This window comes from Callithrix jacchus, chromosome 16, assembly GCF_049354715.1.
Source record: "Callithrix jacchus isolate 240 chromosome 16, calJac240_pri, whole genome shotgun sequence".
In the NCBI taxonomy this organism is placed as follows: domain Eukaryota; kingdom Metazoa; phylum Chordata; class Mammalia; order Primates; family Cebidae; genus Callithrix; species Callithrix jacchus.
Window position 1 is genome coordinate 41,342,741 of NC_133517.1, and position 72,089 is coordinate 41,414,829.

General features: G+C 38.8%; 2 protein-coding genes and 1 long non-coding RNA gene across 3 annotated transcripts; 1 reads left to right on the plus strand and 2 right to left on the minus strand.

Moving 5' to 3' along the window:
- Nucleotides 1–16,427: 16,427 nt before the first annotated feature.
- CA2 (carbonic anhydrase 2) lies at nt 16,428–35,039 on the minus strand. Its single transcript, XM_002759040.7, has 7 exons — nt 34,927–35,039; nt 33,644–33,841; nt 24,281–24,399; nt 23,682–23,774; nt 22,359–22,421; nt 20,590–20,745; nt 16,428–17,242 (listed from the first exon to the last, which is right to left on the minus strand). The coding sequence occupies exons 1-7, from the start codon at nt 34,958–34,960 to the stop codon at nt 17,123–17,125; spliced, it is 783 nt and encodes a 260-aa protein (XP_002759086.1). The 5' UTR covers nt 34,961–35,039; the 3' UTR covers nt 16,428–17,122.
- A 909-nt stretch (nt 35,040–35,948) lies between these two features.
- On the plus strand, nt 35,949–41,331 carry LOC144579724 (uncharacterized). Its single transcript, XR_013527922.1, has 3 exons — nt 35,949–36,075; nt 36,219–36,284; nt 40,936–41,331. It is a non-coding gene; the product is annotated as an uncharacterized LOC144579724 (long non-coding RNA).
- Nucleotides 41,332–48,638: 7,307 nt separating this feature from the next.
- CA3 (carbonic anhydrase 3) lies at nt 48,639–58,793 on the minus strand. The gene is made up of 7 exons (XM_035277670.3): nt 58,708–58,793; nt 57,730–57,927; nt 55,408–55,526; nt 53,525–53,617; nt 52,452–52,514; nt 51,321–51,476; nt 48,639–49,629 (listed from the first exon to the last, which is right to left on the minus strand). Exons 1-7 carry the CDS (start codon nt 58,739–58,741, stop codon nt 49,510–49,512), a joined length of 783 nt encoding a protein of 260 aa, XP_035133561.1. The 5' UTR covers nt 58,742–58,793; the 3' UTR covers nt 48,639–49,509.
- Nucleotides 58,794–72,089: the final 13,296 nt, after the last annotated feature.

Genomic DNA, 72,089 nt, shown 5'->3' on the forward strand with positions numbered 1-72,089 from the left:
GGCAATCATTAAAAAATCTGGAGACAACAGATGCTGGAGAGGATGTGGAGAAATAGGAACACTTTTATACTGTTGGTGGGAGTGTAAATTAGTTCAACCATTGTAGAAGACAGTGTGGCGATTCCTCAAGGACCCAGAAATAGAAATTCCATTTGACCCAGCAATCCCATTACTGGGTATATATCCAAAGGATTATAAATCTTTCTACTATAAGGACACATGCACACAAATGTTCATTGCAGCACTGCTTACAATAGCAAAGACCTGGAACCAACCCAAATGCCCACCGATGACAGACTGGACTGGGAAAATGTGGCACATATACACCATGGAATATTATGCAGCCATCAAAAACGATGAGTTCATGTCCTTTGTAGGGACATGGATGAACCTGGAAACCATCATTCTCAGCAAACTGACACAAGAACAGAAAATCAAAACACCGCATGTTCTCACTCATAGGTAGGTGTTGGACAGTGAGAACATATGGACACTGGGAGGGGAGCATCACACACTGGGGTCTGTCAGGGGGAAATAGGAGAGGGACAGTGGGGGGTGGGGAGTTGGGGAGGGATAACATGGGGAGAAATGCCAGATATAGTTGATGGAGAGGAAGGCTGCAAATCACACTGCTATGTGTGTACCTATGTGACAGTCTTGCATGTTCTTCACATGTACCCCAAAACCTAAAATGCAATAAAAAAATTTTTAAAAATTTAAAAAAGAAAGAACGTTGGTCTCTAAGTCAGAAGAAAATAATAATAATAATAATTACCATTCATTATTCTGGAGGTCCCAAGACTTATGTCTTCCCCAATTACTTCTGCAAACACCATCACTATTGTAGAACCTAAGACTGGCTTTTTGAGATGTCTTTTCAGGCTTTTGCATTTCTGACAACCAAATGGCCCCACTGGGACTCACCAGCTAGTCCTATAGCCCCACCCAGGAACCAATTCAGCACAGTTGAACAGCTTCCACTCCCTATGATTTCATCTCCTATCCAACCAATTCCTGGCCCCCTACCCACCAAACTATCTTTGAAAAACCCCTAACCTCTGAGCCTTTGGTGAGATTGATTTGTGTAATAACTCCATCTCCCACAAGGCATGGCCAGCCTCCCATCAATTAAACTCATTCTTTACTGCAATGCCATGGTCTCTGTGAATTGATTTTATTTGTAGAGTGGGCAGGAAGAACCTTGGGAAATTACATCTTTTCCCTAAGTATTTTATGGCAAATCCCAGACATGATATTTAATGTAGTCTTCATATTCTTACCTATGCTTCATTAAAAATATATTTTATATAAATATAATGCTATTGCTATATCCAACAAATTACCAATAATTCCTTGTTATAACTGATACTTAATTCATATTGAAAATTCTTTCGTTGTCTCAAAAATTTTTTTACAATGAGCTTATTGGAATCAAGATTCAAGCATGTTCCAAGTAGTATATTGGCTTTAGGGCTTTTTTTTTTTTTTATCCCTTGGATTACTTGATAAAACCAGTCAGTTTTCCTACCTCCATATTTTTTGTAAATGAAAGTTAGCTCTAAAGCTTTCACGGGTGGATTCCATTGGTTTGTTTGTTTTTACTGATGAGAAGGGCTTAAGTACGTCAAACACAGAGTGAAAGAAAAAGGTTGAAGACAGAAGGGAAAGCAGAATAATTTTTAGTGCAGAATGATGAAGAGGTGGAACATAGAGGTTAGCTTTGGAGTGAAATCTAAATTTTCTTTTTCTGAAACAAGAGACAGAAGTAAAAATGAATAAATATATTGGTAAATTTTGAAACGGTAACAGATGTGATAGTCAAAATATTGATTAATAAGCATAATAGTGATAGTCAAAATCAGCTTGGAAATGAATTGAATTATACAAATCAAGTCTTAGGCAGACTGGTCCTGGCTATCAAACAGCATGGTGGCAACTTCACAGCATCCAGCTAGCACAGGAGATTTGGGAGGCCTGCCAGTTCCTATACACAAGTCCCTTGTGGATTAGAAGATGTAGAACATTCCTCTTGTGGGCCCCTCTTACCCCTGCACACCAGAATGCCTGCCATGTTTGACATGGACATCAATCACATGAGACAGATTGATACAACCCATGTATGTAAAGGTACTGGTTCACATCAGGTACATATCAGTTCTCAGTGATGGAAAGGAATGTTGATGTTTGTGCCTAATGGCCTTCATTTTCTCATTGAAGTAGAAATTAAAGTTGTTGGATGAAAGGGAAAGTTAGGGCATCACTAGAACTTTTACAGGTAGATATTTGGGGCGACTGTAGTAGTGAATGAGAATGTATGTTAGCCAAGAATGAGGTAAAGAGTTCCTATCAAATGAGGGACCCAGAGAGAATAATTCAGTTTTGGGTCCTGAAGGTACTTGTTTGACTGGTTACAGAGACAAAGTGAGTGGAGTTACTAACATTGCTGAAAAAATATCCGGGAATCAACAAAAACAATATGACTGCATATATACAAATCTTACTGGTCTTGTTTTTTTAAACTGTGTAGAAAAGACAAAGCAAAAGTGATTTAATATTAGCAAGTGTTAGGGCCTGGCATGGTGGCTCATGCTTGTGATTCCAGCACTTTGGGAAGCAGAAGCAGGTGGATCGCTCCATCGCTCCAGCTCAGGAGTTTCAGAGCAGCCTGGGCAACATGGAAAAACTCTGTCTCTACAAAAGATATAAAAATTAGCCAGATGTGATAACAAGTTCTTGTAGTCCCAGCTACTTGGGAGGCTGAGGCAGGAGGATCACTTGATCCCAGGAGGCAGAAGTTGCACTGAGCTGAGATCATGTCTCTGCACTCCAGCCTGGGCGACAGAGTGAGACCCTATTTAAACGAAACAAAACAAAATGAAGAAAACCAATTGTTAGTAGAAGATGCTGAGAATATGAGTATTTATTATATTTTGGATACTTTTCTATATTTTCATTATTTTATAAAACCTTCAAATAATTGACAAATGAAAGCTAGCTTACTAGACATATAAAGTTGAACTAAAAATCAGCTTTAATGAAAATTATTGTGAATATGTACTCCAGTTTTTTTAATCAGATACTTACAATAAAAGTATAAATAATTAAAGAAAGTTAGAAATTAGAGAAAAAGGAAAAAGAAACAAAGCTCCATAATATTAACACCCCAATTTACGTATTTCTATTCTCACTTCTTTGGGGAGGGAGACTCAGCATAGCACAAGTTTGTGTAAGTTTTTATTTTAAAAATGTATAATTACAGTTTCCATATTACTGTATACATTTTGTAGCAATTTTTACTACAGTTTTGTCACAATTTTTACCTTTTTTTTTTTTGAGTCGGAGTCTTGCTCTGCCATCCAGGCTGGAGTGCAGTGGTGTGATCTCAGCTCACTGCAACCTCCACTTCCTGGGTTCAAACGATTCTCCTGCTTCAGCCTCCTGAGTAGCTGGGATTATTAGCATGCGCCACCAAGCCCAGCTAATTTTTCTGTTTTTAGTAGAGACTGGGTTTCACCGTGTTGGTCAGGCTGGTCTCGAACTCCTGACCTCGTAATCTGTTCACCTTGGCCTCCCAAAGTGCTAGGATTACAGGCATGAGCCACTGTGCCCAGCCTAGTTTTTAACTATTTTTATAGAAATATTTAACTATTTTTAATTAAATATTGTACTTAACTATTACCCTATTGAGATTGCTTTTGGATTTATACTCAGAAATAATGGTGAATGAGTATCTTTTTTGTTAAGTTTATTTTCTGAAAATATAGATTTTTTTTGGATATTTGTGAGTCAAAGAATATGAAAGTTACTGAGGTCCTTCATAACAGGTTTAAAATCTTGCTCCACAAAGCCCAATTGCTTTCTAAGAGTATTCACATTTTTACCAGCAATATATGAGACTATTTCACCATATCCAACTCAGCATTAGACAGTATTTACTAATATCTAATGGATAGCTAATTTTCTAGTTGAAAATTTACATTTTAATAATAATGATGGCTAACATTTACAGAGTACTACTCTACAAATACAGTTAAGTGCTTTACAAACATTCATAAAATATGCCTTGCTACTGTCTGGATCTTAAAGAGAATTAAAGCATCCAGTCAGCCAGCAAACAACTATAAATAAAAGAAGCTCCTGCTAAGCGCCAGACCCTGTTCAGGGTGCTGGTAATACAAGGATCCTACATAGCACAAGTCAGAGAAACATCATAAACCAAACATATAAATAAATACAGTAATTTCAAATAATGTGTAGGTGCTTCACAGAAAATAAAATAGAATGATATACAAGAAAGTGATGGAGGTAGAGCACTGGTGAAGTATTTTACAAGGATACTGAAGGAAAACCTTAATAAAGTGGCATCATTCCAGCTGAGACCTCAAAGGAGTGGGAAGAGCCATTTGAAAGTCTCAGGGAAAATCATTCCAAAGAGAAGGAATAGCAAGTGTAAACCCCTTGAGGTTCTGGAATGCAGGGAGAAGAGGGAAAAATGTTTAGAGGAAGGCAGGTCAGATCATGTAAAGCCCTGAGGGCAGGGAAGAGAGTTTGGATTTCCTTATTGATTCAATGAGAAGCCACTGAAAGCGGTCATGGAGGGGAGTATATGATTGGATTTATGCTTGTTTGAGCTCTCTGCCTCCTGTGTAGAAAGCAAACTTCAGAGTTGTCAGAGTAGAGGGAGAGAGACATACTGAGATGTTACTGCAGTAGTTTGCGGAAGATATAATGATGGTTTCAATAAGGGTTGCATGAAGAATGTTAGGCAGAGAGAAAGAATGTTATACAGAGGAATGCATATCAGAAGTGATTTCTAAATATTTGGCTGAGCAAATGGATGAAGAGTATGCAATTTACTGACTTAAAGAATGCTGAGAATGAAGAAGTTTGCAGAGACAAGCTCAGTTGGTCTTTTTGGTCATATTAAAGTTTAAGGTGCCTCTTAGACATCCAAGTGGCAAAGTAGAATAGACAATTGGACATGAGAGGCTGTGGTTCAGCAGAGATGAAAGATAAAAATGTGGTAGTCTTCAACAGGCCAGTGGCATTTGAAATGGAAATCCCGGAACCCTCAGGTAGACAACGTACCTAGGGGATGAACAACAAAGAGCAGGTTCATAGGGAACTCCATCAGTAGGAGGAGGTCTGGCAGAGAAAGAAAAGCCAGCGAAGGGGGAGCAAACCAGAAGAAAAACCAGACAATGAAGCCACTGAAAAAAAACAGATAAACACAGAAAAAGGAGGAGTGGTCAGCTGTATCAGTTGCATCATGATGTCAAGTAAAGTTAGGACATAGAAGGGAGAGTTTGTTTCATTTAGATTTTTGTGTGTAGTTCTTTGGGATCTTAAATTAGTGCCATTTCAATGGTCTAGTGGAGATAAAATGCTGACTGAAGTGAGCCAGGGAAAGAAGAGAACGGGGAAATTAAGACAGCAAGTGTGAACCACTCTTCTGAGGAGATTTGCTGTGAACAATGACACAGATTTATCACTGAATGGGTTGACATAGCTTGTCCAGGTGTGCACAGAGAGCAAGCCTTCAGATCTTTACTTGCAAGCAACAAATGTTCTGACAAGCTCTTAACCAAATGTACTGTTTTGATTTGTATCTAAAGTGCACTTTCTAAAAGCATTTACTTAACTCTTTCTTTAATTTTTAGAAAACATTATTACTATAGTCATTGAGACAGTTGCCTAATGTTTAGATGATGCCAATTCCTAGATAAGAAGTCTGGGAATGCTAGATAGCTGGGAGGTGCCCAAAGAATGCTGGAGTGTAGCACAGAGTGTATCACTGAAGAGATCCATGTCTGTCACAGGAAAAATTAACTGTATATTGCACACTTTTGGGGTCCAATTTCCAGAAGAGAATAATTTCCACTTCCCAACTGCATGCACTACTGTATTGCAGAAAGAGTCAAGCTAAAAACAATTTCATCATATGTTGTATGAAAGCTTATGTATGACACACAAAGAAAATGATCACTCTTCAGTTTGTATTTAAGGTCTGCCGGTATTTGTGATACAGGAAGTGAACATCACATAAAGTAGGACTGACTCAGAATAACAAAATATATTGGCATTTAGGTTTGGGGACGTGGTTCTTGATGTAAAACTTAAAAGGAGACTTTAAGACTGCATGTGGCTTTATTAATGAGAATTAAAAGGAGAAAGGGAAGGAGGGAGGGAGCAAAGGAAATAAACCAACAATTATTAATTAGTCACATGTAGCACTATGCTAAGTACTTAAAAATGCATTATCCTTTTCAGTCCTCAGAAAAGGTCTTTTAAAGTTACTATATACATTTTTCAAGATGGGGAGGTGAGTCACCTGAGGTCAGGAGTTCGAGACCAGCCTGGGCAACATGGTGAAACCCTGTCTCTACTAAAAATACAAAAATTAGCTGGATATGGTGGCAGACACCTGTAATCCGAGCTACTCGGCTTGCCTGGATCTGGAAGGCAGAGGTTGCAATGAGCCAAGATCATGCCACTGCACTCCAGCTTGAGCAACAAGAATGAAACTCCTCTAAAAAAAAACAACAAAAAGTAGCTTCACTCTCATTGTGAAAGAACAAATCTTATATAACTGTAACTTTATATGGATAACAAACATACAGGTGAAACACAGGAGATGAACAAGACATACGTTGCTTCCTGAAAAATGGAGGTTTGTAACAACATGTTTGAAGACATTGGGGACGTGAGTTCAGCTTGGTAAGTGTTTATTATTTCTAATTTGGCACTTCCACAAATATTCTGTAAAAATTTTCACAAATCGTGACTTACATATAATATAAACACATGGTGCATTAAATTGTGCTTTTAAAATTTATGTTGAATCTTTTACAGTAATTAAAACATACCATATATATTTTATAAAATTTTTTAACAGGAAGCAACAATAAAATAAAGTGTAGGTCCAATTAAGACATGTTTGAGAATTAGTGAAGAATAAAGTTTCCCTTTGTCACGTAACACAAATTTTTGTGCAGAAAGATATTTTGAATGGTGTTATAAATTGTGTCTTTCCTCCTCAAAATAACATAATGTTAGAGTCCCACTCATTGCTGATGGAATCAGTTAAGATGAGCTTATACTGAAGTAGAGTAGGCATTCCATGGTATAATCCAATACGACTGGTGTCTATGTAAAGAGGAAATTTGGATATAGATACACAGGGAGCATGCCCTGTGAAAACTGGTGATATGCTGCTATAAATCAAGTAACTACCAGAAACTAGGAGACAGGTCTGGAACAGAGCCTTCTCTAGAACCTTCATAGGCCTGGCCAACACTTTCATATTGGTCCTCCAGGGTCCAGAGTTGTGAGACAATATAACTGTTGTTTAAGCCACTCAGTTTGTGGTACATGTTACAGACACTCTTGCAAACTAATACATGGTCCACCACAGCTGGTAAGTGGATTTAGGAATCTCCTCTAATTCACTGAATCCATAAGAAGGTTAAGCTTATATGTTGAGGAGAAGCAGAGTTAGACAATAACTCAAGTGTCTATTTTTTTTTTTTTTTTTTTTTGAGACGGAGTTTCGCTCTTGTTACCCAGGCTGGAGTGCAATGGCACAATCTTGGCTCACCGCTACCTCTGCCTCCTGGGTTCAGGCAATTCTCCTGCCTAAGCCTCCTGAGTAGCTGGGATTACAGGTGCACGCCACCACACCCAGCTAATTTTTTTGTATTTTTAGTAGAGACAGGGTTTCACCATGTTGACCAGGATGGTCTCGATCTCTTGACCTCGTGATCCACCCGCCTCGGCCTCCCAAAGTGCTGGGATTACAGGCTTGAGCCACCGCGCCCGGCCCCCAAGTGTCTATTAAACAATGAATTGGTTTATATAAGAGCTAAAAATCTGCCTGCCTTTGAAAAACATACAGGAACACTGACCTCATTGAGATTCAAGTTGGTAGAAATGCATAAACTGGGGTGGCACATGATTGAAACCAGATTGCATCATGAAAGGGAAAGCACCAACAGGGAAGATGGCACCTGGACCCCAAGCTGTCCTCAGTTTGAAGGCCAAATGGGGCTTGTGCTGTGGGATAACTCTAGAGACAATGATGTGTGTATATGTGCATCTGTGTGGGTGAAAGAATTTGCCTGTCAGCATTTAGGAGCACAGACAGCGCTAAGCCAATACATTGCAATATAGAGAGAGACAGGGAGGGATTCTACTCACCTCTTTTTATTTTTTTTTTAATTCCTTGTATCTTAAAATTTTTTTATTTCCATATTTCCTGGAAACAGGCAGTATTTAGTTACATGAGTAAGTTCTTAGTGGTGATTTGTGAGATTTTTGTGCACCCATCACCCGAGCAATATACACTGAACCCGATTTGTAGTCTTTTATCCCTCACCCCCTCTCACACTTTTCCCCAAGTCCCCAAAGTCTATGGTGTCATTTTTATGCCTTTGCATTCTTATAGCTTAGTTCCCACTTATGAGTGAAAACCGTACGTTTGGTTTTCTATTTTTAAGTTACTTCACTTAGAATAATAATCTCCAATCCCATCCAGGTTGCTGTAAATGCCATTAATTCATTCCTTTGTATGGATGCATGTGTATATATACATGCAAGTATATATACGTGTGTATATATATGTGTTTGTGTATACATATGTGTGTATATAAATATACACGTACACACACACACACTTCACAGTTTATCCACTTGTTGATTGATGGGCATTTGGGTTTTTTCCACATTTTTTCAGTTCTGGATTATACTCAACCCTTTTTCAAGAGCATCACAACTTGTGTGAATTGAAGGAGCTATGCACTAAGGCCATGTGACTGTAAGGCTCAGCTGGAAGCCCTGGGAAAAATGACAGTGCTACCAGAGATGTGAGTGGGTCCCCAGCCCCAGGACAATGGCAGATCTCCCTTTCCCTTACTGACAGCAAGAGTGATGGGAGGACACAGAACCAGAGATCTTTCAGGGGACCATCACCTCTGGAGTTTGCCCACAAGAAATGTCTGTGACTTTCTGCTTCATCAGCAGGCAATAATAACGAATTATGCCCAGGGAATGTTTCTTGAATAGATGTACGTATCTCTCAGATCTAAGAAATCTCTGGAGAGAAATCTTTCACAGATAGAGCTTTCCTGCGAGTCTGTCATGTAGGATCGGAACATTGAAAACGTAAAACTCAACATACACGTTTATGATTTGCATGGAAATTGACTTTCTGATCTTTTATACAAATATAAAATTAATGATTTCAAGGACAGTGGCATTTTTAGAAAACGTATATTATGTTCTCATGGCTATAGCCACCATTTTGTAATTACTTGGCAAATTTACCTGAGAGGTAGGTAAATGAAAATTAAGCAAAGACAGTTAAGTGCTTGCTACTGGCACAGTAGAAAAGGCTGTGAAAATACTTGGGACTGTCTCAAGAAAAGTGCTTTTTGAACTCTACAGGATCAGCTGAAGAAATAAATGGTGGCGCCTATCAGCCCCTGACGGCACTGTCTACCAAGGAAGGCATCAGATACTCGTGTCTTCACAAACTCATTGTAAGAACTATCATTCCAGAGGGACCATTACCTGCTAAATGGCTTCCATTCTGAGGTGGGTGTTTCTTGAGTCATAAACAGATGAATCAGGCATTCCGCTAGGCTTACAGCATGACCAAAGTTTGTTTTGAAGTAAAAAAAAATTCAACGTGGTTGTTGGGGGTAACCATATATTCACTTATTTGGTTATACATTTCCAGAAACCTGGAAAAAAACCCACTTGCCACATCATGAAGTGAATTTCTGTATGGTTGATTCAATGAACTTTTAATAACCTCGGATAGCATTTACTAGTGTTAAGAGTTTTACCTAAGTTGTCTTTTTAAATCCTCAAAACAACCCCAAGAAATAGGTACCTTTATTATTTCCATTGAAGGGATGAGGAAACTGGAGCCCACTTTGGAAGTGATAGCAAAGCCGGTGTTTAATCGTCAGCCATCTGGCCAACCCCACATCTTACTGTACCTGAGTCGGCCAGAAAGAGGTGGATATGATCCTTAAGTAAGACTGCTGTTTGATTGGAAAATATATCTTATTTTGAGTATATTTATAAGAGTAACTATTTAATGAACATTTACTATGAGCAAGGCTACACTGGTGCTCTTTGTGCATATTTCCATTTAATTCTCACACTGACTCTGAAATGTGTCACTCACCTCGCTTTATACATGAAAGAACAGGTCTGAGTCGTTAAGTAACACATTCAAGGTCACACAGTTAAAATATAGGCCGCTCAGTCAGATTCTAAAAACCACATTTCCCATTCTAGATTCCTTCTTTTAATTAAAAAAAATTCTCATTTAATCAGTTTCTGTTATCTTACCTATTAATCTCTGATTAATAATAATTCTGCATATAAAATAGTTTTCCTCAAATATGACATTTTTCTTCATATTGCATTAGACTAAGATAAGCTGAGAAATTGCTATCCATTCATTTCACCAGTAAGTAAAACTGGCCAGTAAGTAAAACAAGTTAAAATGCCAATCTGAAATAGATTAATCATCTCCCTTCCAAAAAATAGAAATTAAAGCAAAAGAGAGCAGGGAGAGAGGACATCGTGGCAGTATGGAGTTTGCATTCAAACCACCTTGCCCTGGAGCAGTGGAATAGTTCTACAGGCTCCACTAGGGGAAATCAAGTATGGCTTACTTGATCAATACACATTTTTAAAATATACTCTGTAATATATTTGGGAAGGCAACGCAGTAGGAAGCAATTGGATTTTGTTTTCTGATTGCATAAATGCTTTCTAGCCTTTGAAACTAATGGAGAACATGCTAGATATTTGTCCATCTAAAATTTACTCGTTCCTATACTCAATATTTCACAGAATGATTAGGAAAGGCATGCATTTTGGGGGCATTATTCAAGAAGGCAGAGTAAAGACTGTTCTATAGCTAGGGAAAAGAGAGGAAAGATGACACACGAAGTCACTCCTAGCTGTTTACAAGCAGAAGCCTGGTTTGAGTTAGACTAATACTGAAGGACCTTCCTTTTTAGTCACTGTTGAAGCCTAACTAATCATAGTTGGGATTTTTTGAGTGCTTTCAAAGCATGATCATTTGTCTTTTAGTTGGATTAGCTCAAAAGAATCTTATGTGTTAGCTGGTATTATAATCCTCATTTTGCAGATGAGAAATAGAGGTTTAAAGAGACTAAATAACTGGCCCGAGTTCATGCAGCTAAGAGACAAAAAGCCTGGTATTACACCTAGACAATCTAATTCCAAAACTCACTGTGGTCAACCACAACATTCGTCACCCTTAAATCCAGGTCATTTCAATGCCCCATCTTATTTAAGGTCTTATCCATCTTTTAAAGTTAGATTTGTAGATTTGGGATTGTTGTGTGCAAAATATGACTGCTTTCAACTGACAGGGAAAAAATGATAAAACATTCAATAATATAAAGTAAATTACATTTACATTTGACTTTTTCAAAATTTGTGATAAAATGCATTTAACATACAATTTACCATTTTAACCATTTTTAAATTTCAGTCCGGTGGTATTAAGTACATTCACACGGCTGTACAATCATCACCAACATCCCTCTCCAGAGTGCTTCTCATTACACTTGAATGTAAAACATATTTGTCTATTCATTCAGTGTGCTACTGAAGTCTAGTTGAACCTCTGCCTGAGCCAGGTGGTGGGCAAAGCCTGGCCCAGTTCACTTTGTCATATTCTCCTTACAAGGCTGGCTGACCCAGCTTGGTGAGCCTTATTCCTTATAGTTTGGCCACCAAAACCAGCAGTTAATCGAAAGGGCGGGAGTGGGGGGATGGTTTGATACATACGCCCTGGGCCATCAAGTGTCATCCATGTGGCGTTTCGGAGAGGACGTGAACACTAAAGCTTGGGCTCACATCTCCTTTTTGCCTCATTCGCTATAGGATCGGGGCATACTTGCTATCCTCTTTGAGCCCCCAAGTCTCCATTCATAAGATGGGAAGAATGTTGGCCGGGGTGGTGGCTCACACCTGTGATCCCAGCACTTTGGGAGGCCAAGGCGAGCAGATAACCTGAGGTTGGGAGTTTGAGACCAGTCTGACAAACATGGAGAAACCCCGTTTCTACTAAAAATAAAAAAGCAGTGGTGCATGCCTGTAATCCTAGCTACTAGGGACACTAACGCAGGAGAATGGCTTGAACCCGAGAGGCAGATGTTGTGGTGAGCCAAAATCTTGCCATTACACTCCAGCCTGGGCAAACTTCATCTCAAAAAAAAAAAAAATGGGAATAACGTTTATTTTGCTGAGACTATGGGAGATAATACAAAAATGATTGCTGTCAAGAAAAATAAATATTTGTAATTATCCTGCCCACTTTATGGAGAGACTTTGAAACTGGAGGAAATTTCCTTTGCTATCCTTTAGCATGCCTAAATGTGGTACAGTAACAAGAGATAGGTATGTGTATGTACACCTGTGTGTGTGCATTCACATGTGCATGAGTTTCTCAGTGTACATTTGAGAGTGTATGTGTGTATTGGGAGGGAGGAGGCAGAGAAGGTGGAAGTAAATTGCTCTGCGTCAGAAATAGAGAAGAAAATGAGGCCCAAGGGAGGCTCCAGAGACAGGGATCTGCAGCCAGGGACATTCAGAGTCCTTGAGGGGGGAAGGAGAGAGATGGTGAATGGGGATTTGGGCCATGAAATGCTGCACACTGTGTGATACAAAACCTCACTTCTTTTTTATGACAACTGTAGCCTACATTGTTCTACAATACTTGAATTTTCTATTTTTGATGATATATGGCTATAAGTTCATGTAGGAAGATTTGAAACAGTAAATCCTGCTTCAGTATTGGCTCCTGAAGGAACCAGGTGGCTCATCAAGGTAGCCGTGTATAAAATACCTTACACATCATAAACACACCTTCATTTGTGTATCTATGTGTACATATACCCACAAACCAAAAAAAAAAAAAATTCGAAATTCTACACATGTCCTGTGCACATTTCTATAGGCTGAAAGACATCACTGTGCCTGCCAGAACTTTCTGGGCATGCGGACTTGAATTCTCTGGAAAGTAGAAACTCAGGTGGAGTGAAAAGAGGAAATAAATGATAGTCCAATGACTGAGCAATAGACCACTTCTGAGAGGGCAGGTTGCCCTCTGCCAAACATGTTAAAATCATTATTCTAAGAGAAGGAAAAAATACTTCTCTGAAAACATCAGGGACAATCTTTCTTCCAAAGACCAAAGGTATGTGGAAGATGTCTTCAATATCTGGGTCCTGGCTTGGAGTGTGCGGGTGCCCAGGACTGTGCTGCACTCACTCTCTCCACTTGCACCTGCAGGCCCCTGTTAACTGAGGGCCCCTTCTGTTCCTAAACCATTTTCTGGGCATCTATACTTGAAAAACAGATCCTTGCTGGTGGGGGGCCATGCTGTTCTATGGAAGTAACTCCATTAGGGGTACTGCATGCAGCTGGAAGCCAATGGTTGAGATTCTCCCACAAGTCCCACAGAGGGACCACCTCTGCCCCATCTCTGTTTCCTACACGAGGAAATTGTGCACTGTCCTATTTGTGGAACAAGAACCTTTCGGTATCAGAACCTTCAGAGTTCTTTTTGGTTTTATTTCATAAAACAAATTGTTAAAGACACCAGATGAAAAGTAATGATGCATTTTTTTTATTAAGATGGTGGATAGGGCCAGGCAGGGTGGCTCATGCCTGTAATCCCAGCACCTTGGGAGACTGAGGTGGGCAGATCACCTGAAGTCAGGGGTTTGAGACCAGCCTGGCCAAAATGGCGAAACCCCATCTCTACTGAAAAACACACACACACACACACACACACACACACACACACACACACACAGATTAGCCAGGCATGGTGGCTTGTGCCTGTATTCCCAGATACTCGGGAGACTGAGGCAGAATTTCTTGCACCCGGGAAGCAGATGTTGCATGAGCCGAGGTGGCATCACCACACTCCAGCCTGGGCGACAGAGAAAGACTCTGTCTCAAAAAAAAAAAAAAAAAAAAAAAAATGGCGGTTAGGAGGCAGAACTAGCTTGCATTTCCTGCTGAAAAGAACAGACCAGCCTGTGGAGACTCACATCTTGAACTTTTGCTCCAAGAACTACTGCAGGAACTATACCAGGAAAGCCAAGAGAATTCACAGAGCCTCTGAAGGAACTGGACCACCACTGAAGCCTCCCTGAGACACTGAAAAACTGTGAGTCTGCTTTCTTTCTCAACAGTGAGGCCTGTGGTCTGGAGCAAGTTCTCAGCCCTGGTCACTGGCTGCCTGGAAATAGACTTGGTGCTGCTGGAGGGGCATGGTGGGGGTGAAACTGGCCTTTAGGACTGTGGTCTGTGTGGGGGCCTGGTAAGGCCTGTGACTGACAGCTTTCCCCCACTTCCCTGATGAACTGTATGACTCAGAAGTGGCAGCCATAATCACCCTGAGAATATAACTCCGTTGGCCTGGGAACCACACCCTCATCCCCCATAGCAGCTACAGCAAGCCCTGCCCAAGAAGAGTTGAGCTCATACATGCCTATCCCTGCCCCCACCTGATGGTATTTCTCTGCCCACCCTGTTAACTGAAGACAAAGATCATAATCTCTTGGAAGCTCTATGGTCCTGTCCACTGCCTAAGAAACCCGAATACTTAATCGTATGTCCCTAGGGCATGTTTGCATCATCCCTACAGGATTGCAGCTGATGCCCTGAAAGTGCTACCTCTTGGCTGGAGGCCAACCAATACAAAACCAGTGCACTAAACCAAAATACAACAAGGGGCCCTCACAGAGTCCAGCACACTCCCCTGCTACCTCCACTGGAACAGGTGCTGGTATCCATGGCTGCAAGACCTGAAGACAGATCACATCACAGGACTCTTCCCAGACACTCACCAGTGCCAGCCCAGAGCCCGGTAGCTCCTCTGGGTGGCTAGACCCAGAAAAGTAAAAATGGTCACTGCAGTTCAGCTCTCAAGAAGCTCCAGTTTTAGGGAAAGGGGAAGAATACCACATCAAGGGAGCACCCCATGGGACAAAAGAATCTGAATAGCAGCATTTGAATCCCAGGTCTTCCCTCTGATATAGTCTACCCAATGAGAAGGAACCACCGAAACAATTCCGGTAACAGAACAAAAGAACAAAACAATAATCTTTAACACCCCCAAAAGATCATACCGGATCACCAGCAATGGATCCAAACCAAGACAAAATCTCCAAACTGGTAGAAAGAGAATTCAGAAAGTTGATTATTAAGTTAATCAAGGAGGCACCAGAGAAAGGTGAAGTCCAACTTAAAGAAATCAGAAACATGGTACAGGATATGAAAGGAAAATTCTTCAGTGAAAAAGACAGCATAAATAAAAAACAATCACAACTCCTGGAAATCAAGGACACACTTAGAGAAATGCAAAAGGCACTGAAAAGTCTCAGCAGTAGAATCAAACAAGCAGAAGAAAGAACTTCAGAGCTTGAAGACGAGGCTTTCCAATAAGCCCAATCCAGCAAAGACAAAGTAATTTTTAAAAATGAACAAAACCTCCAAGAAGCTTGAGATTGTTGAACATCCAAACCTAAGAATAACTGATGCTCTTCAGGAAGAAGAGAAATCTGAAAGAACTGCTAAAAGGAGCTCTAAATCATGAAACAAATCCTTAAAAATACACAAAAATAGAATATCCTTAAAGCATAAATCTCACAATAGCTACAAATGAATTACACAATGAAAAAACAAAAGGGCAGCAAATAGCATTATGAATAGAATAGTACCTCACAACTCAATACTTACACTGAGGCTCAAGTGATCCTTCTGCCCCAGATTCCCAAGTAGCTAGAACTGCAGGTAGGCACCACCACGCTCGAATAATTTTTACATTTTTTGTAGAGGCCTTGCTACGTGGCCTAGGCTGGTCTCAAATTCCTGGCCTCAAGCAAATTCCTGCCTCAGCCTCCCAAAGTACTGGGATTACAGGACTGAACCACCATGCTCAGCTTAATTTATCTTTTTAAAATTCAAATTATTCTTTCACTTTTGGGTATCACTTGAATTCCCTTTTTGAATAAAATGAACTTTTATTTATTTTATTCCCAAGGGGCTTATATGCTTCAGTGTGTACACTCCTCCCCCTTCTCTACCTCACTACTTTTAATGTCATCATTACTCTTGCAGGATTCATCTTCACAGGACTGTCATGAAGATCACATGAATGCTCAGAAAGCACTTAAAACAGTACTTGGCATATTAAGTAAATGACCTCAGAGTTTTTCCTTTTATGGAGACTTCTTCAATTATGAGCAAGCCAATTATGATGGCTATTACTAATAAGGAATTATTATAAATTGTAAAAGTAGGCATTTGCTCCTCCCTTACTGCATTACCCGTCACTCAGTACACAATAAAATAACCCAGAATCGAATTCTGAATTTTATTAGAGAATATATCTAAAATACAATATTTATTGTTATGATATATTATCTGAATGGAAATATACTCTGTATCACAACTCTATAACAATTTTTACAGATAATATTTCATTTACATCTCTGTAGTTCAAAAGTCACTAAATTACAACATAATTCATATTTAAGATAACTTTGCTATAAATACATAATAATTTTTAAAGTTTTTCTTTAATATAACATCTTGGAATCATGAACATTTATTTTTTCTGGTTTATATTACATAGAATCATGACTATTTTACCTGATTTGCCTTAACTAGCTCAATTTCTTATGCTATGGATTTGCACTCAATCATTCTACTTTCCTATGTTTTAAAAGTAGTATGTGAGCGAACAATTGTGAATGCTCATTACCCTACATGCTGTGAACAAAGTCAAGGTACTTTATTCCTATTCCATACCCTGTATTCTGTTACAGAAAGACTGCTACCTTAAACAAAGCACCAACCAGCCACAGCAGTTGTGTCAAGCATGACAATTGGTCTAGCTCTTCACATTTTATTAGTAAGCCTATCAGATGAGAGATGAAAATTCTAGAAAACCAGACACAAAGCAACCAGGGTCCAAATCAGCAAGGTAGATCTGTGCTTAGCTAAAGGGAAACACCCGAAGATTTATTATTTGGATACAGGCTACGGGACCATCTTATTTGAAGGAAGCCTTGATTTGTCTGTTCTTCAATGGCTGAGCCGGGCGCCAGTTGTCCACCATCAGTTCTTCAGGTTCACCCTCCCCACTGAAGTTAAGTTTACGGAATTTCAATATCTAAAAGACACAATAAAACATTGATAATTCAAGTTTCACAATAGTATAAAATTATATGCTCATGTTACATCTTTCAATACATTCCCGTGCCAGGTGCAGTGGCTCATGCCTGTAATCCCAGCACTTTGAAAAGCTGAGGCAGGTGGATCACCTGAGGTCAGTAGTTTGAGACCAGCCTGGCCAACAAGGGGAAACCCTGTCTCTACTAAAAAAAAAAAAAAAAATACAAAAAATGTAGCCGGGTGTGGTGGCACGCCTGTAATCCAGCTACTTGGGAGGGTAGGACATGAGAATCATTTAAACCCTGGAGGCAGAGGTTGCAAAAACTGAGATTGCACCACTGCACTCCAGCCTAGGCAACAGAGCGAGATTCTGTCTCAAAAAACAGAAACAAAAATAAACAAAAAATACATTCCCCCACATTCACAGTATAGTTGCATCAGTGACCAAAATTCAATTTGATTCCTAATAAATACATAATCACATATAGATTATGTATTCATGCTTTAACAAGCTAATTTATACAAAACACAGAAATCTGTGGGGGTCGTATTTAAAGAAAATTTTCAGTGAGCTTTGAATTTTAAAATCTAATGTCAAAAGTCTATAAAATCATACCTTTAGATCTAAAATAATAAAAATTTTAGTTCCATATTAAAGCTTTGTTTTCTGCCTCAGGGAAGACAAACTACAGCATCTGTACCATTGGATCAAGTGGTCAGGACCTGCAGGCTGTATGGGCTGAGGGACGAGCTGGTATCTCCAAATACACAAAAACACAGAAATGAATTTGCCCAGGCTGATTTGCCTTAACTAGTTCAATTTACCTCAGGCTATGGATTTGCACTCAATCATTCTACTTTCCTATGTTTTAAAAATACCATTTTAGTAAACTACTGTGAGTGCTCGTCACCCCACATAGCCCTACTTGTATTTTGCCAATATATGTAATTAACATTAGAACCCCTTGTGACTGGTTGATTTTACTGGCCACCACTGAGATAAAGGCAGCCCTTAAACAGTCTCCTACTTCTTCAAGGAACTCAAAAAGTGCTACTCTCCTCCCTCTAGCCAAGACTTGATTCAAATGAAAAAGGGTGGTTTGGGCAGTAATATAGCAGCCCATAAATCAATAGCCTTTAACCTGATCTCTTTTGTACAGTAATAGTCCCTCAATCATTCCCATAAAGCCACCTTCCATTCACATATATTACAACATGCAAGCTATGGATACTGAATGCAAGGAAGCATTCTAAGGACATACAGGGTTGATTTATTACAACAGAATTACAGCAATCTGAATGAGAGTTTGTACATAAAGTACAATCAGGTCAAAGTTTTGATCAAACCAGTAAAACTGATTTCTGTTCCTCACTGCACCAGTTAAATTACACTATCACATTAGTCAACTTGACTCATTACTTTAGCATCACAGAGGCAGAACCTGAGTATAGAAAATAAAGGTAGCAGAATTAGCAGACCCATTTATATTGCTTACCTAAAATCCATGACCCTTTCCCCCCCTGCCCCTCTTCCTGTAAGCCTTATGGGGGTAAATCTGTGGGTCTTAACTGACTGTGGTGATCACATTCCCTAGGGACTGGCTAGGGACTGAGCAAGAAACGCAATTCTAGCCAGTGAGAAGTGAAAGGTTTGCTAGGGGCCTTCAGGGAAAAGATTCTCTGCTTCTAGGGAGCCAGTGCAAGAGGTATTCATTTCCTCCTTGAGAGGTGATTGTGTATAGATGTGATGATCGAAATGCTATTGCAACCAGCTTGAGGATGAATTCATCAATGTGCAGGGCCAAGTCAAGGGAATCAGATAGAGGAGGACCTAGAGCCCTTACTTCCTGAGCTGAGCATGACTCTCCCTCCAGACTCCATGTTACAGGACATGAAAAACAGCCCTATTGGTATTTTGCTAATATATGCAATTAACGTTACTAGTTTAATACAACTTTCAACTTTAATGAGCAAACTCAGGTCACAGGGATTAATGCAGTAGGTTCAACTGCCCTTATCTATATGTGTATTTCGGCCTGTGGGTGAGTATACACCATAAATCCATTTGTTATAATGGCTTTAAATATCAGACTATTCCTTTAAAGTTGGATTGCTCTCAGTGAAAGAAGAAAAAAAAATCCACGTTTTAAATTATAACGTAAACACTGCATCTATGAAAAGAAGTGGCATTACAATCTTTCCTTATGCTACAACTTCAAGAAGCTTGCTCAAATATGTTATCACTATAAGGTCAATCTTCAAGTGACATGCCAGACAAGCATGCTATTTTTTAGACCCACCTTTATATACTACAAGGAATTTTCCAGTTAGATACAGATTTCCTTTAAAGAAAGACGTGTAGTATCTTTAGTACTCATAAGCTCATTTTCTAAAGGAGGACACAGGAATAGAATCCTTGCTCCCAGACCCAGTTCTGTCCCAAGGTAGCTGAATGGAAAACACTTCAATTTTCTTGCATCTCAGACTGTTGATCAATGTGATTCGAGCCAGTGAAATGAGAAAGTTGGGCAACACGATCTCTATTGCACATTGCAGCTCTAACCCTCTATTATTCAGCATTTTTGTAGGTTTAAATCACACTACCACTACTCACATAGTTACCATTTTCAAGACTGTTGGCTCCTAATGCTCTCCTTAAATTATTCAGAATCCAACCTCTTTTGAATCCTAAGGAATGTTCACTTTCTACATTTCAACTGTGTGCTAAGAGACAAGTCTAGGAAAAATTAATTTGCATCCACTTTGGTGGATACTCATCAGTGACTTAGAAGCCGTATTAATCACCTGAACATCACACACTACGCTGTACTGGAAATGTAATAACATCTGCTCTAAGCCTCTAAAGTGACCTGGAGTGAGTTTTAATAGATACATATTCTCCAAGGGACGACCCTCACCTGTCAGGATTTAGAAATGCATTCTGATATAAATAAAACTGCAGAAAGCTCTTATGCGAGTGAGCAGTAGGCTGGGAATTCACTGATACCTATGTAACCTTGAACGTGAAACCTCACTTTTCTGAGCCTCGGTTTCCCCATAACTGGCAAAAAAAAAAAGGCATTTATTAGGTGGCAGACACCCTTCTCATCAAATCTTCACAATGACTCTCCAATTTTATAGACTAAATAAACTAAGTTTATAGTTAATAACAACAAAGATTTACCAAATGCTATTTCTTTGCTAAGCACCGTCAAAAGCACTATTTCCACAGCCAGAAGTAGCAGGAGAAAGAATACATCTCAGTCTCTCTCACTCCAGAGGCCAGGGTCTTCTGCCTTGACTAAATTTTCCACCTATAAACAGACTTGTCATTAGAAAACCAACCTGCTCGCTGCTGACACTGATGGGTTCCTTGAGCACAATCCAGGTCACACTTTCCAGAAGAGGAGGGGTGGTCAGTGAGCCTGGGTAGGTCCAGTAATCCAAGCTTTCAGGAAGGAGGCCACGAGGATCGAAGTTAGTGAAGTCAGCACTCTTGCCCTAGAACAAGGAAAATATGCAGGTTCAAACCATCATATCAACAGAGTAGGAGGAAGGCAGGAGAGCAGAAGACACATATAGGTATACTCCTCACTGAGAGTCAAAAACGCTTTTTAAATGAGAGGTTCTATATTCACTGGCAAACAAAATAAAAAGAAAAGAAGACATTCGACTTGAAAATATGTAGCAGATCTTAGCAAAAAAAAAAAAAACAACTATCTTCAAATACCCATTTTTCATCTTGGCCTTTTATCTAAAATGATCCCTTACATTCTCCATTCACCAATCACACTCAGTATTTAAAGTGAGACTGCTGCCACTAAAATGAAGCGACTTCAAGTTTGCAGTAGCAGAAATAGGGTAGCCCTGAGGAGGTGATTTTCTTGCTCTAGATCAGAATCAAAGATCTATATTTCTTTTTGGACATTACATTTTTCAAGCAAACAGAAATGATTTCCTGGAAGAATGACAAGGTGGTGGCAAAGAGAAAAAACGGTATTATATGAGAATACTTATAGAGAACTAAAGATAATTAGCTTGGGGTAGGTGAAAAAAACAGAGTAGAGAGAGGGTAGGGTTATTGGAAGAGAGATCAGGTTTATTCTATGAATTCAAAGGGCTCAAGCCAGGGGTGTAGGTGAGCATTTCAGAGGATAAAAGCTTCTTCAATGTGAGGATCAGCTTTATAAAGCCAGGGCTGCCCCTGGTGATAAGTTCCCCATCACAGGAAGTGACTGTAGTGCTTAAACAGATGCTCAACGAACTCAACACAACTATGCTGTAGAGAGGATTTAAATGCAAGATGGATGCATTCAAAGAGGTCAGGCCAGGCACAGTGGCTCAGTCCTGTAATCCCAGAACTTTGGGAGGCCAAGGCAGGTATATCACATGAGGTTGGGAGTTTGAGACCAGCCTGGCCAACATGGTGAAACCCCAACTCTACTAAAAATACAAAAGTTAGCTGGACCTGGTAATGCATGTCTGTAATCCCAGCTACTTGGGAGGCTCTGGCAGGAGAATCTCTTGAACCCAGGAAGTGGATATTGCAGTAAGCCAATATCGTGCCACTGCACTCCAGCCTGGGTAACAGAACAAGACTTCATCTCAAAAAAAAAAAAAAAATCGATATCTATATCTATCTATCTATCTATCTATCTATCTATATATATATATCAAAGAGATCATAGAATAGAAATCTCCATGCAACAGGGCCTTGTTTATCTTGTTCACCATTATATCTACTAGTTTGCAAAGTGACTGGCACATAGTACATATTCAACAAATATCTGCTGTATGAATGAGTGAATAATTTGCCAAGAGGATCTCTGAACCTCCTTGCAGTCATAAGATTCTCTAACTCTTACATATGGATGTTCAAATGATGGGGGAGCAAGATTAAATAAACACAAGTCATAGAATTACGCTAGCATTAGGATCAACTTTTGTTTAAAGAAATGTTAACTAAATATTTAAGTAACATTCTAACCTTTATTAACTGCTCATCCAAACACCATGTGTCATTGACACTGCTGAGTCTGATCAAAAGAAATTTCTAAAACCAATGGAGTATGAAAATTGGTACCCCAAGGAGGTGATAGAAAATTCAACTTTACCTTGGTTTTAATGGAATCCAGCACATCAACAACTTTTTGAAGGCCCGGTTTAGCACTGCCAACCTATAGAAAAACATAAGGGGCAAGATACTATCACCCAGTTGGTGCTGTACCAGTTTTGATTTTAATTTGGGTAGCTCTATTAGAAAACATCCAAATAGTGAGCCCAAATCCTCTACTTTATACATAACACCCATCAGTACTGGCTTGATGACATGACACCATAGACTGGTCTACTTTCACTGAATCTTCAATCTGCCTTGGCTTCCACTGAGATAGTACTCCTGAAACCATCCACTAAAGTGACCCAAATGCTTGCCTTGATTTCCTTGTAGGACTTTACACTATGGTCTTCCCTTCTTTCTATAATTTCTTTTCTTCTTTGGCATTCCTTATGCATTCCAGTGTCCCAAATCTCTCTTGACTCTTGCATTTTTTTTTTAGGGTCTTGGCTCTGTCACCCAGCCTATAGCGCACAGGCATGACCATAGCTCCCTGCAACCTCAAACTCCTAGGCTCGAGTGATCTGCCTGCCCTGGCCTTCCAAGTATCTGGGACTACAGGTGTACATCACCATGTCCAACTAATTTTAAAAATGTTTTGTAGAGATGGAATTGCACCATGTTGCCCAGTCTGGTCTTGAGCTCCTCGCCTCAAACTATCCTCTCGCCTTAGCATCCCAAAGTGCTGGGATTACAGGCATAAGCCACCATGCCTGGCCCCTTTTAAGCAGTTTAATTTACATCTCTCTCCTTGTCTTAAAGGCCTTACATTTTGCAGTTTCTTAGGATTGCTCCCTGGGCAGCTTTCTCATCTCCCTCTTCCTGCTGTACTTGGATGATTTCATAGACACCTGCAGCTTCCACCTCAACATATCAATCAGAGCTCATAAATCTCCAGCACAGACCTTTCTCCATTCTCCTTTGCCACTGGTTAGAGGGCAGCTCAACAGTTATGTCCCACTGTTGCCTGAAATTCACTGTCCTTCCCCGCTCCAGAACTTCATCTTACTTTATCATGATATAGTACTGTCTATCTTCAGGTTAAATGAAAAGAAAGCAAACACCTAGCAGTCATCCAAGTTGATCTCTTTATGTTCTTCATATTTATATCAAAATAGTACTGAATAAATACAGCTCCTATTGTCTTTCTGCCCTTTATCTCCACTGCAGCTAGCAGATATGAAAGGAGATAAACTTGAAAACATTTCAGGGACAAAAGCATTTCCTAAGCTCTTTTGTAGAATGTCCTGTATGTTACAAATGTTCTATCTGGTCATTCTTTATTAAAAATAGGAAAAAAATAATTGGGCCATCAACTAACCTTCAAAAAAATACCTAGAACGGCCAGTCCATCAGGTTGCTGCGCAGCTTTCCCAAAATCCCCGTATTTGGTGTTCCAGTGAACCAAGTGAAGCTAAAGCCAAAGAGACAAAGCCACAGTGAATGGTTTACACAACGAAAGGCATTGGATTTTATCCAATGGTCTTTTCCTCGTCGTAAAGGTTACTTAAGAAATTGCAAATATGGATAATTTTAAATAAAAACTTTCCTTTCATTTTAATTCTAATTATCCACATGGTTCTTGGTGTAATAGCAAGTGTTTTCATCAACATCTCTAAGACAAAGAAACGTAGTTTTGACAGAAGGCACACATTTTATTTCCAAATTTATGTTAAAACGGGGTCCTCCAATTGGAGTCTGTTTAGTTTTTGCAAATGGTGGCCTTGGAGACAGTAGAGAAAGTTTTGCAGCATTAAGTATGATATCACGATTAAAGCTTATAAAAAGCAAATGTGAAGGTCCTTTGTAAAAGAAGTGATTCACTGGGTGTGAGTTGAATTTACAAATTAAGCTTTTGAAATTAATGCTAAATATCAACTTTTAAACATTTTTCCCTAGGAAAAAAAAAGTATATCTTACCTCAGCAGCATATTTCTTTTTATCCACAGTATGCTCAGAACCTTGCCCATCAGTTGAACCCCAGTGAAAGTGAAACTGAATCAATCTGTAAGTGCCATCCAGGGGTCCTCCCTTGAGAACTAAAATTTAAAAAATATATGTAACATGTGTATCTGTATTCACATATATACATATGCATACACATACACTCATACATACATATGCACATGAAACATGTCTATTACCATCTCTAGTTCTGTTTTATAGTACTAAATGTTTGCCTTTAATCACATTTCACTCTAAAAATTCAATCCAGAGTCAAGTTTAGTCTATGGTGCTGAACAAAATCACTTCGCCTGTTTTTATTTCTCACATGTGTTGTCTGGAGAATGGATGCTTTTCACATCTTTCTTTCTGAGTATACTGATTCCTTTTTCTGGGTTTGTGTTTTAGAGTCATAGATTCAGGTCCAGAGAGAGAAAATTTTACCTGAAACTAATAATCCCTCTGTGAAACATTTAGGCAATGCCCATGCAGCTACTGGCCAATGAATTGGTCTGCTACATACATTTGCAAACGTGGGACCCTGTTTTCTACCAAGGTCCCATGGCTGCCAGTCAACCTGCTTTGCCAACCTCTGATACCAGTTCTTACACACCCAAATTTGTGAAATAAGTATTCCATTGATCTCAACATTGCAAAATCCAATTGTCCTTATATAGGCTTCCTTATGTTGCAATTTCTCAGGATTGCTCCCTGGGCAGATTTCTCAACTCGCTCTTCCTGCTATATTTGAATGATTTCATAGATACCTGCAGCTTCCACCTCAACATGTGAATCAGAGCTCATATATTTCCAGCCCAGACCTTTCTCCATTCCATTACCACTGTTTAGAGGGCAGCTCAAACAGTGAACAGACTGTCACTGCTGCTGGCTAGCTTTGTTCTCTAAATTTTTTTTTTTTGAAACAGAGTCTTGCTATGTTGCCCAGGCTGGAGTGTAGTGGTGCGATTTCAACTCACTGCAATCTCCACCTCCGGGTTCAAGTGATTCTCGTGCCTCAGCCTCCCAAGTCGCTGGGACTACAAGTTTGCACCACCAGGTCCAGCTAATTTTTCTATTTTTAGTAGAGGCAGAGTCTTGCCTTGTTGCCCAGGCTGGTTTGGAACTCCTGAGCTTGAGCAATCTGTCCACCTTGGCCTCCTAAAGTGCCGGGATTACAGGCATGGGCAACCACACCTGGCCAAAAATTTTTATTAAGCCTTTCGACCTTAATTCACTCATCTGTAAAGTGGATACACTAAATCACTAACATTTCATTAATAATTTATGGATCATCTTCTATATGCAGTGTAACATGCTCTATTATCTCCAAGAACTTAAAATTCTAACTCGATAACTATCCTACTGAGGGGCTGTGTTAAGGAAAACCAAGTCCACAAGAGGTGTGGTTTCAAAGGCAGGAATTTTCCAGCACCCTGCCTCTATCCACTTCCCCATCCCAAACGTAAATTTCTCTGTCTGACTTTCCCCCACAGGATAGGTAGAAATTCCAGATGAGCTTATTTGTTCCAAAAAGCCCCTACCCGACAAAGCCTGAGAGGAGAGGGCTCTGATTGTGGGCCGGACAGCCAATCCAGTATCAAAGTCGAAGATCAGTCACTCCAGAGGAAGTTTAAAAGAACCCCTCTCATTGGATGAGAACATGAATAGGACGGGAATAACTCCAAGGTTAAAAACCCGCTGCTCTTTACCTAAAGGGATTCCTCCCCTGGATCCCCTCCCATGGCAGCGTGAGAGCTCTCTCCGTCTCTCTCTTTCTCTCTCTCTCTGCCTAATAAATTGCTCTTTGTAAACCTCTTTGGGTCTACGATATTTATGCAAACAGTAAGCTCAGTGCACCTCTGGGGCCCTTTTCCCCATTCCTGGGGCAAGAGAGGCCAAGGACCTGGGCACATCAGGGGAACATAGAATCCGAGAACTGGAAGTGTTCTTTGGGACACTTCCCCGCAGCTCTGCTCCCGTCCCCAGGTTATATCTTTGGCGAGCTCGGGGAGGGAGCTAAGCCCCTGCACCCTGCTCCAGTTACACTATGATTCCGCTATTCTGCCATTAATGTAACTTTGTTAAGCAAAATGAGTAATAAAAATCACATCCTTGGGCTACCAACTGTACATAATTATTAAGTTGTGTCTTGACAGAGGATTAAAATAGTGTGAAATCACTCTTTCTCCCATCCACCAAGAAACTTAGTACCTAACTTTATATGTATTAATTGGATTTGACCAATATTTTCAAAAGCTTTTAAAAGTAGTTTGGTTCCACAATTTATATTTTATTTTTCTGAAATTTAAACATCTGTTTCTGTAAATGTATTTTGTTAGCTTTACTATATAATTCCATAAAATAATGAGCCCAAAATTACTTTGGCTCATTACAAAGGGATAACTTCTGTACAACAAGATTTTTTCACTGAGTTTCACCTAAATATGCTTACATGGTAGCAACACCCATTCATCTATTCAAAGTTAAAGATTTCTGTGAAGATATTTAAGCTGTGCGGCCTTTCTATGGTTCCCAAAGCAACCTCTGGCTGCCAGATCTGCTTTAATAGGCCAGAAGAAAAAAAGGAGAATGAAAACAGAAAGAATGATAAATGGTGTTATGTTACAGATCTGCTAAGAAACATGAATTTGGATGTATTACAACAAAGTCACACCTCTTGGAACACAAACACAACTTATTATAACAGTTTATTTGTTTCCTGATAATTCTATATGGAAATATTAGCCTCTAATTCTAGACTTTTAAAAAAAATGGAAAAAAATCCCTTTTTTTAATAATATACCCTTAAAAATAAATGTTTATAAAATAAATTAATACTGAAAAAATCCTTCATAACAACTCTTTAAAGCTATCAATTTGTAACATCATTAATTCTACTAAGTGGTAAAACTAATTAAATAAAATCATATAAGTATCTGAGATAACCAATTTTTTAAATGTATCTTTTTTCTCCCCAATGAAGAATCATAGCAGGATCTTACATTTTAAAGAGAATAAAATTTATTGCTATTTCTTACTCTTATTCTCTCTCTTACAAATCTTAAAATTTCATATTACTTTATTTATTTCTAAGAACATTTAGAATTAGGCAAGAGCATGTGCAAACTTTTATTAAACAATGCTTGCTAACAGCTAACACTTAAAACAAAAAACATGCTCTGGGCTCAATGATTAAACACATTCAGTGCTAATCTATTATCACCAGATACCTGTTTTAGCCCCTATTAAAGTAAAACTTGTTGCTATAGAAGATTAGAAACCCACTGTAACTAGAAAAAGTTATTAAATCTTTAAAGTTTACTTGCTACAGGAGGCAGCAATTCTGGCAAACTCTTAGCATGGAGTGTAGTCAATGAATTCCTTCAAAAACATTGTTATAGTAAATTGCTATAAACTCAAACTTTTTATTTGAGAAACATAAAAGATAACATTTTGGTTTAAGTTAGGGACTTCATGCTATATTCTGGATCTACTTATTTATTTAAATGACTACATGCCATTTTCTAAATGGTTGCAGTTTAAAAGGAAATCTATTTTCTAATGTAAAAATAATGTTTAAAAAATAACAGAAATTGCTGACCTCATATATTTTCTCTGTAAAATCCAGCCATAGCAGTGGTGCTTGAAAGAGTTAATGGTTTATTGTGCCCCAGAAATGTATTCCATAAGAGATGGAGACAAGTACAGTTTTCTACTCTAATGTTTTTCAAGACCCCTCATATTTAATTAAAATTCGAATCTCAACACCAAGAGCTCCAGCCAATTTAATTTTCATGATCTGTCATCAGTTATACATACTCTGCCAATAACACAAACCAAACACTAAGTGTAATATTACAGAATAATCTGTCTTCCTATACATATTATTTGAGGAAATCATATGAATTGCTTTTTGTGAAAAATAAGAGCTCCAATAATATTGAAATGAATCACATTATTATACAAATTAAAAACTGAAAATTTAATATTTTTTCATTTTTTCTCCCTAATCACTTCCTACTAAATTAAGATGCACTGAAGTAACAGACTAAAGACCTTAATGAATGTCAACAGTTTCTCTTAAGTCCAAAATATAAATAAACTATTCTCAATAATCTTTAGTTTAAAACTAAAATCTAAGTGAATTCCCTTTAATGAAGCAAATGATTAATTCTAGAGAAAACATGGCATTTTCAGAACCATTTTTTTCTATAAATAACCTGAACATTTTAATATCATGCATTACTGTTTTGCCCGTTGGCAACAGCCAATAATTCTAGGGCTACGTGCCTTAGGATTAGACAAATCTTGGAACAAAGATACACGTATTCCATTTATTTTAAAGCAATAAGACATTTAGCTGTCACTTTCGTTAGAGTAAACAGTCGAAATTCAACAGAAGTTGTAGTTTAAGCTACATGGCAAATGTGTAGGAGCACAAAAAGAAGACATTTTGATGCAACTATCATTACCTACAGTGTTTAGAATACGCTGGTCCGGTTCCTAAATATTTAGGGTTCTGCTGACACCATTAACTGTGTGCATGGCAAGCCCTTTCATTTGTTGTTTCATTTGTTTGTTTCTTTTAACTTAGGACTGCTGCAGAAGAAAACTTTTAAAGCTTCAAAAGCAAGTCCCCGAAAGTCAAGCAGGATCCATGTATGAAGATCCATTATGTTATACAGACAATGGGTCACTTAAAATGAGCACAGGTAAACTCATCCAGCTTCCTTCACTCTTTTCTTCAAGTAACAAACAGTTAAAAAAAATTCTAATTTCTAAAAAACAGAAATTATGTAAGACTTACATAAGGGTTGGCTTAATAATTCTGGCATTGGCTATCAATATTTGTCCCTAACTTTGCAAGAAAGCAGGACAGTATTAAACTCCTTAATAAAAGTTAATAAGTTAGCAGGAGTTAATAATTTGACTACTATTCTTTTCTCCCAGATAAGGCCATTAATAAAACATCTCGAGCAGGGAGAGTTATTTTTTAATAAGTTTTTTAAAAACCTAAAAGGATTAGCAATTTTTCATTAACTTAAGGTGAATTTAAGGTGGCTTATTTTCAAAGGAATTTAGAAGATTGATGAGAGCTCTAACCCAAGCTTCTAGTTAAATTCTATTAACTCCACAGTTTCAAAAAGTTCTTTCAAGCTGAAATCAGCAATAAAGTCAACCTGCTCAGTTTCTGATACCCAAGTACTTAAGTTTGGATAAAAGAGAATTTTTAAAGCATATTGGAAAATGTCTATCTATGAGAAGTTCTAGAAGGCTGAAATATCATTGAGGCAAAAAAGAAAGGTAAATAAGCTGCATTTAAATGGAGGAAATAAGAGACACAGGACATCTAAAAAGGTTATCACCACAAAAATAACTCCTAATACAGATGTTAAACTGTTGACTTTTGAAAATTGACTAAAGTAAACAACTTTTTGACTTAAGTGTACAGAAAAGAATGCCAGTTTTTTAAAAGCATGGCATGTACAAACTAAATATTAAATATGGTTATCCTTCAAATATTCTTATTCAAATTCTATCTTTAAGTGATTGCTATTTAGTCCTTCCAGCAAACTAGCAAGGAGACAACTGAGTAAGTTATTTAAACGCTTCGGCTTCTGTTTCTTCATGTTTATTTTAAGTGGGTTTAACCAGAGTATCTCTACTCTTTGTTCTGGCTTTGAGAGTCTAGGATTGTTTTATTTAAAAAGAAATATATATATATATATATAAAGAGTGTTTTTCCACATGATATGATTTTTTTGGGGGAGGTGCGGAGTCTCACTCTGTCACCCAGGCTGGAGTGCAGTGAGCAGTCTTTGCTCATTGCAACCTCCACCTCTTGGGTTCAAGCGATTCTTCTGCCTCAGCCTCTGGAGTAGCTAGGATTACAGTAGCATACCACCACACCCGGCTAATTTTTTGTATTTTTAGTAGAGATGGAGTTTCATGGCATCAGCCAAGCCGGTCTTGAACTCCTGACCTCAAGTGATCCACCCACCTTGGCCTCCCAAAGTGCTGGGACTACAGGCATGAGCCATTGAGGCTGGCTCCCCACATGGTATGATTTCTCAAAATTTATTCTGTTGATATCTTTTTCCTTAATACTGACATTTTAATATATTCTGCATCCTTTTTAACTAATGTAACTGAAAATGTGGAATAGATAAGTAAAATTGCAAAGGAATCTTTCACCTATAAAGGAGGGCAAGTCCTTCCTGACCCTTGCTTTTAGTATACCTTCTTGCCTTTCTAGCACACATACTGTGCTCTCTTAAGCCCCCTGGTATTTCCTATTTCCCTTTGCCTGGACTCTCATCCAAGAAATAAAATCCTTCAAGCCTGAACATAAGCTTTATTTACCCTGGAAAGTCTTTCCTGTTATGTATTTCCAGTCTATGCAGTTAGACTGTTAAGCCTCCTTCACGTTTCCATGGAATACTTCCTTTCTGCACTTACCGAAGTAGCAGTCAGGGTCGACTATTTCCATGTCTTTCTACTTTAGGTATTTCCAGCATGGGCTCTTGAGAACAGGAGAGGGACCAGGCCTCCGCTCAGCTTTCATGATGCTTACCTTACCATGCATTTAGTTAGTGTTAGTAATGACTTTCTGTAGAAGAACTAGGTGGATAATACATGTGTCTCTAAAGGCCTGGGTGGGATCTCCTATCTAAACCCCGTGGTTTTCATCTGTTTCACAATCTAAACATGGCCAACTTCTTTAAAAATGTATGCATTACTCTCCAGAAGAAATAGCTGGGAAAAATGTAGCTAGATCTAATTAGTTACTGCTTATGGAGAAATCCATCAAAGTTTAACAGATTCATGGTAAAAAATATAACTATATAATAACTTCATACATAAAATAAGTACATATTCAGTATGATACACAGCATGTTTCAGAAAATGTAAAATTAAATTTTAAAATACCATCAAATGAAGGGAATTAATCTCAAAGCTATTAAAGGAAAAATTTATTCAGAAATCTTATCTCAGTAAAACATCTACAGCAATTGTCTAACAGAGACAGTCGAAGGATTGACAGTTGTGACAGTTGTGACAACAACAGAGGTCTTTTATTGAGGAACTGTTATGTGCCAGGCACTAGGCAAGGTGCTTTACATATACTGTCCCACTTCATCCTTCCACTGTGGCAGATACTATTGCTACTCCAACTTTACAGTTTAAAACAACTAAAACCTAGACAGTATTACTCCCAAAGTCTCTGAGCTAGTCGTCGGCAAAGCCAGAACTCAAATCCAGCTTTCCCTGACTCCAGACTCTGCAGATAACCACCAGACCATATACTGAAACCCACTTTACAGTAATATATATTACTGGAATAATTTATTTCACTATCCATTTTTTAAGGACTATAAAGAACCTCATCTGCTTTCATTTGTTGGAGATTTATTTATTCATTGTTCCAAAAAAGACTAAAGCATCCAATTTCTATGTAGCATCCAATGAGATACACACTTTGGTAGACATTACATCATTGAAAACAATGACATCACTGTGGCTCTTTAAAAAGGTACAGCTACAGACTAAACTAGCTCACTTTCTTTTGTTTTTAAATGACTAAACATGAAATTTTATGGTATACTTTCTGTATGTGTAATACCTTGAGACCTTTGGCCTTGTGTTATAAATACAAGTATTTGTTTTTTTTGAGATGGAGTTCCACTCTTGTTGCCCAGGCTGGAGTACAATGGCGCAATCAGCTCACCACAACCTCTGCCTCACAGGTTCAAGTGATTCTCCTGCCTCAGCGTCCCAAGGCTGCTCCTCCCGAGTAGCTAAGATTACAGGCATGCACCACCACGCCTGGCTAATTTTGTGTTTTTAGTAGAGATGTGGTTTCTCCCTGTTGGTCAGGCTGGTCTCAAACTCCCGACCTCAGGTGATCTGCCCACCTCGGCCTCCCAAAGTGCGGGGATTACAGCCACCGAACCCAGCCAATATACAGTATTTTTTACTAGACAAAAAATTGTTTAATTAAATGAGACCTGTTTCTTTGGAGTGAGAAGAATGCTTGGGAAAGCAATGTAGCAGAATCACTGAACTCTCTTCAATGTACCTTTACTTGATTCTAATAAATCATGATACAATGCCAGAGTGAGCATGTGTGTGTATGTGTGTATGTGTGTACCAGTGAGGGGTGCACACAGGCAGTCACAGGTAGGTTGAAAACATTTCTCATATGACCTCCATATTATCCTTCCATTGAATTGTCTTCCAGAATCACCATTTCAGAAAGCCAGATGTTTATACATTTTTTTAAAGTTGAAAGGAGGGAAAATTTTTATTTTCAAAACTGAGCTGACTATATTGTATAGCTGCTGACAAAGAAGAGTCAACCTGACTAAAATGATTATGATTACATGTTATATAATATATTAGTAGCATAGGTCACTACTCCAAAACTTTCTCATTTTGTTCCACCACTCTCCTCACTCCCACACCATCACCAAACAGAATGTTTGCAGCACCATTTCATTCAATGACGTTTAGAGAAAAGCACTCAGGAAAATAGGGCACTGGCAATTAAATTAACTGCTGAGTGAAGAAGGCAGTTACTATGTCTGAATGGGATTGTTCTCGTTTCAAAAGAGAGATTTTTTTTTTAAAGCAGCATTTTTTCTTTTCTCTTTCTTTTTTTTTTTTCTCTCTCTCTGTTTTTTTTCAGTGAGCATCCTGTAAACAGCTGTATTACAAATAAAGATGGCAATAAGTTTTGTCAGTAATGGGCCAGGTATGTCCACCAACTCTAAAACATCTTCATTTGTGGAATGAGTTTCCGAGTAGATATCAAAATATGCTGCCATCTTTATCACACTAGCCCAATACTAAGAAATACTCAGAAGTATAACATTTTCCAAGAATTTCAGTATTTTAAATTGGCACATTTTCGTTACTCTTCTCGATGCTACCTTAAAGATAAAGCTCACTAAGATATACTTTTTAACGGACACACATCAGCTCTGGAAGACAAATATTTTACAATCTTAAAAGTTCAATTAGTGCAAATCTCATCATTACTGATGTTTATTGCTAGGAGACTTTGCCTTTTGTGACTTTTCACAGCTATATCGCAGTTATTCAATGCCCTACATAGAAGCCAGTAATTTTACAGGGGAGAAACGGCCCCAGGACACTTCCAACTAATTAGCCTACTTCTCAGAATCTGAGACCTAATGAAGATGATCAGCATGGCATCCTTGAGTCCTGAGACAAACTGTATTATTAAGAGGGTTCCCACCACTGTTCCTGGCTCCTTCATTAAGCTTGGAAAACAGCTACAGGCTAAAAGACACAGGCTGTTTTCTAAACACTGACCTGCTTTGTCCTGAGAGTCATCAAACTCCACGTTGAAAGAATGACCATTGTTGAGGATCCTCCAGGAAGTTGCTTGGTCATAGGAAACAGACAGAGGCTTCAGGGAAGGGTCATACTTGGCTGTATGAGTGTCGATGTCAACAGGGGACTGGCGCTCTCCTTTGGCAATGGGGAAATCCTTATGCCAGTGTTCAGGTCCTGGGGAAAAGAAGACAAGGCATGTGAATCCTTCACTGTGGGGAAAGTTACACCCAGACCCCTAGAGAAGAGCAATCATTCTGGAGCTAGGCTGCTCAGTTCCAAAGTGGGGTAAACTTTGGGAAAACACGTAATCTGTGCTTCAGTTTCTACATTTGTAATATGGTATAATTAGAAATCTACTTCATAAATGTCGCTGTGAGAATTAGAATAGATATAGGTAAAGCTCTTAGATCACTGAGTACCATATAAATATTAGCTATTTTAATGATCGTTTTACTGAAATTCAGCAACTGAACTTGGGCAGACACTAACGTCAGGACTTGTGGTTGGGATTTGGGATATGCAAGCTCACTTAAGACATTCAAGCAGGTCCGGATCCCTTCCTCACCGCCCAGGCCCGGGCCCACCGCTCCTTTAACCCACAGGGTCGCCACTACCTGGGAAGCCCCACACCCCTCCAAAGATGCGCAAGCTGCGCCAGACGCGTGCCTCTCTGCTCCGCTGGCTCCAGAGAACCAGATCTGAGGCCAAGATAAAACCCAATTCTTGGTGCCCGACGGAAAAACTCGGAAATCAGTGTTATGGATTCAAACCAGCACCGGTAAATGCCCCGGGACAGCTGGTAATCAGCGCCTTAGCCACAGGTGGTGCTGAAGCTGGAGGAGTGTGTAGGGGGGCGGGGGAAGGGGGCCTCTTAATTTCTCTGCGATCAACAACTAGAATTTTCCGTTACAACCCTTCCCCGCCTCTTCCTACGTCCGGTTAAAACGATTCCAGGCTCGGGAACCGGGAGGGACTGTCCTCGGATCCCGCGGCCACGCTGCGTCTCCCCTCTCTCGGGTCCTGCGCGCCTCGGGCGGACGCGGGGATTCCTCGACAGTGGCCTCGCAGCTGGGGAGAGGGGGGAATCCCCGGCGCGGGGGAGCCGAGGGCTGAGCGAGCGTCCAGGGCGCACCTGAGTCTCCAGCGCTCCCCGCGGCCGCGGTCAACAGCAGGTGCGGGCGCTGCGGGCCCCGGGCCGGCAACTGGGCTCGGGGCTCGGCGCTCCGGGCTCCGCCGCGCCGGCTTCCGCCGGCACTCACCGTTGTGCTTGCCGTACCCCCAGTGATGGGACATGGTCGCGCCGGCGGTCGGGGCAGGGCAGGAATCGGCACCGGTCTAGCGGCGGCGGCTCGGGCGCCTGCACTGTGTGTCCGCGGGTCGCGCCGGCACCGGCTTTTATAGGCTCCCGCCAACTTCGTGCTCGGGGGCGGCCCGGGGGAGGGGGCCCGGGTGGACCTGGGCGACAGGGGAGGAGGTGACGGGCGGAGGTGATCTCCCGGCGCTCGGGGCGGGCCGGGCGCCGGGGGCGGGGAAAACGCCCTCTCGGCCGGCGCTCGGCTGGGCTCCGGGGCTCCTCTCCCGCTGCCCGGTTCCCCTCGGCCCGCGGCCCGGGTGTCCTGAGCTGGCAGCGAGATTCGGCGCTCTCGGTTTAGGCGCGCGGCGGCTGCGGTGGCTGCGGTGGCTCCTGGGCTCCTCCGTCCGACTGGGGCCGCGGAGCGTCTACGCGCACCCCATCCCCCTCTCGGGCGGCGGCGGGGACGGCTCGGGCCCCGGGCCCCTGGCGCCTATCATCCCCTGTCCCCATTGTGATCTGTCTCCTGGCCCCGGAGCCCTCCCGCCCCACCTGCGCCGGGGTCTCCAGCCCGAAGGGCACCCTTTCTGGGTTCCCCGGCCTGGGGCTGGCAAGCTAGTTCGGAGCTATGACCTTGGGGCAAATAGGGATACGATCCTTCAGGCGCGGGGAGCGCGCTGCACTGAGCGCTGAGAGCCACGCGCCCTCTGCTGCACCGCCGTGGAATAAAGCAAGACAGAGGCGCCAGGGTCCTCTCTGCCGCAGCCCACGCTCGGGCGAGCCTGGAGGATTGCATTTCCTCGTAGGCTGGCAGAGCCTCACATGAAGTGCTCATCTTCTACTTTCCTTCTCTTTAAAAAATTAACGTGGGTGAGGAGACGTCCTAGTTGAGTACATATTGATTTAAAATAACCAAAACTTTTAGCAAATCACTTTTCTCAGAAGCATCTAGTAAAAGATAATTTCTTCCAAAGACATGAGAAGTTCCCCGGCTGGCCAAGAAAAGATTCCTTGGCATCTGGCACACCTAGGAATCATTCAAAATAGTTTAATAGGAAGGACATTTTGAGGCCAGCTAGCATTATGGCTTTTATGGGTCCTGTGGCATTTCACCTTGGTGGGTCCCTTTTTCATAAACACACAAACACATTTATAACTATACTGACATAAAGATAAATATCTTAATATTATAAATTTAAACATTTTCTTTGACCCAAACCTATTTTGTTGTTGTTGTTGTTGTTGTTCTTATTTTAAAAGGAAACCTTTTCTTGGGCATCTAAAAGGATTGTGGACCTGAGGCACTGTGCTTACAGGGCCCAATGGGTTAGTGACTCTGTTTTGAAGTATAGACAGAATTCATTTCCTGCAAGGGACTTTGCCACAAAAATTTTGGGGGTTTGTGTTAAAGAGTTCGGTTCTGTGGTCTCTGCAATCTTTGAGGGAGATAGTATTAGAATTACAGCCAGGGAAGCAGGACATAGTTTAATGTGATTGTGTCAGTCTTGACATCACATTACTTATATTTGAAAATACATAGATAAATAAAAGGATAAGTTATTAGTGCACATTTTTGCAATATTGCTCTCAAAATTACTCTTTACTATTTATCAGTCAATTTTATGCAACCAAATATAATTCATGTTTAGACTTACTTGTTCTTGTTCTAAGACTTTAGAAAATTGGGTACTTCTGCTTATGTAGGTTTTGGGTTGATGTCACAGGGAATTCTTAGGCAAGAAAGCAGCAATAAACTTTTTAAATTTTTAGGACCATTACAAAATGGAGTTTGTAGCAAAGGAGAACCTTTTATTTGTGCCTCTGTAGATGCATTGTATTTGTTGGGGCCCAGTGAAGTAATTTTGATTTTTATATAATTTTCAAATATTAACTTGGTTGCTGTGAGACTTTTCACTTGGCCCTGAGATATGACATTGATAGGTGCCAAGAACTGAGTGGGAAGTTTATCAATGTAGAGTGGGTTCTCAGGTTCTCAGGATTCTGTGAAGGGAGCTAGGCTATTTGATCAGCCAGAATCCTTGTCTTTCATTTTCCATGAAACTGGATTGTGGCTTTCCTAAGAAGGATGTAGTAAGAGCATGTTTGATTCTTAAATATGTGTAAAACTTCAAACACTGCTAAACTGCTAAACTGCAGTTCACCAAATGGATTCTTGTTATGGGAATTTTCCCTTATCTCTCACTTCTGGAAAGTGAATTAATTCTCAGAGGGAGCAGGCCCTCCCCAAAGAGCTGCTTTAGGGAGAGTGTCACGTGCTTACCACAAGGTGGAGAGCTCACCTTTGGATACTCAGAAGCAATCTAAATTTTTTAGTAACGTTTTGGTATTACAGTACCAGGTTTTGGTTGACTTAGCATTATTTTTTTTTTCTGATCAGTTTTTATAATGGAGTTAACTTTGTGTGTTCACATCAGTCAGTCCCAATCTAACTTTATTTTACTGAAGGCAGTCTTAGCAGGCTGTCATGATTCACGGGCTGCAAAAAACTATTCTAATACTGGATTTGTTAAAATAAGTAAAGTGCTTATCTTATTATGTACCTATGTTTCTGTTAGAGGGAAGGATTTGTTCGTTTCAGAATAATCCTAAGGAAAGGAACTGACAGTAGCTGCAAGGGGCTTTGCAAAGTCCTTTGAGAAGAAAGAAAAGAAAAGTACTTTTCTGTGCCCCAGGGGGAAAAAAATTCAGCCAGTACACCAGGAAAATGTAATATAAAAAATATCTTAAAGTCTGTGCTCCAATTATTATAATAAAAAAGCTTCTAACATATTATTAATCCTAGCAAAAATGTAAAAAGAAAAAAATATTTGCTTTTTCTCAAAAAATGTAAAGATACTGTTAAAATATTTTACAAAGTGAGATATAGATGATTTATTAAATATTTAATTAAAAAGCTAATAAAAAGCCAGACATCTTCATATTTGTTACAATTATAGTGTTAAAGGAAATATCTGGGGCTGGACTCAGTGGCTCACACCTGTAATCCAGCACTTTGGGAGGCCAAGGCAGGTAGATCGCTTGAGCTCAGGAGTTCAAGACCAGCCTGGACAACATGGCAGAACTCTGTCTCTACAAAAAATAAAAAAATTGCCAGGCATGGTGATGTGCACCTGTAGTCCCAGCTGCTTAGGAGACTGAGGTGGGCAGATTGGAGCCCAGGAGGTCGAGACTGCAGTGAGCCATGCCACTGCACTCCAGAGTAGGAAACAGTAAGACTCTGTCTCAAGCAAAATAAAAATAAATAACTATCTATGGAGGCCAAGAGCCACTTGCTTCTTGGGGCTCCCATAGGTCTTTGCACACACATCCTTCTATCCTATTATTGGCAATTCTGCATTGTAATCAGACACTCTATTGTAATCATTTCGTTGTAATCCAATGACCATATAAGCTGTGGACTGCTCATTTGTAAAGCAGAAATAATGACACCCAACTCATTGTCATAAAAAATCACCTGCCATGTGTAGGCACTCAGTAAATCATGGCTGTCCAGTTCCTCCTAGACAGTGCTAAGCAGTTAGACTGTAATGTAAGGAATGCAAAATTAAACACCTGAGCCAGGTGCAAGGGAAACATTTAGGAGGAATGAGTCTCCAGCAGCATGAGGGGTGTGTGTGTGTGTGTGTGTGTGTGTGTGTGTGTGTAGGAGGGTTTGGGTCATGGAGATGTCGATTCTACCACACTTATATTATGTTTTTCTTCTTAAACCGTGCCTTCTGAAGTTGGGCACTGTATCACATTATTTATCTCTGTATCTTAGGCACCTAGCACCCTTTACATAGCCTGAGTCCCAGGATACATATAGTAGCTACTCACATAGTACTCTTTGAAATTATAAACTTCGAAAAATCCAAATGGATGTAATAGCAGTTTCATTTTGCAGAAGTTCATAAATGTGTTACAGATTACAATTAGCAAATAACATTGTGCTGAAATTAGACTGGCTTTGAATCTGAGTTAATTTACTAGCTTTGTGACTTTGGGCAAATTGCTTGATTGTGCTAAGATTCTGTGTACTCATCTATAAAACTAGGATAATAATAATACCCACCTCATACAGTTGTGGTGAGGACTAAAATGATATAATGCATGTGAAGGATTTAACCTAGTGCCAATAGTTAGAACTTGATTAATGTTAGTTATCATTACTACCATTACAGGTTTCTCAGCTCTTATTTTGTGCTTAATGTTTTCTCTGTGCCAGGTGGGCTACACAGGATGACTCATGTCTTCATTCTCTCAACAAATCATTCTGAGTGCTGTTATGTGTCAGGCATCAGCACAAGGGGTACAGCCATGAACCAGGTCAACATGATCCCTGCCCTCACAGAGTTCACATGGGGTGGGTGGGGGTACTATACAATAAATGGCCAAAAAAACACACACACACACACAACAAAAATAAATTTCCAATACTGATAATTCATATGAAGAAAGTAAAACAGGAATGAGGTAAAGAATAATGAGTGAGGAAGTCCTACTTTAGATGCAGTGGTTATAGAAAACCTATGGAAGGAAGTGCATTTGAGGAACCACTAAAAAAAGATCTGGGGAAGGGCATTTTGGGCAGAGGAAACAGCAAGTATAAAGGCCCTGAGAAAGGAAGATTCTAGAACAAAAAGCTTGTGACTGGAGCATGGTGATTGAGGAAGAACAGACAAGTAGTGAAGTCAGAGACAGTCAGGGGCTACAGCCTGCAGAGCCTTGCAGACAATGATACCAAGAAAGGATTTTATACTAATTCCACAGGGAAGCCACTGGGGAGTATCTTATGCACAGGTGTTTTATGCACCGGGGGTGGGAGAGTATAATACAAACTGCAGCAGTATAGCATTGTAGAATTGAAAGAAATTTGGAGATTACCTGGTCAAGTCTTTAGTTTATAGATGAGAAATCTTGTACAAGTCCTCAGATACAACATGCTGTTCCCTAGCTCCTTGCTTTTCTTCATCTGACAACTTCCTTTACAGAAAGATCCAAACGTCTTCTGACTATGAATCCATTTAATCCTGTCTCTGGTTTCCCTCTTCAGCTCTGAGTTTTTCAGTATCCTTCTTCGGTAAAATGGGAGGCAGCATCACATGTGGCCAAGAGGCTGGATTTTATAATTTGGATTTGGCTTCTAGGACTTCTCCACTACATGATCTTTTATTATTTATTTAACCTCCTCGAGCCTCGGTTTTCATATTTGAAATGTAATAGGAGTACCCAGGGCTGCTGAGAGTGTTAATCGGACTAGTTTGTGTGTGGTCATGTGAATGAACATGATGTGCCATTGGTCTCTCGTGGATAGAGGCCAGGGGTATTGCTAAACATCCTACAATGCAGAGAATCACCCACTGACAACAGTGAATATTTTTGTCCAAAACATTAACAGTACTAAGATTTTGGAACCTGACCTTAAGAGTATACATAAGGTAATGCTTTTGTAAAAGGTCTGTAAGAGTTGCCAATGTATCCAGCCCTAGGACAGGGCTTTTCCCGTAATACTCCCTCATTCATCTTTTGTTTACTGGGTTGAGTAGAAAAGAACAAAATACAGCCTCAGATTATTGTCTGTTCACTTTGCTTCGACACATTTCCAATGATGGCTTTGCACCTAAATCATAGTGGCTTGGTTAAGTTAATATTAGCTTTGCCACATGATTAAACTTCTCTTTTGCTTATAAATCACCACCTTTTATGGGGGAATTTCTGACTTTCCTTTAGTTACAAGAACAATTTAACATTTTCCATACACGGAGAATTGTAGGCATTACGAGCAAGTTTTTTTCCTCCTGTTCAAGGACAGGAGTACTCATTCACCAGTGTCACTAACTGAAAACTGTCTTAAGAGTATACAAGTGGAAAATCATAACTTTTATAATCCTTTAATGTATGTGGATAGGCTAGGCTATAGGAAACAAAGATAATCACATTTTATAAGGCTGTAGTTTTCTCATTTGTGTTTATCCAGGTTTATTCTAAAGAAGAAAGAAAATCTATATGCATGAAAAGATAGATGAAGATTATATGCTTAAAGGTTTTGAACTACTCCAAGTTAAGATTTGGGAAACAGAAGTAGTATATAACCTAAGAAAACTGCCGCTAACTGGGAACCCCCATGGCATTTTCTTTGCACTTCTTTGCTTTCTGTTCGATTGTATGTGTTTTTACCATTTCACACAAACTTTTAAAGATTATTCCATGCAATTAACTCTCTGCTTCTATTAATGTCTCTCTCTGACTGTCTTTCTCTCTCTCTTCCATCTGAGTATAATGGCTAGAAAATAATACACACTTAAATGAATAAATATTAAATATTAAATATTTTAATGAACAGAAGGAATAGTACAGTAAATTTCCCTTGACCTATTTATTGTGAATGCTTTTCTTTTTCTTTTTTTTTTACCTTTTGCCATTTTTTACCAAGCTGAAAAAATTACAACCAAATTCAAAGAAACCACTCAACCCAATATCAAAACTGATGAGTCAAAATTGTGTGCTGTTTCTACAAGAACTCATTGAGATGCCAGTCTCTGACCTTCCCAGGATGAGGCCACAGCTCCCAGTAGCTCATGAACCTAGACTGGGCTTCAGTATTTTAGGAGGTTCATTGTACCATCTGTCCATCCATCCATCCCTCCATCCATTTATCTATCCATCCATTCATTCCTTCAACCATGCAACAATTCACAGCAGTCTTAATGGCTCTTTTTGTTTTTTTGTTTCAGATTTGTTATAGATTTATCTCCTTCTACTTCCTCTCTCAGGTAGTCCCCACTCGGTGAGACAGTGAATATGACAGCTGGCCATCATAGCAGTTGAGAAACCACAGGATAGAACAAAGTGGACCAATTGGCAGGAGATTCTGTAGACTGATTTTGCTAGCATTTGACTCTGCACCAGCTTCCCCCGACATGACCCTGCACACATTTAAGGGGTACACATGTGACAGCTCCGTGACAGGAAGAAAATATGAGAAATTCTATTTATAGTTAATTTTTTACCCTCTAAAATTTTCTACTTTGTACATATTTTATAATATATAAAATAATAACATACTGTGAATATACACTTTATTTTTTGTAAATGCAATATTGTGAGAACATGTGGAAGAACTGTGTCCCAGGGGCCTTACATCATTCAAAAAGAGTGTGGAGTCCATTGCTGACCTGAAGACCCAGGTGACCCAGAGCCATGTTTTGCAGGTCGCCTGTGCCCTCGGTCCTGCTATCTGTTCTTTCTCTCCCATGGCACTGGTATCACTGTTCAACATGTGTTTCATGCCCAGTGTGATGGGCACTGTGGTTGTGCCGATAAGCCCTTTCTTTCAGTAGTCACAGCCATGTCTGGTATCATTTCTCTTGAGCAATGTTCGGAAGTCACCTTTTTCTTTCTATTTTTTTCTTCTCCTTAATGCTTCTAGGTAGTTCCTTAACCTGCTTTTATCTCTTTTGCATTCGACACATAAACACTTTTGAAAAGTGTGAAATCTTTTCAAAAAGAGCCTTTCTTATGGCTAGGCATGGTGGCTCACAACTGTAATCCTGGCACTTTGGGAAGCCAGAGTGGGCAGATCACCTGGGGTCAGGTGTTCGAGACCAGCCTGGCCAACATGCTGAAACCCCGTCTCTACTAAAAGTACAAAAATTAACAGGGCATCGTGGCGCATGTCTGTAAATACAGCCAAGATCATGCCATTGCATTCCAGCCGGGTGACAACAGAGTGAGACTGTGTCTCAAAAAGCAAAAAGCCTTTTTTTAGTCATCTGTATATACTTTTAAAATTATATGCCAAATGGTGAATAGTTTTGCCATACTGAAAACATTCCCCTGTAGCTGTAAACTTTCTTCTTTATACCTTGTGGTTATTTTATAATTCCTCTGCAACTCTCCACCCCTCTTGGGGTCATATCAATTAAGCTCCTAAGAATAAGAGACTTAGTACACCTCACAATCTTGACAACAGGTCCTTTGTTAGAGAAAACAAATTAGAAGGAAGGTATTAGACCTGCTCAGATAAGATGTCATTAATACTCTTTTAATTAAGAAATATTTACAACAGGCTGTCTGAAATTTACTTATCAAGTTACAAGTTAAGCCACAAAGTACTTACTAATCCACCCTGCCACTCTCCAACCCACCACCATCATAATTGACCATAGAGTTTTAGTAATTTGCTGTCTGAGGTAAAGCTTTTTTTTTTTAATTCTCAGCTATATTATAAAGCTTGAGGTAGTAATTATAAGTACCTGCACATACATGGGCTGTATATGACTATGTTGTTTGTGGAGGAAATTTACCTGAATTTACCATCTGTTTGGCTGATGTGGAATGGAATGTGTCAGTTGGAATTGCTTACCTGATTTTCAGAAGCATCATTCTTTGCCAATCATGACTGTGACACAAGGATTTGAGTTAGGAAGAGGTATCTTTATTATGTATGTGAAATTGCTGTAAGCATCTCCACACAAAACTGACTGAAATGGAGAACTAAAGTCACTAATGAGAAAATTAAGGAAAACTTAGAGAAAAGAGAGAGTGGGGAAGTTCAAGTACGAGCATGAATCATGCCAATTAGTGTCATCAGAGTCTAATGCCACAGACTCATTGCTAATCTACCTCTTCAACTTGCACATTAGAAGCATGAGTGCTAAAAGATAAATATGCGGGGAGAGACTCTGCTTTTATATCTCCTAAAACATGTCTCTTTTATACTAAGTGAAATTAGTTATTAAAATTCAAATTTGCAAATGATAAGCTTTGGATATATGTAAAGCTGCTTCTCTTCTTCCATGCAAACTCTTTTTACAGAGAAGCCTGGGTTGCAGCAACAGACATCTGTATATTCCTGCAAGAATTTGTTGAGACGCCAGCCTCTGACCTTCCCAAGATAAAGCCACAGCTCCCAGTAGCTCATGGATCTTGACTGGAATTCAGTATTTTGGGAATTTCATTTCACCATCTGTCTGTTCATCCATCCATCCATCCCTCTATAAGTTTATCTATCCATCCATTGATTCCTTCATCTGTGCAACAAATATCTTTGTGCTTCATTCTAGGTTCCAGATACTGTGTTAGGTGCTGCAGCTTCAATAGTATAATGAAACAGATAAAGTCTTTATCTTCATAAAACCTCCCTGCCACTATGACTCATCACATACACACACACACCCCAACTTATATTAACGAATATAATTTAAAAGTATTGTTGTTACTCCTAGTTCCCTGTGTGAGAATCTGAGCTCCTGTATATTCACTGACGTGCAGACTTCTTGGTTCTTAGTTTGTCCCAGCACTTGGCCTTGCCCTTACATCTGCTGTGCAGCAGCTTGTACAATTTTCCTACCCCTAATAGGCCCCCTTCTTTGGGTTTCTGATCCATCCACGTGCCACTTGTGACTGCCTTAGATCTTGCTGTAAACTGATCTCACAGGAGCAGAAGTATTATATAAGCTCAGTATTTTCAAACACTTCCATTTGTATTATATTTTCATGGAAGTTAGACTCCCTTTAGGGTAAGAATTCCCCTAAACAAACTCATTTGGAACCATCCAAATTTCAAATTAGCTGAATATGCAAATAGAAATGTATAGGCCTGTTAGAACAGAGAATATGTACACCTGATGGCAACTTAATGGCCAAAATATTTTTCCTGGAGTTCCAGTCTCCTCTACCTGAGAAAGACGTAAATACAAGGGAAGATCTGATTCCTGTTTATTGCACAGAGTCAATTCTAACCTGACTAAAATTAGCTTTTAAATCATTGGGTTTTATGCTGCTGCAGTGCACGTGGTCCCCTGTGATTACACCATTAGATTCGCTCTTACTCCTGCTGATTACCTGTGATTACTTACACTGTCAAGTTGTCAAGTGGCAGCACCTACAAAACACCTTCACATCTAAAGTAGTTCTTTAACTCTCTAGTTAATTTCTTGATGCTGGATTTTATGCCTAGACTGTTTTATCTCCTTTTTCTGGAATTGAATCACTCCCAAAGTACAAGCTTTTCTCTCAGGTGTGACTTGTGCATCTCATTTAGGATTCTGACTTTACAGCATGCCCAGACAAGTCCAGAATTAATTTCATGGCAGGAGACTTTCTGTATTTACTATTAAGATAGATTTTTCCACCTCATGCCACACTCCAAGGGATTCTCTTTTGCCAACATTTGAAAATCAATATTGAACAAAATGAACACTATGGTTCTTCCAACTCTCCTCTTTGGTTTATTTTCTGGATGTTTTGCTAATTGTATGCTTCTCAGGAGAGGTGTGGAGCTCCTGGAGCAGAAGCTTCCTCAGGAAGTTATTTGGTCCTCCACCGAATTGTCGCTTCTAGTGATGTGCTGGCTTCTAATGTGACCACATCTTGTTTTGCCTGCTGTGTATATGGGACAAAAGTTATTGTTGTTTTTAACTACCATTTTCACCAATAACAAACAGAGGTGAACCTGTTATAGAAACTCTTTTAATATTGCCTGTTGATTCACAATGTTAATAACAGATATGTAAAGAAAGAAACATGATTTTATATATTGAATAAGGCATCTGAATTTTTCTTGCTTGATGTAAAGTTAATTAATAAAAGACCATAGTTAACTCCTATTGCGAGTTATGTCAGAAAGACTATTCTAACTGGTTTACAAGTAATTCTTAAAATCACCCTGGAAGCAGGTACTAGATGAGGAAACTGAGGCATAGAGAAATTAACTTGCCTAACGCCACACATCCAGCAAGTGTTGTGTGACTTGAATCTAGTCCTCCTGAAAACTCATGAGAGCTTTAAAATGTTAATTTCCCATTATTTAAGTTTCAGTTCAATAACTACTATTTTTATCCCTCGGGCCTTATTTGTGGCTATTAAGACTCTCAAAACTATGTAAGAATCATTCACTGTCTTGTCTTTTGCATAGACATTAATGGCTAATAATAAACGTTTTAAAAACAGAAATGGGCTGTCAGTTCAAAAACAATGTTTAAATTATTGCTTTGCCATTAATGTGAGTAAAGCACAGCATGATTTTTAATGTCGGTCATTTTTGTAATTATTTTGCTGCCATCTAGTGACTCACATGAAATTTTTAAATATTTTGCTGCCATCTAATGACCTAAGTGAAAATAACATTCAAACCTAATTTTGCTTTCTAATTTGCATTTTAAGACTTTAAGTACTACTTTAGGGGTAGGTTTTTTAAAAATTATTTAATTTACATATGTTAAATATAAAGCTTATAAAACCCACCATTCAAAGTTATTCATTTTTCTTACGTCTTCTCACTTAGTCTTCCTCTGCTAAAATAATGTATTTTACTCATAACTAGAGCTCCTCTTTAATATCAGACAAGAGGGCGTTAGTAAAGAACCTAGAATCTAATTAATTTTCTTTATGTGTAGTTTTTGATGTAGTTTTAGACCACGTGTATTTCTCTTAGGCCAATTTTATTTATGCCAATTCTCATTTTAATAACTGTCATTAATTTTTCCACATGTATCCAAGCTTGTTAATAGCTGATCAATTTCAACTATATTTAATTATATAAATGATGACGGGTAAATACCGAGCGTTTCAGTTTTGCATGCTCTATGCAGAATACTTCCTGCTCATCTACATAAATATTCACTGATTGTACAGTTTAAAGAATTTTGGATCAATACTCCTAAAATTATTTGCCTTTTCATAAATATATCCTGTCTGCTTATTTAAAAGGCAGGGATTATATTAAGAATATATTTGCATGCTTAGTCTCGGCTGGGTGCTGTGGCTCATCCCTGTAATCCAGCACTTTGGGAGGCCAAGGTGAGCAGATCACCTGAGGTCAGGAGTTCAAGACCAGCTTGGGCAACATGGTGTAACCCACCTCTACTAAAAATACAAGAATTAGCAGGGCATGGTGGTGCATGCCTGTAATCCCAGCTACGTGGGAGCCTGAGGCACAAGAATCTATTGAACCCAGGAGGCAGAAGTGGCAGTGAGCCACGATCACACTGCTGTACTCCAACCTGGGTGATGGAGTGAGAGTCCATCTCAAAAAAAAAAAAAATTATAGATATAGATAAAGCTATATTTGCATACTCCTAACAATACCCTATATTAGGGAAATTCTTATTGATTTTGCCCATCCATAGGCTTTTAATGATATGATCATCTGAATACTGTGAAACACAAATTTAAATTACTTTCTGCCCTATTTTGAAATTTTCAAATACCTACAAGATTATACACCGAAGAACAAAAGTTGGCAGATGCTGAAAACTTTATCACAGCAGTTCCTGGCCATGCCCCTTTGTAGGCTGTGTGTTTCTAAAATGCGATTGTTTGGGAGCCTGCTTATGATCAGGAAAAAGATCCCCCTGCTGAATAAAAACACAGTATGTCTTTAATATTGTAATGGACATCTACAATATCACAGCACTTAGAGTTCAGCACTTTGAGAAACCGGGAAGAAATTTTAAGATGGGTGATAATTGTGAGTATTGACAATAACTAAGACTGGAGTGGGGAGAAATATGTTCTAAGTGAGATCATTTTCCAGGGATATCTAAACTGAGATAAGCAAAAAACAATATTCCTATTAAACACGTATTGTGTTGTTCAAAAAGATAAGTATTTTACCTGGATTCATCTATGTTCATGACATCACTTACTTGACAAATATTAATTGAGCAATTTTTATATGCCAGACAGTATTAGACAACAAGGTGAATCTCAGCATGCAAGACTGGTATTCATGCCCTCATGGAGCATGTGGTCTATGAAGAAATCTCCTTTGAAGGGGCATTTTCCCTCAAAACAGTTCTAACCTTAGTCAGCTCGTGTACTGAAATAAGGACTATTTGTAGCTGGCATTAAGTCACATGTTCCTCCCCCATATAGAGTCAATACTGGATACATCTTTTACAATGCTTAAGCATTACTAAGTAAGTACCTTGAGAGAATCAGCTTGTGTATTATCACTAATGATCAAAGCTCCACGCCTCCTAATTCCAAGGGATTTAATTAACACTTCCAGTTCACACTGACCAACCTGCTTTGACTTCACCTGGGTGGTAATCTATTAAATAATTTTAGCCTCATAGGACTCTGTCATGTGATTTGACTTCTGGCATCTGCTGACCAGTATTATTTTCATTCCTTAGGGTAACGAACTTAATCCTGTGACTTTCTAAAGTAAGTTAACCTATTGGCCAGTGAGGTGATGAAAGATGTACCAAAGCCACTAACTGCAAAATTTGGCTTTATGACTAAAGGTGTTATAATAAATGGCTTAAAGGTCTAAATATATGGATTTTTGCTGTGTTAGCCTAGCATCATTCTAAAGGCACAATTTTTAAAAATAAGGATGTAAAAGCTACAGTCCAATGTGATTTCATGCCCCTAATACCCATTGCACCAGTCTGAACCCCAGAATCCTAAACCAGTTTTGAGGTCCTGGAAAGTATTTCCCACTCTCAGATATATGGCCATGCATTCCTCTCTGGTCTGCATTTTCCTCAGAAGGCCCTCACTAATTGCTTTAGTCCGTCCTTGAGGAATGTAGCAGCCAAACTCATAACTTCAGTCCTTAGTGCCATTTTTCAGCTATAAATACAAACTTACAAAGTTTGTTGCACCTGGTTAAACTCCATTTTTGTCATTTATACTGCTTTTCCATTAAAAAAAACACAACACTCAACATTTTGCATTCATGTCTTTATTGGTTCTGGTGATCAGTACAACTGCCTTGACTTCAAGTGTCATCATTCACTCTTTTGTGTTCTAGTGATCACTCATTCCAGCCTCCAATGAGAAAGACAACAGAGGCAGTCTTTATTTAATAATCATGCAAAGAAAAAAATAGTAAAATTAAAAATAAATGGCCCTGCTTCAGGTAAAGAAAAATACTAGGACAAATTCAATCACTTTTATGAAGAAGAAATTCAAATACTGAATCAAAAATTTTAAAACTCCTGATTGTATGGTGTTTTCTTTTCACTGATATATCAAAACCAAGCAATCTTAGTAGCTAAAATTTCAGTAAATGACTGACTTCTTGCTGGTGTTAAGAATTAAAATATATTATTAGCTCAATTCTTGCTGTCCATAGTCATTTTAATTTCTGGCTTATGTTTAATTGTTACATGATCTTCATACATCTCTACTACATGTAGAATTACTCATATTTCTTTAAGATGGACAACTCATAATATAAAAATAAAAGCAATGAAGTTCTGTGAAATTTAAGATAACAGAAAAACTGATGCCCAATAGCTAGCTATTTTTAAAATATCTTTACTCTTCCACATCTGTTTCATCTTCTTTGAAACTTTACTAAAAATGCTACTTTTATAGGAAAGATGGTTATTACAAAGATCCAATGTGAAATCGACACTTTCATATCAGATCTTGTCAAAAGTAACTTTGGTTTCTTGGTGACCACATCTCTCACATTCATTGCTCAGTGTGGAAAAATGAAATAGACTTGGAGTAAGGAGCACCAGAAGGAGGCAAGGAGCCAAGCTCTCCAGTGGCAGGTTTCCTTTCCCGAAGAGGGCAAGACCCAGCAGCCTCATTTGAAGGAAGCTCTCACCACCCTGTTGTTAATAGGCTGTGGAGGGCGCCAGTTGTCCACAAGGGGAACTGGGGGCTCGTTTTCAGCACTGGAGAGGAGGCTCCGCAGCTTGGCCATCTGCAAAGGTCAGGGGGAGACTGTTAGCAAGACATTGGGATCAACCAGACACACTATGCAACAAAGAGGTGTAAATACTGGTGAGTTGTTTTTGTTTTTGTTTTTTCAAGATGCAGTCTCGCTCTGACACCAGGCTGGAGTGCAGTGGTACAATCTCAGCTCAATACAACCTCCACCTTCCGGGTTCAAGAAATTTTCCTGCTTCAGCCTCCTGAGTAACTGGGATTACAGGCATCCATCACCATGCCCAGCTAATTTTTTGCATTTTAAATAGAGATAGGGTTTCACCATGTTGGCCAGGATGGTCTTGAACTCCTGACCTCAGGTGATCCACCCACTTCTGCCCCACAAAGTACTGGGATTATAGGCGTGAACCACTGCACCCGGCCAATACTGACATTTTAAACAAGATAAGCAAGCCACACAATCTGTCCCCAGTGTTCAGTCCAGAGCTATTTAGCTAGCATCTCCTGAGTAATGCACATTCTTTCTTTATTTGTAAAAGCCCATTTCTTCATTCTATGCAGGATCACTATGCCCTCTGGTCACAACCTTTCCCTTTAATTCTGAAACATTTATTTTTCATTTGAGGGGTCAGTATGAACTATATACTTCATTGGAGAGGATGACCACATCCATGTATCAGTGCAAATAAAACTTAATAGACCTTTATTGTATACGTTTATGGAGTTAATTAATTTTAAGAGCAAAAAGAAATCCGACTCATGCTACACTTTCCATTTTAAATTGACTTTTCTTTCTTAAAAGATAAGAAAATAAAAAATTCTCATTAATAACACTATGATTCTATATTAAAATATTTTTAGATTTCTCCTTGAAAAAATTTTGTTCTTTCAAAATAGTTATATCACTGAACAAGGTTGTTAAATCTGATATTTTAATAAAAATGTCTCTATAAACTTGAGTTTACAACTGACAGAAATGTGAAAGCTGTTACCTTATGCAAGAGACACACACTGAGAAACTGATCTTACTATTTGAGTACATGCGTGCTCTAGGTTGTGAGTCCCTGTGTTTCCTTGCTTCAATCTGTTTTTCTCTCCGTGTTCTTGCCAACTTATTTTCTCCTACACAGTTTTTCCTTGAAAGTGTCTTTAACAAATGCTACTAGGACACTCTTTAGATGAACAGTAAGAAGGGAACCTGAGAAGAGATGCCAAAAGTACTAGGAACAGTCTGGAGCCGGGATTAGAATCCTGCACTTGGCTATGTGATCACAGGTGAATTAGTTAACCTTTCTGAGCCTTGAATTATGTTATCTGTAAAACAGCAGAAATAATATATAGCATCCAACTTGTTAAATCCCTTCCATTAGCACCTGTCTCTTCTCCAGGTCTGTATTTATTATCCCATCTCCTTACCAGTGCTCAGTATTTAGCAACATCCATATTAATATTAATCTAAACCCTTTAAAGTGTTTATAGAGCATGAACTCAGTCATAGTATCAAAACCACTTTTAAATGAGTTGCATTTATCCTGGTACACTTTGGGGGCCAAGTTTTAGAAAGCTAAGCAGGCTGGTTGTGATTAACCAGGGCAGACTACAAAATCTCTAGCCATAGAGCTGTTCAGTGAGTATCCAGTTAGCAGCTATGTATTTTTGATTTAGCATCTGTATCTTACATAGGCAGACAGCAACATAAGCCCATGTATTCACAAGGGTGCTCACCTGGTCAGAGCTCACGGTCAAGGGCTCCTTCAGCAGCAGCCACACAATGCACTCCTCGCAGGGCGGCGTGGTAAAGGAGCCCTGGTAGGTCCAGTAGTCCCGGCATGCCGGGAACAGGCAGGATGGGTCAAATTTTATGAAGGGTGCCTCCTTGCCCTGGGTAAGAGCAAGGTGCAGGTGCAGTGAGTGGGTGCATGCACATGCCCACCCCAATGCCCTCACCACTTTATTTGTGAGAATGGGTTTCAAATGCAATAGAGAAAATAGAACTTTTAAACAAAGTATAGGCCTTTCAGAAATAAAGATCAAAGCAGGGATGCTGGTTTGCACATTATTACTTGATCTGACACAATCATTGTCATATTGTATTCCTTATTGTTTTAACTGTGAGTAGAACTATAATTCTATCACTTCTCAAGAAAAAGGAGACACTGATATCTCAAGTGTAATTAAATTATTTCATGTAAGTTAATATTTTGGTTGTTGATGATACCAAAAATATCAGGCTTGCATTTTTATTGAATGTTCTACTTGGAATACTTACTTTCGCTGTTGATAAAACTCAATAATATTTTATTAGAATGGTCACAAAAAATAATTAAAATGTTTTTGTTACTTACATGAGTCTGTTGTTAAGATTTTAAATTTACATGTGCTTCCCAGAAAGGGCATCACCAAGACTCAAAAGACAAGTGCTGACTGATATTTAGTAGCTCCATTATGGTGTGAGTGCATATATGCAGGGCGTGTGTGCATGTGTGTGTGTGTGCACGCGCGTGTGTGCGTGCGCATGTGTGCGTGTGTGTGTGCGCATGTGTGTGTGTGTGTGTGTGTGTGCGCGCCTGAGCGCTGGGCGAGGAGGGGGTGACCACTCAACTTCTCTGACTCTCACTTCATTGAAAAAGTGATTATCCCACAGGATGACTATGACCATTAAATAAACTAATGCGAAATTGCTCTAAACACTGTATGCCATACAAATATCATAGCACTTATTTTGATATGTATGTTTAGCATATCCAGCAAACTTAGTAACAGATTTTAGGTGAAAAAAAAAAAACCTTGAAAATGTGTAAAGAAAATTTGCATAATCTGCTTTATGTTTTAGAAGGGAAAATAACTTTTGTTTACCTTTGTCTTAATCTTGTCCAGTGTATCAAGGAAAATCTGGAACTCGCCTTTCTCACGCCCTATCTGTGAGAAAATGGAAATCCAAGTATCATTCTTTTACTTCTCCATAATTTAGGATTGTCTTTAGCTGACTTTGATCCACTCATCTGCAACTAGTGTTTATAAATCTGCCAGAATACCTCGTACTAAGCAAAAACATAAGTTTATTTTTCCTCAAGATTTTAAAGTATATAGTTTCTGATCTAAATTTGGACTCCAGGCCCCTGAAGTACAGGACCACAAAATTACACGTTGATCTAGTTCTGTGTCTTGGACCTTCTCTGCAAAGTCAGTCCACTTTTCTAAAAAACACATTTAGAACCCAAATGGACTCTATGTATCCCAAACTAAACTCACTGTCTTTCTTCTCAGACTTACTCCACCTCTGCTGTGCTGTGTCCAAGCACTGAAGATGACCCAATGAATTAAACAAATTAGGTCATTCAAAGAGAAAGAAGCCAGATTTTCACCTCTGGCTTGAAATCTAGATTATGTTACAACTAACCTCATGTGTTAATAACACTAAGTCCTCTTTAAAGCAAGGCTGGCTGAACAACACACACATTCCATGTGCTATCTTAGCCTGGGATCATGTGAGTGGTGACCATCTCAAGCCTAAGGGATGTCCAGCCAGGCACTTGGTATCATATGGTTCCCAACACTGGCTTTTCTGGTTTCCAGTGCAATTGAAATGTAGCAGTGAGAAAGGAAAATGAATACATGCTGCCCTTGCCCTCATAACCACGTAATAAACTCACTCTAAGGCCCTGGGTCCAAACCCTACACACACACACACACACACACACCCCACATCTGGGGAAAATTTAGAAGCATTAGGGGTGCTGGAGTGTGGTAAAAGATATACTTTTAGAGAAAAGTAAGACATTTTGAGCTGGTCTTAGCAGATATATCTTGATTAGTTGAATGAATAAAAAATGTATATAGAGGGAGAAAGGTAAAATGAGGGAATGAAACTCAAACTATGCTAAGCACTTACATTTTGAAAGAAACTATATAGTCAATTTTTACTTTACCTTCAGAAAAATGCCAACCACAGCGATCCCATCACGCTGCTTCAGGGCTTCTTTAAAAGTGTTATACTTTGGATTCCAGTGAACCAAATGAAGCTGAAACCATAGCAGATAGATTAGAAGGTAAATTCCGGGAATATGTAAATAAGTATAAAATTATCCACGATAAACCCAATCATTGTACTGTCTAAAGTTGCTGAGCAATCTCCTAAAAGTTGACAAAATTTGAAAAAGTAGCATGTAATATTTTGGTAACATTTCCAGTGGTTTAAATAAAAAGCATATAAAATTACTTATTTACCTCATTTTATCAGTCAGAGCTCTGAAACCTGCTGGCAACCTGATCTTAATTTAGAACGATCACCAGTTAAGTTAATCAAACTTTCTATGCTGAGTCACATAGAATTGCAAGAGAATATAATCATTTGCAGCAGTTAAAAAACATTGTATTCAAGACCAAAAAGTATGAAATAATCCTATGTGCGAAGGTCAAACTGAAAGCCTTGCCTGCATCTGTAAGAAATACACTCAACTTTTCCCATTTGGTTGGGGAAGATGTCTAGAAGGCATTCCCAATGTTTAATTTATCTTGCCATGGCTCTCTAGATTGGCTTTAAAGAAATGAACAGATCACAGTGAAGGACTTTGGGTTTCCTAGAGTTTAATTTAACTAATAACTAAGCTGCCTAATGATTCCACTTAAGAACATGTTCATAGTACATTTCTAGGCTCTGTCACAGCCCCTGTGTTAACCAGAGCCTATCTTTGGAAAAGATTAAGGCAGGAAAAATGAATTGGTCCTCACCTCCAAGGCAACTGCCACCACTTATTGGCTTGGCTTTATAAAAAGAACATGTCAGAGGCCTGTCTTAAACCCTTGTAATTTGATGCCTTGATCTGAGTTACAATTCATGCTTTTCCTTAATGAGTTAACTGAGATGGAGGGTAGTATGTGTTCAGATTAAATTCTATGTGTGTACACATATCTCTATGTGAGTGTAAATATATGTGTGTGTTTATATATAGATATATGCACACATATATATGCACACTGTTCATTAAGAGATTAGAACTTAAGCATTATTCAGAATTTTGAATTGCTATTTTTCAAGCACTATATTCTTATAAAACAGGCTGTAGAGGGCACTGGATAACTCTGAAGCCAGTCTGTATCAGGGAGAGCACTAGCACTCACCAGCTGTGTGACTTTATTAAGTGTCTTTTCTATGCCTCTGTTTCCTCATCTGTAATCTATCTCATAAGGTAAATGAGTTGATACACGTAAGCATTTAATAAGTGTTACATATCCTTTTTCCCTGGCCTTTCTTATTAAGTAGCTGTCCAATTTCTAACTTTTTGATTTTTTTTTTTTTTCAAGACAGGCTTTTCCTCTGTTGCCCAGGCTGGAGTAAAATGCTGCAATCATGGCTCTCTGCAGCCTCAACATCCCAGGCTCAAGTGATCTTCCCATCTCAGCCTCCTGAGTAGCTGGGACCACAGATGCATGCCGCCATGCCAGGCTAATTTTTGTAAAGACAAGGTTTCACCATATTGCTCAGGCTAATCTTGAACTTCTGGGCTGAAGCAATCCACCTGCCTCAGCCTCCTAAAGTGTTGGGATTACAGGCATGAGCCAGTGCACTCACTCCAGTTTCTTAATGTAACCTTGGAAATCTTCATGTATGAAGCCAACTCACCTATACCCTCTTACCTGTCTAGCCTAGATGCCTGGCAGCTTCAGTTTACCTAAAACTAATACAGCTCTTTTCATAACTATTGACTTGAAGCAAAAGCAGTAGATAATGCTTTGTTGCTGTGGTTCTTATTTTTAATTTTGCATTTTTCACTGTGTGAGACCCAGAATGGATTATGGCAGTTCCTCCTACCTCTGCTGCATACTTGACTCCGTCCACAGTGTGCTCAGAGCCATGATCATCTGAAGAGCCCCAGTGAAGATGAAACTGGCGAAGTCGGTAGGGTCCAGGGAGAGGACCCCCTCTCAGCACTGTGATTCAGATAAGCTTGGTCAACAGTAAATTCATACTTCCTTTACAGAGATCTACTTTAAACAAGTGCTCTTATAGCCCAGGCCTCCTGGACAAAATGTGGTCAGTGTGCTGGGTGGATGGTACTACTCCCAGGACACTGGACTCCTCACAAATGAAGTCTGGGGATATGTCAAGATAAATGATTGCTCTTTTCTGTCTTTCTTATTTTGTTTGCTTGTTGTATTATTATTGAAACATCATTTTAACATTTAGAAAAGTAAAATTAAAAGAACAGATGGACAATGAGGATGCATACACCACCCAAAGAACAGGTCAGTAGTGTGGTGCAATGGGAAGAATCAGACTGTTGAGAACCAGAAGGATGTAGGTTCAAATGCTGGCTTCACCCATTGCTAGTTCTGTGATCTCAGGCAAGTTGCTAAACCTCTCTGAACCCACTTTCACATCTCTAAGAAGGTGATAATAATACCAAACTTATAGAGCTGCTGTGAAGATTAACTCAGATTAAGCACCTTAAAGTGCTCACCACAGTGCCTGCATGATTATCACTGAGCAAATGTGAGCTCCTTCTCCACGACTTCCTTCCAACTACACTTTTCTTTAAGGCAACAAGCACGACCTTTCATCTTTGTCTAATTTAGACTGTGTCTATTCAAATGAGATGAAATAGAAAATTCAGAAATTTCCTGGGAAACCAATCAATGTGGTTGGCTAAACTAGACAATTCTCAACAGCATTAATTTGGGCTTGTTGATAAACATCTCAACCCATCACAGAGTGATTTAGAGGTTCAAATATCTTCCAAAGTATATTGGAAACTATGCAGAAACCCTAAGATCAAGGTTTGGCAATATAAGCTAGATCAAAATAGAATTCAGAGCATAGCTATTTTGGAAGAGGTTGGACACACTAAGTGGCCCAGGGAAAGCCGTAACGTAGACCTCATAGGCCTATATGAGTTTGTTCATGTAGAAATGGAGTGGCTCAATTTGTTGCATTTTTCCTGTCCAGCCATTCAGAACAGTTATTATAGGGACATGTGAGTCCAATTTATTAGAATAAATTGTAGGAAATTGACACTATTCAACTATATTTGCTCACAAAAATGGCATTTTCATGTGTTCAACCTAATAGATATGTTTAATTTTGTTATTGTGCTTTCAAAACGAAACTTGATATATAAAGAGAAGCGGGGAAAGGGAAACAATAGCAACACAAATTTACTGTTTAAGAAAATTTAAATTTCTATAACTTAGAAATTCCTAATAGGTAAGAATTATAAATATCATTCTTTATTACATCATTAAGAGTGTTCATTTATGTATATAAATAAAGATACCTTTATTAGAAATATGGCTGTAAGAAATTATTTGTATATCAAGCACCAAAATATTAAAGGAAGATTCTTTCTCACTTCATTTATCATGAAATAAAGTATTTCAAGCCTCCTTTTATTTTACTGATTTGCTTACTAGTGTAGGTGAAATACAGAGATTTATTTTTCCTAAACATGTATTTTTCAGTTGCTCTCTCACACACAAATACTACTCAAGAAGAAATCGTCAGATTATTTCAAAAATACTCACCAAAATGATTAATCAGATGAAAGCTACCAAAGGCTTGAAGGCAAGTCTTAGCATTCATTTCAGGCCCATTGGTAGGTTTGTGAATAGCATACCTGGAGACCATATTTAATGGTCTTGACCCCTACAATGGCCCTATCCTCTCTCCTGGATTGGCCACTTCCCAGGCACCAGAGGAAAAAAGTGCCTATTTGGGGCTTCTATTATATTTCTGGCTTTGTAGAATGGAATCTACACAATTGAGAGTGGAAGCCTCTCTCTCCAGACTATGGACAAGAAGCATAAGAGCCCTCAGGTATAAGCCATCAGAGTCTGAAGAGCACTCATTTGAGCTTATTGTCATCTTTGTCCTATCATGTTCCATTTCGGGAATACATTGCCAACGTTTAGCTTTGTCATCGGGCTGTTTCACAGTGACCAAGGTTGGAGGGTGAGGCATTTCTCTTCAACACATAAATATAATTTTTTATGATTAAAGCAAAGTCAAATGTCATCTCTATTTTCAGAGATAATGTGCTCCCTCTCCCCATTAATTCTGGCACTGTGCCATACATCACATTTTGCCAATATGGACATTGAAAACATTCATGTGCTTCTACCTCACTGTTATACTCACTTGACCTATCGTAAGTATCATCGAACACAACTCGGCAGGTCTTCCCATTGTTCAGGATGGTCTTGGCAGAGCCAGCATCATAAGACACTGACCATGGCTGCAGAGAAGGGTCGTGCCTGATGTCTTTAGTATGCAGCTCAATGGGCGACTGGTTGTCCCCTTTGGCAATTGGGTAAAGTTCATGCCAGTGGTCAGGACCTAGGAAATAAAGTCGAGGGGACATATTTGGTGCACAACCCAAGGCCTCTTTCTAATTGACTAAGCCAGCAAAATATACAGAGGCTAAACAGGGATTTCAAATAGGTCTTAGGTTTCAGACTGGGCAATAAGAAACTTACCATTCATTTCAGACCCATTGGTAGTTTTGTGAATAGCGTACCTGGAGACCATATTTCATGCAGTGTGCTTGCTTTGCTTGCTCAAAGGCTTATTTTTGAGGTAAGTTTTATCACTTTTTTTTTTTAAACCAATGCCGCCTCTATCATACAGTTGGAATAAACGATTATTGACCATCTACACTTGAGCCTCATGTTGTAGTTTTTCAGTGCACACCCATATTCCTTTTCCCATGGATTAGGCAGAAACTTAGGCAGAGCAGAGATTCTCACACCAGCACCAAGCTCAGGTTAGGTGCTTACCCACTATAACAGAGTAAGGGCTCCTCACACCTGACCTCAGGTTGTCTGACTTCTCAGAGGCAACGGGGATCTTAGGCAAGTTGATCCAACTTCTCTGCACTTGAGTTTCTCCAAGGGAAATAAAAACTCCATGCTAGGGAGAACTAAATGAGATGAAGGGGGAAAAAGCAGCAGCAGCAGCATTTGGTAGTTGAAAAGCCTCACTAAATGTTAGGTCTTATCCTACTCCTACACCCACATTTTCCAAAGCACTCTCTGAAGTTGCCCATTTCTGTGCAATGGCAGGGGCTCTCCTGGACTGGCATCCCTTCCTGGCCCGGTTGCGGCCGGCTGCACTCACCGTTGTGGCTGGCGTAGCCCCACTCCTTGGCCATGGTCACCTTCCTCCGCTCTGGAGGGCTCCTGCCTTCTCTTCCCAGGGGTGGTGCGGAGTCCCAGCGAGCCCGCGCTTTTATACAGCTCTCCTGCACACTGCATGGCCTTATTAGGTCAGCGAGGGTGGGGCGGGGGGCTAAACTAGATTGGGGTGGCATTTGGGAGGCGGGGTGGGGGAAGCCAATGAATTCCGGGAGCGGGACAGCTGTAGAGGTGAGGGGGGCAGAGGTGGGCGAAGGGGCCCCCACGCCCCTCCCTGCAGTCTCCGGGGAGTCGGCCTCCTGGCCCCTCCATCTCTTACCCGGGTCTCTCAAAACTGCAGGGCTTTCTAACCCGCGCCGCCGACGTGCAGAAAGGCAGGCGGCCCTCGCCTAGTCATCTCTCCCTCCTCCATGCATTCTTGGGGATGGGGTGTGGGGCAGGGACGGGGTGTCGTAGCTGTGCTTGGCCACGAACTAAAATCTACATCCCAGCGGCTCTTGCAGCCTCTGGTAAAAGTTGCTTCAAGCGCAGGCTGGCGGTCTGGCTGCGATCTCTGGACACTTCTGAGAGTTAATTTCGCTCTAGCGATCCGGTTACCGAGGCTGGAAAGAACTCGTCTGTTTGCCTGCCCCCTGAATTGACACCCTTTGCAGGCAGCATGTAAAATCCTAGGAGCAAATGATGGGAAGAGAGTGTGGAGCTGGGTGGGATGGTGAAGAGGCCCTCCAAGTCAGTTATCCTTAAAGAGATTGCCCTCTCTGGAATCGCACCAGGCGGCATTTTCCAACCTAGTGAATCTTGTGGTTTGCAGGAAGCGGAGGGCTGGATCTCAGAAGGCGCCGGGCATCCAGGAGATGTCTGGATCCCAGGTTCACGCCGAGCTGGAAACTGGACCGATTTAGCCACACTCCCTGCGCTGTACCTCTACTCATGAAAAGTCAAGAATATTCTGAAGTGTTGGAAGGCCACTAACATAAAATGAGTCATATTGATGAAAACCTGCGATCTTACTCTCCAAGATACAATGAGAGACTGCAAGAAAAGAAAGAGGAAAAGTTTACAGAATGTTTTTTAATTTTTTCTCCACCTCCTAAGGTGTTTTCTGATACACTGAACTATGCAAAGGAGAATAAAAGTGGCATATCTAGTGAATATATGACAAAAGCATATTTTGAAATGTCTGGTATGGTTCATATCAAAGAAGTCGATAGTATTTACAATTTTAAGAGTTTATTATAAAATTTCTCCTGTTTTAATTCAGTAATCATTTTTAAGACAGTTTAGAAAAGATAAACCTAATTTCAGTGCTATCATGAACAATATTTCAATATGCACTTCCTTAATTAACTTTTATTGATAATAGTATTTAATATTTGGGGGTTACAAAACTTGAAAAGGAAATCGCTCGTCATGGCAAAGATAGCTCATCCCTAAGGCATGTGGAATGACTGACCACACTCATAACCTGGACGCCAGGGGAGTCATTCCCTAGGGTATTTTTGTGACAAGGGATTATTTGATCCACACAATAGCAGTGTGGAATCAGGAACTAAGGCAGTTCGGAAAATCCAAACAAACACAGCAAACAAATGCCCTTAAACTCTGGGCTCAAATCTGTCACTGTTTGATCAGAAAGACTGCAGTGGTTAATGGAGATGTTTTCTAGTTTCATAAAATATATCATTATATAATTATTTGTATGAGTAAATCAATCCACTCAATCATTACCATATTCTTTTTCTGTTATGAGTGGTTAGAAGATTGGCAACTGAATTTCATATTATTTGATAAAGTAGTCATACAAAGAATGTATTTAATGACATTTATACCAAGAATGATCTAGAAATTCATCTTGTTTTTATTGTTTATGCATAGAAGGGGCTTTTTTAAAGCCCTTTGTAATTTGTAATTAATAGCCCCTGCTATTTGTAATTAATTTTAAAAGCACACAATAGCACATAATTTCAAATAAATGCGAGATAAACTTTGCAAAGTGAAATATTTAATAGCTCTAGGCCTTGAAAATGATAATTTGTATTTCATTATACTTTCTCATAACAAGTTAATGGAAATTGGAATTTCAAGACAATTTATATCAAATCATGTAATTTTAGGCCATAATAAGTTTTTCAGAAATTTCACCTGAATTTTATGCAAATACATCTTCAAAAACCTCATTGGCAAATTTACTACCTGCAACTTAGTTGGTTTACTCCAGCATGTTTGCCTGCACATTTCAAAATTCCCTGTAAACAAACAGGTAATTCTAAACTGTATTCAATACTTTAAGATTTCTGGAGTTTGCTTGAAAAAGAAAACTGTTAGGTATTCACCGAGAAAAATAATGCCAGGGAAAAAAAGTGAGCAATAATTAACTCCAAACTATCTCCTAGCATTTGGCAGCATTTCTCACAGCGCCATTTCTGAAAAGTTGATATTGGGCAATTTGCAGGAAACGACTGTACACATATAGAGAAAGAGAAAAAGAGAGAGGGAATGAGAGAGAGAAACCATTTAAGTAAACAAAAGTTATTGGTGGGAAAATAGTGTTCAATATAGACGTTCCATCTAGGATTGTACATTAACATTATAAACTTAAAAGATCTAAGGATATAAAATTTAACCATATTTTACTCATGACTTAGAATTTTGTTTGGCAAGATATCATCTAGTATAACTAACTCAAATATTCTGCAAGTTACTATTTGGCATTTCTATTGCATCACAAAAATAAAGAGTGAAAAACTGCTTACAAAGTAATTGCAAAATTTTACCTAGATATTTTACATATTATAGAGGCATGCACTTTCTATTACATTTTCATTTTTATAAAACAAGTTCTGGCATAGGAAGTTGAAAATGGCTGATAAAAATTAAAAGTGTTGATTAATCTACTGAACTGTCACAAATAACATAACTTTTACTTTCCTCCCTGACAATGTTATTTTCCAAAGCTTGACTTACTAGGTTGTATAGGAACATGATAGGGCCAGCCTCTGAGTATGTCACCAGTGACAGCTGGGCCACTTGAATCAGGTCTTAGATTTTGGCTCCTGTTCATGGCAAATTTGTAGGAGAGTAGCATGGAGCCTTGTCCCAACTGGTCTCTCTCACTGGAATGTATCAACTTAAGGTAGTCACTTTATTTGAGAGTAGGAGCATGAATTCAAAGACGAAGCCCTCCCAAATCTGTGCAGCAAGATTTGATCATCAGGATCAGCAAATGCAAACTATTTTCTTTTGAAAACAAATTCTTCTTTTAGGATATAGTAATAACATCTAAAATGGAGGAAAATTCCTTAAATATTATGATTTTTTTATGATCAAATTTAAATGCTCAAGTTTAGTTTTCAATAACTTGATGGTATTTGCTTATAGAAATAACAAGTGAAGTTTTGCTTTGTTTTGACATTTCAGAAGCATTTAGTTGGCCATTTGCTTAAATTTTTCTTTGTCCGCCCCCCCCCCCCCCCCCACTAGCAACCTCATCTTTGAAATGGAGAAAATAGTGCCCCTTGCAGGGTTCTTGCAAGGCTTAAATGAGATCTATGTGTAAGGCAACTGAATAGGCCAATGTAGTCAGCACTCTGCAAAGTTAGTGCCCTTCTCTGGTCTTGTTCATTTCATCTAATTTCTCTCTGGGCAACTAGCTACTCTAAATAATCCTTGTTCCTTGTTGGCCATAAACAGTGGCTTCTTTGCGTGTCATAACGCATAGGTGCTAACCTGCAGACATCATTTAAATGAAGGACACATCCTGCTTATGGAAGATAAAAATTGATACCTACAGCATTCACCCTTTTCTCCAGCTGTTTGAGCTACGTAATCCAGTTTACTCTTCCCATAGTGGGAGTCAAAGTAAACCTTTTAAACCGTATGTGACAAGTCATGCACAAAATGCATTCATCTAACAAAATTAATGAAAACTAATAGAATTGAAATAATCCAAAAAACTTCAAACTCCTTTGGCACATTATTTGAATAACAAGACTTTTTTATTTTTTATTTTATTTTATTTTTTTTAGTGAAATTCAAACTCTCCTAAATGGCATTCAAGAGTTTTCAGAAGCTTCATAGCCTACTTACTTTTCAGCCTTATCCCAGCCTTTCTTCCCAAATTTGCCCCCCTCTGCTTCAGCTACAGCGCATCCTTTACTCTTCCCACAACACACTTTATTCTTTCCCGCCTCTGTGACTTCTCACACACTATTCTGTTTGACTCAATTGTCCTTTCCTTCTTTTATACCTGATAAGTTTCAACTGTTTATACCTATAGGTATGCAGACTCTGTAGTTAGCAAGTATTTATGTAATATTTCATGTGAAAAAGTTATTGTCTTTTTTAAAAAATAAGCATACTTTTTAAATTTTTTCATAGATTCAGAGGGTACATATGCAGATTTGCTACATGAATATATTACACAGAGGTGGGGTTTGAGCTTCCAGTATATGCATCACTGAATAATGAACATAGTACCCAGTAGGTAATTTTTCAACCCTCACTGCCCCCTCTCACACTCCCCTCTTTTGGAGTCCCCATTACCTATTGTTTTCCTCTGTATGCCCATGTATACCCATTGTTTGGTTCCTACAAGTGAGACCATGTGGCATTTGATTTTCTGTCTCTGGATGATTTCATTCAGGATAATGGCCTCCAGCTCCATCCATGTTGCTCTAAAAGATGATTTCATTCTTTTTTATGACTGCATAGCATTCTATGGTATATATATATGCCACATTTTCTTCATCACATCCACTAATAATGGATACCTGGGTTCATTCCATGTCTTTGCTAATGTGAATAGTGCTGCAATAAACATACAAATATAGATGTCTTTTTGATGTAATGATTTTTTTCCTTTAGTAGCTATCTAGTGGTAGGTATTGCTGGGTCCAATAGTAATTTTGTTTTTAGTTATTTGAGAAATATCTATATTATTTTCCATAGAGGTTGTACTAATTTATAGTCCCACCAGCAGTGTATAAGCATTCCCTTTTCTCCACCACCTCACTAATATCTGTTTTTTGACTTTTTAGTAATAGACATTCTTACTGGTATAAGATGGTGTCTTTCTATTTTCTTTTCTTTCTTTTTTTTTATTTTAAGTTCTGGGATACATGTGCTGAATGTTCAGGTTTGTTACATAGGTATACATGTACCATGGCAGTCTGCTGCGCCAGCCAACCAGTCATCTTCATTTTAAGGCCCACATATATTAGGTACTCGTCCTAATTCTCTACTTTGTTTTTCTGGACCCTCTCTCACATATATAAAAACTAACTTGAGATGAATTAAAGACTTACACCTAAGACCTGAAATTATAAAAATCCTAGAAGAAAACCTAGGAAAAACTCTTCAGGACATTGGCCTAGGAAAAGAATTTATGACTAAGATTGCAAAAGCAAATGCAACAAAAACAAAAATAAATGAGACTTAATTAAACTAAAAAGCTTCTAGACAGCAAAAGAAATAATCAATAGAATAAAGAGACAACCTACAGAATGGGAGAAAATATTTGCGTACTATGCATCTGATGAAGGACTAATATCCAGAATGTATGGAACTCAAACAACTCAACATGAGAAGTTATTGTCTTAAACCTGCTTTTCTTGGCTCCCTGCAGCCATACTAATTCAAGGCCAGGCCACTGGAGTTGCATTGACTCGTATTTGGAGGGTGGAGGCAAGGGGGTACTGTTTTCACTGTGAGGTAAGTTATTTTGCTTCCTTGGGAAAAACATCAAGCATCTACGATGTCTATAGCAGCTAGGAAAACAAAACAAAACCAACAAGCAAAAAAACTCAATGCTACATCTGGAGCTTCCTTTAAAGCATTGTTACCCGAGGCTGGTTGGCTTACTTCTCAGAATAATTTCCCTGGGTACTTCACTTGGTTTTTAACACTAAATGAAGTAATACATGTCAAGCACTTGAAAATTAACCTTTTGCATTTATTATTATTCTCATTTTATAAGTTTAATTAAATAAATACTTAACAGCTGGGAAGTTTTCATGCAGGAAGCACGATTTTTAAAATTGCATCATTTAAAAAATGAAGCATCATTTAAAAAACGGCAAGTGCCATTTTGCAAGGCACAACCTGGTAAACTGAAAATCATAACATCTTAAAGACATTAAGAGACATTAGAGATTGTCTTTCATCAAATTTCCAAATAACAGTGCAGAAAAAGACTCTGCACTGATTGCTTGAATTTTATAGTCTTTTAATGTTAATTATTTATTTTTCTAAAATTAAGTAATGAAAACTAATATAAATATTTCAATTACTATAATGCCCCACTAGCTGTTTTTTTCTCGTTTATTCCAATAAGTAATAAAATGTAAATAATATATTCTTTAAACATTTTAAATACTGATATAATGACATGTGCAATTTTTGGTATTTTAAGGGTAAAAATGTCTTTTAAAAAACGATACTCAAAGCAGAACCAGAGTATATAAGTGGTCTGTCATACATAGTTTTAAAAAAACATGGCATTGGCTAAAGGCATGATGAAGACCAAAATGAAACAAAAACAGGTTTAGATAAATTTGAATCTTATGTTAAAAAATCAAGATTCCAATTAGCAGCAATTCACTCTTCCTGTAATTCATTACTTATGGTTCCCAGAGGTTAATTTTAAAGTCAATTATCTATATCTAAACATATCTGTCTAGCAACATGTACATCTTGGCATAAATTTATATCTGTAAAGTATTCTGGAGAGTAAACAAGCTTCATAATCATGGACAAAGTATGTTCTTTATGTTACTGGCGTCAGGTCCCCGTCTAGTTCCCAAGAGAGCATACTTGGATCTGACACTAGAGAGAATTCAGGGTGAGTCCATAGAGTAAAGTGAAAGCAAGTTTATCAAGAAAGCAAAAGAATAGAAGAATGGCTGCTCTATAGACAGAGCAGCCCTCAGAGCTGCTCGTTGCTCATTTCTATGGTTATTTCTTGATTACATGCCAAATAAGGGGTAGATCATTCATGTCTCCCTTTTTTAGACCATATAGGGTAACTTTCTGATGTTGCCATGGCATTTGTAAACTGTCAGGACATTGGTGGGAGTATAGTAGTGAGAACCACCAGAGGTCACTGTCGTTGCCATCTTGGTTTTGGTAGGTTTTAGCCAGCTTCTTTGCTGCAAACTGACCAGCAAGGTCTTTATGACCTGTATCTTGTGCCAGCCTCCTATCTCACCTGAGAGTTAGAATGCCTAACCATCTGGAAATACAGCCCAGTAAGTCTCAGCCTTATTTTACCTAGTCCTTATTCAAGATGGAGTTGCTCTGGTTCAAACACCTCTGATGTTTATATGAAAAGAAATTAACCACTCCATGCCCTACATTACGATGGGGGAAAAAAAAAAAGAAAGAAAACGCTATTCAGTATTTCTACTTTCTCCACTGATCCTAAGATGAATTTATTTTATGCTCATCTAGAAACAAAATCCTGTCAATTAAACAATAACACACTGCTTTTTAAAAATCTCACCAATGGTGTTTTAGCACTAAGACTAAGATATGATTAGTTTTTAATCTGTTGTCTTTAGAAAAAGTTATTTGGGCGCTTTTGATTTTGCCTCTAAATAATGAGGAGCACCTTGTCACTGTAAAAAAAAAACATGTATTTTCTCTTTAGATATGGCTCTATAATGTTTGTTACTCTGCTTAACTTAACCCATCTTCTTGACTTGTGATGTTTTTACAAAAATAATTACGGTGATATAATATGAATTACTTGTATAATTAACAGTCAACTGAAATCCTACAAATATGTATTAGCATATGGTACGGTATTTGGTGTTTAAATAACTTAAAACTAGTATGAAATCCTTAAGTGAATTTTCTCAAGCCAGAGACATCTTTAGTTAACAAATATCAGTGTAACAAAAATAAAATTAGGGAAGGTAATATGATAAGCTATATGGTCTTTGAGATGATTATAACACATATTCATTCATAGGAGTATAAAATTAGGAAAGGGAATTTCCAATTTGAGAGTGAATACCTGTGCAGAGCTCTCTGCGTCTATGTGCTCTGGTACATAAACTACTTATTTTGTTTTAGCACAGGAATGTTTTTAATGAAACAGGAATATTTTAAACTATATCTTAGGAAAAGATAGAGAATTCTTTTTCTATGACCTTGAAAAGCACAATGCAATATGAATACCTAATGATTTGAAATCCTGCAATACTAAAAGTGTTGAAAGAGATCAATATAAATATTGATATCTAAAACAAATGTGTTTTGTTACATGCTAGAAAAAATGCTTTTTATGGAGCCAATTCAGTACGCAAGTAGAATTGAGATCTTTGGAATTATAGTTTCTTATCTGTATTAGCTATAGTAAGATGTGTTTTTCTTTGTACATTAGAAGTATCCGATGAATTCAAAAGCTGGAAAATTTTAGATTCAACACTAAATAAATTCCTATGTATGATCTAGTATATTTTAACCTTGAAATACACTATTACTTACTAGAAGTGAGAGCTAGTCTTTGTAGTTTTGATTTCTCAGAATTATTCTATTGCAAAAGGATATAACTGAATGCAAAGCACTTGCATAACATGTAAAAATGCATTGCAATGCTTGGAGCAGCCAGAGAACTTTTCTCAGGGCAATGAAGATATTTCATGTGTCGTTCTTTAATCCAGAGCACCTAATTATCGTTAGTTGATATTTTATAAATGTCAACAACATAAAAAAATTGGAATGCCTATTCACACTTCAGGAGCCAAGAAACTTTCAATCTAGACTTGATACTTAAGATGGACAGACAAGAACCAGTGAGGAAATGGTGGTCATATGGGGAATAATATGATGCAGAGACCAGAGTTGTCCTGCTCCTGCTGGAAGATGTATCCTGCCGTCTCCCCACTGCTAATCCTTCATTAAACTCTTAGGTTTTATTGACATTAACCCTCAGGACAGTTGATCCCTCTGTATGGTCAGAACTTGAATCCTCAAGGGAGGCTCTTCTGACCAGATTTTTGGTTTTTAGTTTCACACACAGAAGTAATCATTGATTATTAATATTAAAGACATTCTTCTTTCCAGAAGGTGCCAGGGTAGAGAAGACAAACAATTCACACAGAGAAATTACCATTCAAATGAGAGCGTTGAACCTTGCTGTCCCTGTTGGGCAGAAGCAGGCATATAAATATCTTGCTTACAGCCAGATTGATGTACACATCTCTTCCAAAATAAACAGGGCTAGATTTTTTGTTTGGCAACCATTGTATTAGGGTTTGCAGTTACTTTTCTAAGGTTTTTTTTTTTTTTTTCACACACAAGGATCAGAACTGAGCCTGAGAGGAACAGCTGATCAGATCTTTGTATCTTTGGCCTAAGTCACAAACTTCCCATGTTGATATTTGAAAGAATGAGTAATGGGCATTGTTGACTAGGGTTCAGTACTCAGATTGCAACCAAAAACACTGCCTTGTCTGGGACAAGACAGCGAGAGGAATAAATGGCAGCCCAGTGTGTCTGATGTTGCACATACTTTCCCCTTAGCATAATTGAAAGATGACAGAATGCCCAAACTGAACTTTTTAAAAATTACTCTATTCATTCTGATTTAGGAACACCCATTTTTTCACACTTTCACATTGCCAAAATGTTGCATTTCAGCAAAAAAAAAAAAAAAAACCTGATGTTTATGTTGTTTTTTTAGTGTTGCCTTATTTAAAGAAATTGAGGAAGATCTCTCTTTGGCAGTGGTAAACTAGAAACAGTTGTTCATTACTTCTTGTCCTGTAAAAAATGTCACTGTTCTAACACACACCAGGACACAGGGAGGGGAACAACACAGGGTGGGGGGCAAGGGGAGAGAGAGCACTAGGAAAAGTACCTAATTCATGTGGGGCTTAAAACCTAGATGACAGGTTGATAGGTGCAGCAAACCACCATGGCACATGTATACCCAAGTAACTAACCCGCACATTCTGCACATGTATCCCAGAACTTAAAAGAAAAGAAAAGTTCATTGTTCTCTTCACAAGAATAGAGAAAAGCAATCCAGAAATGTAAGCATTTAATCATATGGAAAATAAAAATTATTATAATTTGTTTAATAAATTTAATATGCTTTGACTTGAGCATATATGTTAAATTTAAATTTTGCTACAGATATAGTAAAACAGCATGTCATAAATCTTAGTGCAAATCTTCAATCCTCAGAAGTGCCTTTTTTTTTTGCCAGCAAACAAACAGAAATTTATGAGGTACTATATCCCATCCTATAATTTTTAACTCATTACAGTATAGGAGTATATTATTTTGTTCAATGACTTGACCAGCACTGTTCTACAGTCGGTGATACTGGTGACTGACTATAGTAAGCTACTACTTTTAAAGTTCCTGTGGATATTGAAACCGCCTTTGTAAAAATTCTATCAGTGAGAAAATCACGGCAGTGGCAGAGATTTGATCTACCCAACCCTCCCTCTTGCCTTTAGTTTTCAAGTTGCCTTAGTTATTCTTAGGCTTAGAGTTAACTTTGGAAGATATCAACGTTATAGTTTATTTAAATATCTTCCAGTTTGGGCCTTCCCCAAAACTCAACCATCTTTATAAAGCTAATGAGAGATCACTAGGCTAGGGGGAGGAGAGGAGACTACATTTTACTAAGGTGTAAACTGATAGAAAAATATGCAATTTCTTTAATTACTCCTGCAGAGAACATCACTGTCATAGACTGGCCTTTTGAGATAACTTTACTGGTTTTTTGTATGTTGGACACCCATGACTCTACCACCTGATCCCACTTATCAATGGCTTCTATGGCCCTACCCAGAAGCAACTCAATGCAAGAGGACAGCTTCAACTCCCTATGATTTCATCTCTGAACCAACCAATCAACAGCAGGCACCCACCCATGGCCTAACCAACTCCACCCCTTCCCCTAAACTACCTTTGAAAAACCCCTAACCTATGACCCTTTGATGAGATTGATTTGAGAATAACTCTATCTCCATATAGCATGGCCAGCCTTGCATCAATTAAACAAATTCTATACTGCAATGCCATGTTCTTTATTTGTGCAGTGGGCAGGAGGAACCCCTCAGGTGGTTACAGTATCTTTGACACTCTACATTCGATAAATTCCAAATGGAATAATATTTTTAGCAAAATCCAATAGGTTTTAAAAATATATCTAAAGAATGTGTTTGAAATAATACAATCTAGTCATGCATTCTACATATTTATTTAGTGCCTTCTCTATGCTAAGTTCTGTTCTAGGAACTAGTGGTATATCAAAGAATAAGAGAGAGTTTTTCCTCAAGCTTACATTCCAGTTGGGTGATAATGACAAAAGTAAATACAAAATATCTGCTGTGACTTCTGATATATGCTAGAATGAAAGCTAATGAAAAACTGAGATAAGGAATAATCAGCTGGTAATACTGAAAAAAAAGTGATCTTCCCTAGACAGATAATTATGGAAGTCTTTCTGTGGTGGTGAAATAAAAGAACTAAAGCATGGAAAAGCATTAACCACTTGAATTCAAGGAAAAGCATTCTTGACCATGGAAGCTCCAAGAACACTGTGGCTGGAAGATAGTAATTGAAGGAGAAAGTGGTACAAAATGAAGTTAGGAATGGTGGTGGGAGGCAGGCCACACAGGGCACTGCAGGTCACCGCTAATGTTTTACTTTGGGTCAAAGGCAGGTTGAAGAGAATAATACTGAGGAGGAACACAACCTAATTCACCTTTGCAGATCACTGGCTGATATGTAGGAAATGGAGTGGAAGTAGAGGCAGAAAGCAAACAGAGAATAGTCATTTCTGTTATGATTCCAGTAAATAATTTTCTTTATGTGATGAAGCTACATATTTCAAATAGTTTCAAATATTCAAATAGCGAAATTTGTGTGGCTGCACGTGGAGGAAGAAACAAGAAACAAAACTCAATTCTGCATTTCAATATTGTTATAATTAAAACAAGACAATGGAAATATTAAACAATGCTTTTTGTTTCTCCACATTGGGAGATGGGACATGGCTGTCAGTTAGAGGTCCAGATTAGCTAATAGGTCACTGATATTGCTCCTGGTGATATTATTATATAATTTATTATTTTTTTTATTTTTTTTTTTGAGATAGAGTTTCGCTCTTTTTGTCCAGGTTGGAGTGCAATGGTGCAATCTCCGCTCACTGCAAACTCCACCTCCTGAGTTGAAGTGATTCTCCTGCCTCAGCCTCCTGAGTAGCTGGGATTACAGGAATGTGCTGCCATGCCTGACTCATTTTGTATTTTTAGTAGAGACAGGGTTTCACCATGTTGGCCAGGCTGGTCTCAAACTCCTGACCTCAGGTGATCCATCCACTTCTGGCTCCCAAAGTGCTGGGATTACAGGCATGAGCAACTGGACCTGGCTGATTTCTCTTAAAATAGGTCTTAAATTCTGTAGACCAGAGCAACCTGAGAAAGGGTAGTATAAAGCTTTCCAGTTCCCTCCCCATTAAAGGAAGCACACAGGTTCAGCTATAGCAAGAAATGGCTAATGCTAAAACAAGTTTTTATTTCTTCATTTGTTTGCTTTTATTTGTGTATTTGGTTAGTCAGATTTTTAGTTTAATGTAGTCCCATTTATTAATATTTGTTTTTGTTTCTGTTGCATTTGCTTTTGGGGGCCTTAATAAATTCTTTGCCCAGGCCAATGTCTAGAACAGTTTTCCCTAAGTTTTTTTCTAGAATTTTTATGGTTTCAGGTGTAAGGTGTAAGTCGTTAACCCATCTTGAGTTAATTATTATATATTGTGACAGACAGGAATAATAGAGTGTTGATTTCCCAATTTATATTTTCCTTATAAGAGCTTTGTCAAATAACAATTGGTTTTCAGTATTTTGCTTTATTTCTGAGTTCTCTATTCTGTTCCATTGGTCTATTTACATTTATGCCAGTGCCACACTGGTTTGGTTACTATAGCCTTATAGTATAATTTGAAGTCAGGTAATGTGATGTGATGCCTCCAGATTTCTTCTTTTGGCTTAGGACTGCTTGGGCTACTCAGTCTCTTTTTTGATATATTTGCAAATAATATATCCAAAATAAATTCATACCCAAAACACATAAGGATCTCATTTAGCTCAATATCCCAAACAAATAACCTGACTAAAAAAAATGAGCAAAGAATCTAGACACTTTTCAAAAGAAGAAATTCAAGTGACCAACAAGCATATGAAGATGTTCTCAACATCACTAATCATTAGGGAAATGAAAAATCAAAACCACATTGAAATATTTACCTCACATCTGCTAGTGTGACAATTATAAAAAGAGACAAATATAACAAATATAGGCAAGGATGTGGAGAAAAGAAAACGTTATATACTGTTGGTGGGAATG

Bases quoted from the DNA above. Each gene is read 5' to 3' on its own strand.
- CA2 (XM_002759040.7), bottom strand. From the start codon at position 34,960: ATGTCCCATCACTGGGGGTACGGCAAGCACAACG. The intron at 33,842-34,926 runs GTGAGTGCCGGC...TCTTTTCCCCAG, and splicing joins GGGGTACGGCAAGCACAACG to GACCTGAACACTGGCATAAG. The intron at 17,243-20,589 runs GTTGGTTTTCTA...TGTGTCTTTTAG, and splicing joins TCAGTGTCAGCAGCGAGCAG to ATATTGAAATTCCGTAAACT.
- CA3 (XM_035277670.3), bottom strand. From the start codon at position 58,741: ATGGCCAAGGAGTGGGGCTACGCCAGCCACAACG. The intron at 57,928-58,707 runs GTGAGTGCAGCC...TTTATTTCCTAG, and splicing joins GGGCTACGCCAGCCACAACG to GTCCTGACCACTGGCATGAA. The intron at 53,618-55,407 runs GTAGGAGGAACT...CTATGGTTTCAG, and splicing joins GAGTCAAGTATGCAGCAGAG to CTTCATTTGGTTCACTGGAA.